At 36.6% G+C, this 60,948-nt stretch overlaps 5 protein-coding genes, 1 long non-coding RNA gene and 2 pseudogenes across 10 annotated transcripts; 5 read left to right on the top strand and 3 right to left on the bottom strand.

Moving 5' to 3' along the window:
* Positions 1–2,114: 2,114 nt before the first annotated feature.
* LOC104733983 (FBD-associated F-box protein At5g38590-like) lies at positions 2,115–5,649 on the bottom strand (annotated as a pseudogene).
* Positions 5,650–8,269: 2,620 nt separating this feature from the next.
* Positions 8,270–9,720, top strand: LOC104732870 (hyperosmolality-gated Ca2+ permeable channel 1.2-like; annotated as a pseudogene). The gene is made up of 3 exons (XR_015574540.1): positions 8,270–8,410; positions 8,497–8,829; positions 8,913–9,720. The product of XR_015574540.1 is annotated as a hyperosmolality-gated Ca2+ permeable channel 1.2-like (transcript).
* Positions 9,721–16,068: 6,348 nt separating this feature from the next.
* LOC104732869 (putative NAC domain-containing protein 94) lies at positions 16,069–17,541 on the bottom strand. Its single transcript, XM_087479709.1, has 3 exons — positions 17,223–17,541; positions 16,786–17,129; positions 16,069–16,699 (listed from the first exon to the last, which is right to left on the bottom strand). Exons 1-3 carry the CDS (start codon positions 17,407–17,409, stop codon positions 16,220–16,222), a joined length of 1,011 nt encoding a protein of 336 aa, XP_087335835.1. The 5' UTR covers positions 17,410–17,541; the 3' UTR covers positions 16,069–16,219.
* A 1,336-nt stretch (positions 17,542–18,877) lies between these two features.
* On the bottom strand, positions 18,878–20,145 carry LOC109128026 (uncharacterized). The gene is made up of 3 exons (XR_015574075.1): positions 19,825–20,145; positions 19,299–19,647; positions 18,878–19,190 (listed from the first exon to the last, which is right to left on the bottom strand). It is a non-coding gene; the product is annotated as an uncharacterized LOC109128026 (long non-coding RNA).
* Positions 20,146–21,235: 1,090 nt separating this feature from the next.
* Positions 21,236–22,541, top strand: LOC104733982 (paired amphipathic helix protein Sin3-like 5). The gene is made up of 3 exons (XM_010453499.3): positions 21,236–21,388; positions 21,736–21,888; positions 21,982–22,541. The coding sequence occupies exons 1-3, from the start codon at positions 21,366–21,368 to the stop codon at positions 22,217–22,219; spliced, it is 414 nt and encodes a 137-aa protein (XP_010451801.2). The 5' UTR covers positions 21,236–21,365; the 3' UTR covers positions 22,220–22,541.
* A 1,921-nt stretch (positions 22,542–24,462) lies between these two features.
* LOC104732868 (protease Do-like 8, chloroplastic) lies at positions 24,463–27,858 on the top strand. Of its 2 annotated transcripts, none has more exons than XM_087478524.1 (13): positions 24,463–24,756; positions 25,179–25,295; positions 25,717–25,802; positions 25,876–25,974; positions 26,066–26,132; positions 26,242–26,317; positions 26,419–26,485; positions 26,569–26,786; positions 26,877–26,944; positions 27,014–27,093; positions 27,200–27,286; positions 27,379–27,486; positions 27,605–27,858. In XM_087478524.1, the coding sequence occupies exons 4-13, from the start codon at positions 25,957–25,959 to the stop codon at positions 27,731–27,733; spliced, it is 918 nt and encodes a 305-aa protein (XP_087334650.1). In that variant the 5' UTR covers positions 24,463–24,756; positions 25,179–25,295; positions 25,717–25,802; positions 25,876–25,956; the 3' UTR covers positions 27,734–27,858. The 2 variants fall into 2 exon arrangements, with proteins under 2 accessions (XP_087334650.1, XP_010450763.1); XM_010452461.2 differs by having other exon boundaries at positions 25,179–25,306.
* A 149-nt stretch (positions 27,859–28,007) lies between these two features.
* On the top strand, positions 28,008–31,051 carry LOC104732867 (DExH-box ATP-dependent RNA helicase DExH18, mitochondrial-like). 3 transcript variants are annotated; one of them, XM_010452459.2, is made up of 3 exons: positions 28,008–28,179; positions 28,292–30,651; positions 30,739–31,051. In XM_010452459.2, exons 2-3 carry the CDS (start codon positions 28,358–28,360, stop codon positions 30,791–30,793), a joined length of 2,349 nt encoding a protein of 782 aa, XP_010450761.1. In that variant the 5' UTR covers positions 28,008–28,179; positions 28,292–28,357; the 3' UTR covers positions 30,794–31,051. The 3 variants fall into 3 exon arrangements, with proteins under 3 accessions (XP_010450761.1, XP_010450760.1, XP_019088872.1); XM_010452458.2 differs by having other exon boundaries at positions 28,043–28,179; positions 28,292–30,663; XM_019233327.2 differs by lacking the exon at positions 28,008–28,179 and having other exon boundaries at positions 28,227–30,663; positions 30,739–31,029.
* Positions 31,052–33,454: 2,403 nt separating this feature from the next.
* On the top strand, positions 33,455–35,116 carry LOC104732866 (small ribosomal subunit protein uS4y). Its single transcript, XM_010452457.3, has 3 exons — positions 33,455–33,610; positions 33,980–34,361; positions 34,685–35,116. The coding sequence occupies exons 1-3, from the start codon at positions 33,583–33,585 to the stop codon at positions 34,866–34,868; spliced, it is 594 nt and encodes a 197-aa protein (XP_010450759.1). The 5' UTR covers positions 33,455–33,582; the 3' UTR covers positions 34,869–35,116.
* Positions 35,117–60,948: the final 25,832 nt, after the last annotated feature.

The raw sequence follows: 60,948 nt of genomic DNA, 5'->3' as shown, positions 1-60,948 counted from the left end.
GTGTTTGGATGTTTATGCTTTCCGTGGCTTCATCCCTACATGTCTAATAAACTTGATGATCGCTCCACACCTTGTGTGTTTTTGGGATACTCTCTTACACAGAGTGCATATCTCTGTTTTGATGTGAAGAAAGGCAGGATGTACACCTCGCGTCATGTTCGTTTTGTGGAGAATACATTCCCTTTTGCGGTTTCTCCTTCGTCTGTGGAACAAGCCAAGCCTGACCCTGTGGTCTCATCGCCGGTGAATATTGTCATTCCGGTTCTACCGCCACCGATAGCTCATTCGAATCAGCCCCCGTCTCCGGTCCTTCACCCGTCGCCGCCACCAGCGCCCCGGTCCTCTTCTGGCACCTCACCGGCTCCGTCCTCCTCGTCTTCGCCACCGGATCACCCTGCTCGGTCACCGTCGCCTAACCCTCAATCATCGTCATCTCCCTCTGTCACACGACACTCCTCGCCACCAATTAATCCTTTACCAGGCCCATTACCCAGAAATTCACCAACACATTCAGGCCCACATACACAACCGAGCCCAACATCTACTTCATCATCCTCGTCTCTCCCTCATCGCGATCCATCTACCTCACCCGTATCCAGTCCCGACTCTCATCAACAAAACCCTGTCAATCAACCGCCTCCTGAACACCAAAACACCCACACAATGCAAACTCGATCTAAGAATAATATTGTCAAGCCAAAACAACGGTTTACTATGACCGCTACAACATCATCTCCTTCTCATCACATACCCTTGACGGTGGCTGAGGCTCTTAAAGATCAGCGATGGCGGTAGGCTATGTGTGACGAGTACAATGCTCAGTTGCAAAACAGGACATGGAACTCGGTTCCACCGGCACCACATCAGAATGTTATTTCCTGTAAGTGGATTTTTACTATTAAGTATCATGCTGATGGTTCGGTTGACAGATATAAGGCGAGACTGGTGGCGCGGGGTTTCAATCAGGAATACGGCCTGGACTACGCCAAGACTTTTAGTCTGGTTATCAAATCAACGACGGTGCGCATGGTTCTTGAAGTTGCGGTGCAGCGGAGCTGGCAAATCCACCAAGTTGATATCAATAACGCTTTTCTACAGGGCACTCTAACGGATGAGGTGTATGTCACGCAACCTCCTGGATTTGTTGACAAGGATCATCCTCACAATGTTTGCCGCCTAAACAAAGCATTGTACGGTCTCAAACAAGCACCGCGCGCATGGTATCAAGAACTTAAAAATTTTCTCACACAATCTGGTTTTAAGAACTCTCTTGCAGATACTTCTCTCTTCATTTATCACCATGGCCGCGATTTTGTTTATGTCTTGGTCTATGTGGATGACATAATCATTGCCGGAGCTCCTACACTGGTGAAAGCGTTCAATGTAGCCCTTGCCGCTCGCTTCTCGTTGAAGGACCTTGGTCCCCTCAAATATATTTTAGGCATTGAAGCTACTCGGTCTCACCGTGGTTTACATTTGATGCAGAGAAAGTACATCACGGATCTCCTGCACAAAACTAATATGCTACATGCGAAGCCTGTTTTCACCCCTATGGCGACATCTCCTCAGCTCACTCTCGAATCGGGTACTCCTCTTCTTGATGCAAAAGAATACAGAGCTGTCATCGGTAGTCTTCAATACCTCTCTTTTACAAGACCCGATATAGCGTTTGCCGTCAACAAACTATCACAGTTCATGCACAAACCAACCGATAATCATTTTGTCTTAATATCATATCAGCTTTATCCCACAATTTGGAGGGGGCAAAATTTGGGAAGCAGTAAGTGAATACATGCAGTGGAGATTCTTGGGAACGTCGTTTCTCTGATGATACTCGATCATGTTTGCTTGTGGTCATCAACGCTTGCATAAGACCAGTTCTATGTGTTGCAAAAATTGAGGTCGCAAGGGTTTTCGACACTTAATTGTATGGTAAAGAACTTTGAACCTCAGATTTATGAACTTTTGGATCCCAATTGTCGAAAAGCTCTTTAGTATTTGAAACAATCTCAATTAAATTCGAAAAAATCTGATCTTTGTTGATCACACATGGGAATAATAGAAGGAAATTAAACTTTTTGTTATACAAAAGAAAACATCTAATTAATGTTTTTTCAAGTCTCAACATGATCCAAGTCCTCAGCGAATACGAGTTGGCATGTGCTTGAAGCTCGGGGAGAAAGTCTCAACTCATTGATCATCTCAAGGTTTGGAACAAATTTTAATTTTCTCCTTGTATCAGCCAAGAATGTTGCCGTCTTTAAGTGCCGAGCGTTTTTCAAAATATATACCGCAATATCTCTATCTTGTAGTCTCCCAAAGTATGGTGACCACTTAAATGTTTGTAGACTCGACAACAAGCATTCAGGAACATGACTTGGTTGATTCCAACAAACCATACCATTACACTCATCCATCCCATGATCCTATAAAGGCCAAGCAGAAGAATTAGATTAAAACCATAATGGGCATCATTACTTCATTAGGTAATTAAACCAAAAATAATTTATAGAAGAAACTTACTCTCACTACAGAGATGTCTAATACTCGCAACTTAGGAGAATCCTTGAGCAACTGGCCAAGGAGATTCAACGAATCATTTTTGCATACAAATAGGTTCAGATGTTTAAGCTTTTCGATAACACAATTATCACCATACAAATCCTGCCAAAACTATTAAAATTATTAACCAAGGGGATTCTATATATGACATTGAACTCAGCAGTAGATAAATGAAAATTAATTATAATTACCTCTCTACAACATATAGTGAGACGCTTGACAGATGTTACTGGTCTAATAAGACTCTTGGGATTAAAAGATACGACATATGCTTCCTTCAGCTTAGGCATATTCTTAATCAAAGAGTAGTCATGCCTCCTTTGATTCCGGTCCTCAAGTTTCAAATACTTATCTATCTCGTACCTATTTAATTTCCAGTTCCCAAGTAAACAAAGTGATAAACTCCGCAAAGACGGGACTAGGGATGCTGAGGTGTGTGAAAAAACCCGGCCCGGCCCAGCCCGAACCCGAAAATAATCCGTCCAGAAAAAACCTAAATTAAAAAAATTCGAATGAGTTTTAAATCTTATGGGTAAACCCGAATAGGGTTTAAGTTTTGTTGGTAAATCTGTGAGTACCCGAATTTTTTGTCTTATGTGATGTACTTTGCATTTTATACTATATATTTTTGTGTCTATAGCTTTTTTGTACCAAAAACAAATGTGATTTATATTATGTATTTTGTATATTTTATTATATCTGTGACAATTTTCAAAAATTTATAATCTCTAATTAAAAAAAGCAAAAACAAAAGTTCTTCAAAAATTAACAAATCAAAATTCATAATTCAAAACCCTAAATCAAAATTGAAACTTGATTCAACCCAAAATCAAAGGCTGTAATTTAAAACCAACCCAAAAAATGAAAAATCAAAGAGGAGTCGTACATGCTTCCTTAACGAGAGGTGTTGTAACATCCGTGAACCGGAATCCCGGTTTGAGAGTTGCATCGATCGACGCAGATGTTGCATCGGTCGATGCAAGGTCGAGTTCCTGCGTTTTGACTTAAGTCAAACACTGCGTTTTGGATAAAGGAAAACCCTTAAGCTCGTGTTTTGTCTCATTAGGCGTGTTTAGCCGCTTTTGAGAGAAACAAAAGAGAAAGAGAAGTGTTCTTGGTGTTCTTGGTGATTCCTGGAGATTTCAAGCTGTTCCTGTAGAGATTTGTAGCTGGGATCGTTGTAGGAGCTTCCTAGAAGCGTTTTCTTCTTGTGTTTGGGTTCAGATTCGTCTTGGCAAAGGTAAGTGCAGGACCATGGCTTATCTAAGCTAGAGAACTCTTTAATCTGCTTGTTGTGTGATGTTAGACTTGTTAGATCGTTGCTTTAGACGTTAGGAAGCTTTCTTGTGGCTTGGGATCGAGTTTTGTGGTTGCAGGAACGAAGATCCGGCGAGAAGCTTCGGGGAAAACACGATGCTCGGCATTGCATCGGTCGATGCATATCTTGCGTCGGTCGATGCAAGTGTGAGGACGGCACGTAAAACTCTAGGGTTTTCGTGTTATGTCGAGCATGCATCGGTCGATGCAGATTGGGTGTCGGTCGATGCAAGTGTAACTTGCATCGGTCGATGCAGCTTCTGTGTCGGTTGATGCATCCCCATGTGGTGTCGGTCGATGCATGTTGGTGTCGGTCGATGCAGAGTCCTGGTTTGTTATTTGTTGTCTGTTGATTGTTGTATGATGGTTAGAGATACTCTATTGCTTGTGTGTATAGCCCAGTAGATGGGAGGATTGCCTTACTGAGTGTTTATAAAATACTCATGCATTGCAATATGTGTTTGTGGTGCAGGTAAAGGCAAAGTGTGATCGTGGAATCAAGGCAATGAAGAGGAGGATGTTCTAGGGACTCGGTTTGATGTTGTCTGGCATTGCTAGGTTGCTAGAGTTGGGTCATTAGAACATTGCTAGGTTGCTGGTTCCATGTTTCCTGTCATTTGATTATTGGATATTGTTGATGCTATATTTATTGGTTATATTATTGGATATTTATTGGATATTGAGATTGGTTATTCCGCTGTTGGTTGTGATTGTGGTTAGGCGGCTAGTTTGTATGGGACCACTAGTTGTAGTCTATTTATTATATAATTATATTTATTATTTATTATTAAAAAAAAAAGGTCGGTCTTTTCAGGTGTTAACAAAGAGAGGGTCACAAGAAATCCATGAACAAACCACCCAATTCACCAGTTGAAAGAAGCATCCACCGAAAGAAACTCCGTCCGAAGATTGAAAACAACGAAGAACACAACTGATTTGATGTTGGAATCGAGTGAAAGCAGTTAGACTAGGGTTAATGTGAATAAAACAATATCGTTTTAATAAAAAGGTTTAAGAAACAAAAAACCGATGGGTACCCATAGTATTATAGGGTAAATCCATGTAAGACTATAATATTTCGGGTACCCGCCCATTTTTTACACACTTTTTTTTTATTAAAAAACAGGTCCTAAAACTCTACATTATTTATGGGTTTCGGGTACCCATCGGGTATTAACCCACTTTTAACATCTCTAGACGGGACGATTATGGTGAACTCTCTTAAATCTTCATCGTCAAGATATTGCACCAATAGATCTTCAAGAACAAGACAACCAGATAGAAGATGTTGAAAAGATTTCGCATCTACGAACGAAATAGTTTCAAGTTGCAAAGTTTTGAGAGAGGGGATACTAGCCATGAGAGGCACCCATTTGAGTTTCAAGGTTTGCAAATAAACAAGCTACTTGGGAATATATATGTTTTCACTATTTATACCATAAGAAATGTCCAGCTCACGTAGATGGTTAGAAACTGCAACTTCAATCCACCGTCTCATATCTTCAGGTTTAACATCTGGGCTATAATTATATAAGTCAAGACATAAACGTTCTATGACGGGAGCTCTATGTAATGGCAGATTCTTGTAGATAAAATCCCCAAGTCCAGGCTTTGTAACCGACGAAGGAGAGTCAATTCGAGTCTAGGCAACCACATCCAAAGAGACTCTCAAGGCTTAGACAAAATGCTAGTGGATACAGCAACATCTGTTGGAAGAAAAGATAATATCTTCACCAGCAAGTCATCAGGGAATCCACTGATTTTGTCCATATCTTACAAATTTCAAGCTATTGTTACTGAAACGAAAAAAAGAGAGAGATTAATAAGAATCAGAGGATTTGTATTAATCCAAGTAAACGAATTAATAAGAAGAGAAGACACAGCCACACGAACATAAGGACCGAGACAAAACCCTAGAAAACTCTGTAATTTAATTTGAAAGATGGAACCAGACAAAAGCTAGCCTAGAATAAAAACCTGTAGAGTTCGGTGTAAAAGATGAAAAACCTAGATGCATCACCAATAGAGAAAAGGGCATCAGGAGTGAATCAAAGAGCCACTTCTTCCTCTTGGCGTAAACCATGAATGTATATATATATATATATATATATATATATATATATATATGATTTACGCGTTATAATTTTGTCAATAGTTTAAAAAATTACAGCAGTGATCGAGATATTGGTTAATACTGTAGAGAAATTCATGAAAGTTTGTACCTAAAAAATTAAATTTTTATAGATGAAGAAGATTATAGTTTGTTCACTATCAAATGGAAGATAGTTGAATAAATTCATGAATATTGGTACCCATATTCTAATATTTAGAAGTTGTCAAAAAGAAAATTAAATTAAACTCTTATTAGAAAACAAATTCTAGGGTTATATTCAAGAAATTGAAGAGCTAACTTGAAAGGAAGATATCTATCTTAATTATATCTAATAAAGAGTTAGCTAAGCTGCAATTCTTGATAAAAGAAAATGTTAAGCTTTAACTGAGAAGCTTAAGTATGAATATATCTAAATATTTAAGCTTTTTTTTTTGAATGAATGTAAAATTTATTCAACCAAAAAACTCTTTGTTACAAAATATGAATCCATAGATCAAGCTTTTATTTGATATATATTTTTTTGACGTTTTAGACAAAAATTGTAGAATATTTAAATCTCTCAAAACAAAGTTGTTCATGCATGTATCTAATAATTCAAATACAAAATGAGAAAACCTATGTGAAGTATTTAAAAAATCAAAGTCAAATTATATTTTTCAAGATTTCTACTATTAAAAAAGAAAAATCTACATATATAAAAACAAACTAATAGCAACATTGTTTAAAAACGGTAACTCATAAGTGCGCACATAGCGCGGGTATTTGTCTATTAACAAAGAAAGTAAGAAAAAGTTCAGTGTTCATCTGTTTTGAAACGAAAAGCAGCGTAAAGTTGAAAAGACTCAACACTGGCAAAAAGTTAATTTCATTTTTTGTTTATTTTTTTTTTTCAAAAATCAAATGAATTATTTCAGGGTTAGTGTAGATATTTTATGTTGTGTATGTGGTATTTGGCAAAAATAATTATAGGATGTGGTAGAATGGTGAAGTAAGGTTTCATAATGTGGTATGGTAGATCTGTTAAATGACTCTAAACTTTATATAATAAGAATATCTATAGGGAAATTACCTAAAATATTACATAAAAGTAGGTTTATTACTAGACTAACACGTCGAGATTTTCCACTTATTCAAATAACACATAAAAGTTTTCAAATTAATTATATACTTGAGTTGTATGTTTTATTACGTTTTATGCCATTTATAATTACATTTGGTCGGCAAAAAAAAACCTTGCTCTTGCTGTTCAGATCTTATGCTCTTACATTTAAACTGTCTTTGATTTTTAAGAGAAAGAAACACGAAAAAAACATCAGATTGATTCATTCTAATTTGATTCATCTTCTCCGACTAATTTAATTCACTTTCTCTCTCGAGAACAGAGGTAAGTGTTTCCGGCGAAGGAAGTGTCGTTGAACACCATGAATTGACCATTTAGTGGTACTCTCCCGGAGAGATCGTTGAAAGAGAGATCTAGCGTTGTTAGACTTGACATGTTTCCGATTCCGGTTGGGATTGAACCGGTTAGTTGATTACCGGAGAGATTAAGTATACCGAGGTTAATCACGTTGTTGATCTCTTTAGGTATCTCTCCGTTGATTCGGTTACGGCTGAGATCTACGGAGATTAAAGTAGTGCAGCGTGAGATTGAATCTGGGATAACGCCGGTGATGTTGTTCGCAATCGTGTTGATCTTCGATAGATGCTTCAATTCGAAGATCTCTCTCGGGATACTGCCGCGGAATCGGTTCCGATCTAAGAACAGAGTCTGTAAATTAGGGAAATGATAGCCGGAGGAATCTCGCCGGTGAACCAGTTGTTAGAGAGGTAAATCTGGTCGGCAACAGCTCCGGACATCGTCATCGGAAGTTCACCGGCTCCGCCGCACCCTACACTTCACATCGACTCTTCGACAGAGAAATCCAAGCATTTCTAGCGTTCCTAATGTTTTCCGCTATCAAGGTTTGTGTTCTTCTTCTGTATACCATCAGACTATTTCATTCGTTTGTTTGTTCTCTTATAATGGGCATTTTTGGTGAGGCTCGCGGGATGTATATTGAAGTCATTATTGAAGAGTGAGTTCTCCTTCTTCTCTAGTATTGCATTTGAATAATGCACTGAAACATTTTCAACTAACATTGGACCCGGTTGGTTGTCTTTTTGTATTCACAGTAAGTTCGTTAAGTCGGTGATACAAGGTTTGCTAGCCGGTATTGCGCTGAAGCTTTTCTTGATCTTTCTGCCATCCATACTGATGACCATGTCCAAGTTTGAAGGCTTTACGTCAATTTCATCCTTGTAAAGACGATCAGCGTCAAGATATTACATTTTTAACTTAGTGAACGTCTTTCTTGCAAATGTTATCGCTGGAGCTGCGTTTGAGCAGCTCAACTCTTTCCTCAATCAATCACCAAATCAGTACGTGACTCCTTCTCTCCCTCTCTCTCCCTCTGTTAATCTTTCTTTCTTTTTGCTTAGGACTCTTCTTTTTTCAATGTGAGCAGAATCCCTAAGAGGCTAAGACAGTTGGCATGGCGATACCGATGAAAGCAACATTCTTTATAACATATATAATGATTGATGGTTGGGCAGGAGTTGCAGGAGAGATTCTCATGCTTAAACCTCTCATTATATTCCACCTCAAAAACGCATTCTTGGTGAAAACAGAGAAAGACAGAGAGGAAGCAATGGACCCGGGAAGCATCGGTTTCAACACGGGAGAGCCTTAGATACAGCTTTACTTCCTTCTTGGTCTTGTCTACGCTCCCGTGACACCAATGCTTCTTCATTATATCTTAGTCTTCTTCGGTCTTGCTTACATCGTGTACCGCCATCAGGTAAATATTAGTTTCTTCTTCGGATCATTTAAACAAATCTGCCAAACTTGAACATTTTGTTCTTTTTGTTTTCTTATTCTTAGATAATAAATGTGTATAACCAAGAGTACGAGAGCGCTGCTGCGTTTTGGCCAGATGTTCATGGACGGGTTATAGCGGCATTGATTATATCTCAGTTGCTTCTGATGGATTTGTTGGCTACAAAACGTGCCGCTTTAGCTGCACCGTTTCTCATTGCTCTTCCAGTGATTACTATTGGTTTCCACCGCTTCAGTAAAGGCCGTTATGAACCCGCCTTTATCCGTTACCCTTTAGAGGTCAGTTTCTTCTACGTATCTGATAAACATCTCCATTATTATCTTTGTAACTTATATATTGCAAGTTACAAGCCCGGAGATGGGAAAATGTTGATGTTTTACAAGAAGCTATGATGAAAGATACATTGGAAAGAGCAAGAGAGCCGAATCTGAACTTGAAAGGCTACTTGCAAGACGCTTATATTCATCCGGTTTTCAAAGGCGGTGACGACGACGATGACAGTGACGTGGTCGGGAAATTGGAGGATGAAGTCATCATAGTGCCAACGAAACGCCAATTGCGGAGGAACACTCCGGCACCAAGCAGAGTTAGCGGTGAATCTTCTCCATCTTTGGCCGTTATTAACGGTAAAGAAGTCTAGTTTTTAACCGGTTACAGTAAAAAAGCAGCATACGACCAAAAAAGTTTGAATATAGTTCGTGTATGTGTGTACTTTATTATGTACATAGAGAGAGAGGTTTGTGTTTTTTTTTTGCTTAGACGTTGTTGTTAATGTGTTTCTTCTATTGTCCAAGTATTCAAGTGTCGGGGTCTTTACTTCAGTATATTTTCAACCATTCATTTTCTTGTTTATTCAGCAAGATGCCAAGATTGTAAGTGTGTGATGATTCTAATTTCGTATAGCATTACAAAAATAAGAGAACGAATAAAGTGATTAAAAAGCATATAAACAAAATAATAAAACATCAACTGCAACACTTTTTTTATTCAATAGAGATACATTACAAAACAAGAAATATTCCTTATCTAACAATAGAGGTTACATGATTGACCTAGTCGATATCCTAACATAACAATGTCGTGACTTATAGAAAGCCATATTACAAAATAAGATATTGAATCTTGTTAGGTAATAGTAGAGGTTATATGACTTACCTCGTCGATATCCTAGCCATTAAAAAATCTCAAACTACAGATATTACAAACAGTAAATATATCGACAACATAACAATGTCGTGAAGCTTATACAAAACCATATTAGAAAATAAGATACTTAATATCTTGTTTCGTAATAAAGGTAACATGATGTTACATGGTTGAGATCGTAAGGAAAAAATATTGAAATTTTTTTTTTCACTAAAGAAGCAATTTCAACTCCATAACAAATGACAGCGAGAACTATTTTCCAAGGCATTTATGTGGAATGGAAACTGCGATCAATATATTTCAAGAAAGAAGAGAAAAAATGAAGTATCGAGGCAAATTTGTGGAAGGTGAAGTTGAAGTGTGAATTCAAGTATTGAAACTAATTTATAGAGGATGAACAAATTCAAGTGTGTATAAAGCAATACGTTGGGCTGTTAAAAAGTCCCACTCTTCTCGTAAATCTGTAAATTCATTTAAGACCGTGCGCATGCATGAGTATTAATGGAAGAGAGTCAGTGAATGAATTTATAAATTCGAGCATCGTAACTTGTTAAGTTTGGTGGAATATGGAACGATCTACAAAAGTTAGTGAACTATAAGATGCATGATCAGCTACAATTTACGGAATAATGAACCCAAAAGAGTAAGAAGTTTATCCGCATAACAAGTGTGCAATTAACCTAACAATGGAAAAAAGTTAAATGCAGTCATTTACAATAGCCTTTCTTACCTGTCTAGTCTATATGTTCAGGAAGAGGGCCTTTCATAGAGCCTCTGACCCATCACCAAACTTGCAAAATCTGGCCACCCACTACCATCGTTGTTGAAACCGGGGAAGAACACATCAGCTTCTATAGAAACAACAAAATCAAGGGCATCCCACAGTAACCTATGTGCTTGATTCCTAAGATCCATCGGTGAAGGGCTTGGTTCTGTGTCATTATACGTAAGCCAACCATACCATCCTTCTTTTTCGTGCTGGTAGATAGGTCTGTCTGGAGGAGGAGGTAGCCAAAGACAACAGGATATTAGTAAAAAATTATTTGGTATACACATAATTATACATAGTTGTCCAGTTGTACTTTCATATTCATAGTTGAACTTTTGCATTTTTTCGTATTTCCAGTTGGACTATAATATAAATTATTAATTAGCAGTTGGGCACAAGATTTATCACTATTAATTAGCATATACAAGGTTTTCATAACACAATGTTCATAAAAACTTGGGTTTCACCTCTTTTGCTTTATTTGAGGTGATCACTTACTAAGTCTTTCTTATACTATAAAGAGTGTTTTATGTGAAAACGATAGTATATATTAGAAAGTGATAAATTCTTGTATTGTTGATTAAACATGGTTATTTAATAGTTCAATATATAAAGAAATTCTTATAAACCTTAATTATCATTTTCAAAATTTTAATATAAATGCAAATCTAAATATATATTTAGTTGTACCTAGTTGAACTGAGTATTATATATTTATGTTATCTAAATATTACCCTCTATAGTTAAAATGTAATTTTGTCTGATTATTATTCATTACCTCTCGAAAATATAATAAATAAATAAACAATTACAAATTACATAGGTTGTTCTAGTAACATCTCTTACTTTTTCTAGTAACATCTCTTACTTTTTCTAGTAACATCTCTTACTTGTTCCATTTCCGGTGAACAATTAGCTGGGGTTGCAGAAGAAGATATGTTGAAGATGACTACAAAATTACGACAATATTGTTCATTAAAACGGATTACGATAACATCTCTTACATGCAAAAGAACGTTATGTACGTACACTAATCTCAAGAACGTTATGTACGTATGCGTTCATATGTACGTACACGTTTATATGTACGTACACGTTCGATTTTAGGTTTAATGAACCCAAAATTACCAGAATATCCTCGTCTTCTACCTCTAACATACGACTGAAAACCCTAATTTTCCCTGCCTCACTTTATTTTTTCACGACTTATGTCTATTTTTTTTGTTTCACTTGTGGGTTTTTTACTCAACTATTATAGATTTTCATCTCAACATCTGATTTATAAATTAAAAACCTATAAAAAGTGAGTTATATAGATTTCTGAAACGATATCTAGCTCTTTCATGGATGAACCCAGAGGAAAGATTAACGAAACAGAGTAGGTAAAAGACGTTTGCTCCGGCCGACAAACAGAATACGATTGATGAATCTGCTACAAACGTTATTACATGAACACCATAGATCGGAAGAACAACAAACGTGTTTAGATCTACCTCCAATAAGTCTATCGCAACGCTAGACTGTCTTTGACAGCTCAAACAAATTCGTATTATTCTGGTAAGATTTTACAGCTGTCAAAAATGCTTACTAAATCTACCACGGACAAGAAACCTACCATCACACTCCGAAAACTATTTCAAAAAAACAAACAAGTATACCAAAAATATCTGAAACGAGAGAAGGCTGTCAAATAAATCTGTCGCAACAGGCCATTAGTCTACCATAAATATCTTTTGGGTCATATTGACTGTTGAAGGTGTACGTCAGATATTTTTGGCACACTTAGTTTTTGATACACATATACGTCCACCGATAAGTGTACTAACACTACAAATAAGTATACCATCTACGTTGACCGATAAGTATACCAAGACTACAACTAAGTGTACCAAAAATATCTGACGTACACCTTTAATCAGCCACCTATATAAATGTACCATCAAAGAATTGGTAGACTTTCTCCCAGTTTCCAATATTTTTTTTTCCACTAATGGTATTAGCCGTAATAACGTTTTTTCTCAACACTAGTTTCAAGGGTAGTATGGGTACAAAGTTTAGTCTAGTAATTACCAACAATTGTGTGTTACTTTTGTAAAAAAGAAGCTTTTATGTAATATTCTAGTAACTCTCCCTTATCTATATTAACATTTTCACAGCATTTTTAGCAAAAAAGGCTTAGAGTTGGGCAATATTTACATCATATGCCATTGTAATTAAGACATTTAAAACAAAATAACAGATATTTTATGTTGTGTATGTGGTATTTGACAAAAATAATTATAGGATGTGGTAGAATGGTGGAGTAAGGTTTCATAATGTGGTAGATCTGTTAAAAGACTCTAAACTTTATATAATAAGATTATCTATATTAACATTTTCACAGCATTTTTAGCAAAGAAGGCTTAGAGTCGGGCAATATTTACATCATATGCCATTGTAATTAAGACATTTAAAACAAAATTAATACCTTATTCAATTTCGATTTTCCATAATTGGTTTGGCAAATTTATTTCCAAAGATTTGAAAAATACTAACTGATTTTCCATTATACATGTTTTGTTTTTATAAGTTGTTTAATGTTTTCTATGTTAAAATGGATAGAGCAATTGATGTCAAAATGAATAGAAAAAAAAATAAAAATAAACTAACAATGTATGATTTTATTATACTATATATATATATATATATTTTGTTTTAACCTCCACAAATGATATATGTTTTTTGACTAAAAAAGATGTGTCATTTATAGAGTTATGTCAAATACAAATATATATATCCTGTTTCACAATTTAAATAGTGAATACATCAAATTTAGTCCTATGAGTAATATCAATAATATTACTAACTTTGTGATAATAAAAATAGGTCTGTGTAAATACCGATTTTAGCAATTTAACATATACACAATACTAAAAAAGCAAAAATACTTTATGGAAAATTTTATTTATCCATAGTCCAAACCAAGACTAAAAATAATTACAAGTATGTGATGGGAATTAGGTTAATATTAGTACACTTATATATTTTTACGGGTTGGTCTAAAAACACAAACAATATATCTTAAAACTTAACTTTATATGAAAATAGTTAAAAACCAACATTAACTCGCTCCATCATACTCATATACAAAACTAACTATTTTTTTTTAATAACTAAGAGATTCTGGGCAAAACTAACTAATTTCAAATTGGTGGATAAAATTTAAATAATATTATATGAACTACAAAGTATTATACATATTAACGGATGTTTACTTTCACAACAACTAATTTTGATTGATTAAATTCCAAAATAAAAGAATTTTCATTAATTAAATTCCAATTAAAAATAATAATTTTTACATAGAAAAAAAATTACAAATATCTCAATATTAATTTAAAAGTTTAAAATATATATTTGATCCAACATAATGGTTTTTAGAAAGTTATATAAAATATAAAAAAAAAACATAATCCCGTGGTATACCGCGGTTAAAATCTAGTTTTTAGTATAGTTCAATGTTAAAAAAAATCATGATTTTATTCCTTCACTGGTGAGACACATAATATTCTCTCTTCAATATAATAATACTAGGTAACAACCCGCACTATGTGCAGGATAAATCGATTTAAAGAAAATTATTATAAGTAAAATTATTATCCTAGAACCAATATCTGTTTGTGTCAAACATAATATGTAACTTAAGTTTTTTATTTATTTATTCAAAGCTGCATTTTTTCTTGTAAAAAATATGTTTCACCGGTGAAATCTTTGAATGTGTAAGAGGTTTTCTGGTAGAGAAAATATTGATAAAATGTTACTATTTATTGCAACATGTCTTTTGTGTGGTTTAAAAATTAAATTCATATCTTCTTATGTTTTATTTTGTAATCATAACAATTTTGCATGTTTCTTATCATACTAAATTACTCGATAGTTTAATTATTCAATTTTATTATATGTTAGTAACAATCAGATTCTAAACTAAACTTTTTGAAGATAATCCAATTTATTGATTTAATATTTTTGATTCTATTTAAATCTTTTGAGTTAGTCGATTTGTTAATATTTTCTATAAATGACGGATTATTACCAAAAAAACCATTATGAAAAAAATAATGAAAATTCAAAATAAACATATTCGTGTAATAATACATTTCACTTGTGAAATATGTGAACGTGGTAAAGAAAATATTTATAAAATGTCACAATTTATGGCAATATATATTTTTGTGTGTTTAAAAAATTAAATTTATATTTATAGTTTTTCGAGTAACTATAACAATTTTGCATAATCTAATAATCACTCATTTTAAATATTATGATTTTTTTTGGGTACTAAGTTTATTTATACTGATAAGGGTTGTCTCATTCATTTTTAATAGCACATAAATGAATATACAATTAGAACGTATATTCCTATTCGGTTATCAATATTTCCATTTTTTAATAAATTGTCACACTAAATGTTGAGATTAATTAGTTTACATACTTAGATATATATAAATAATCACACATCATGATATCCCTTAATTTGCTACCATTTTTATATTTATTTATGAATATATATAAATCTATATTTATTGGAAATTAAGTTTCTTTTAATGAGTTAGAGATATTTCAGGGGTAATATACTTCTTTTTATAATCCATTTTAATAACTATTAAAAGTTTGTTATTTAAATTATTATGGTAATAATACTAACATATAACATTTCGTTTTTATATGATTATGTTAATAAGTTATATGTTTAATAAGTTATATGTTCTTTATTTTTATTAACTTTATATTAATTGATATGTTTTTATAGCCTTTTTAGAATATTTTATATTAATTTTAAGAAATCAATATAATTTTGACTTGTATATTTATAAGTAAATTTTAGTGAAGTTTTGCTTTACTATTAAATTTGTGTGAGAAATGATGACATATCTAATTATTATTCAGTTAATTGTTTTTAAAATAAATACATTGGCATAGAACTGTAATTAGTTAAAATATTTAAAGGTATTTTGCTAAAAAGTGTCCTGAGCTCTCTGGCGGCCATACGTCAGCTTTAATCTCAAATGTGCTTCTCTATTAATATTTAGGAGATTTTTATAGTGTAATGTAATTTAACTTGAATACTTATTTGCAAGGAAATTTCACGGAGTACACCCCCAGCTGTCGCATAGTAAAATAGCTTGATACAAGGAAATTGTTTTTGAAATATTTTAATTACAGATAAAGGAAATATATTTACTGTCAACTACTCAGTCAAGAATGAGACTAGAACCAACTTGGCCATCAATAACAAATAATTAAAAGTTGCATAATCGAAGTCTTTGTTTTTTCTTTTAGGTCTTCAAGAAACCAAAAGCTAAGCAACATTTATATAAATATAACAGACGATAAAAATTATACATATTATTAGCGATGGCCTACACTAATTCAAGTGTTAATAGTGCCTATGATCTTTTAATTGTTAGTGGAGTACGACGTCGCCGACATCTCACTGACTGTCGTCTCCTCCTCCATCACCATTGATCTTACATTCGGGAGCTCATGAGTCAACGCTCCGGTCAAGTTGTTGAAGTAGTTATTCTCATTGTTGCTCAGAAACAGAGTATCCCCTGTTTCACTGTTTCTCACAAACAGAGCATCCCCTGTTCTGGCTGTATTGTACGGGACTCCGAGCATCTGAGACGCGAAATAAGCAACAGCTGATTCTGTGAAGCTTGTGTGTTCGTTGACTGGAGAAGTGATAAGGTTTTGTCTTGTTGATATGTGGCTGAGAACGTCTGATGAAGCTAAGAGAGTTGTGGTGTTGTGTGATTGTGACTGTGAGTTGTATTGGTTAGTGTCAGGAATCGTTGGATAAACCCAAGATTGTGGGATTGATCTTTGTGATGATACTGCATTCGTCTTCTTGAATATTCTACATATCGCCCATGCATCCTACAAAAGAACTGATTTATTAGGAGTGGTGGGTTCCAAATAAGCTAATGCGGGTAACACAAGTTAGGGCAAATCCGATAACTTACGCTTGAAGGAACCTCTTTACTGGTGTTGTTGTCGTTGTTAAGGTTTTGCTTCTTGTTATTGTAATTAGGATATGTTGAGTGATGAGAGTCAGATACGGAAGGGAGACGAAATTCGTGCATCATCCAATCGGTTTTGACTCCTTTAGCAGCTCGACCACGGTAGAACACTAGCGACTTCTTCAGACCGATGCATCGAGTCGAGTCCAATGAGTATATAGGCCGGTCTGTTCCGGTTGCTTTCCAGAATCCACCTCCAGTTACTCGGTTAGGCCTCGTGCTGTTCCGGTATTTCCTGTCTCTTGGACAGTAGAAGTACCACTCCTTCTCCCCCATCGCCGCAAGCTCTTTTAAAAATAAACATCGATTCAAGAAAATGCAAAATCAAGACTTTTGTTTTCCAGAGACTAAAACCAAAAGGTAAGAGTTTTGTGGCTTACTTGGGAGATCCCATGGATCGTATTTGTAAATGTCGACTTTCTTGATGAGTTCAAAGGGAAGAGATTTGTGTAAAACCTTCCGTTTCAAGTAGAAATTTACGAGTTCTTCATCAGTGGGATGGAACCGAAACCCTGGTAAGACGACGTCGTCATATCTTTCTATGTTGTTACTCTCTTCATCATCCATGTCTACCAAAATATTTATGTAGTACACACAACGAAGAATACATTAACCAAAAGATAATGAAGATAAACAGAGAGATTTATAGAGGAAATCGAGAGAGAGAGAGAGAGAGAGAGAGAGAGAGAGAGAGAGAGATGAGGAAGTTTGGGGAAGAAGGAAGAAGTTTCTTAGAGAAGAAGAAATGTGTTCATAGGGAAACGATAATTGGACCAGAAAGGGAAACGATAATTGGACCAGAAAGTGATGCGTAGATATAAGACCAATGTCTCTAGACTAAGTGGAGATTTATGCAAGAAAGATATGTATGAATCTTTGAGTTTCGTCGTTTCGTAAAATATGAAATCGCAATTCCCCAAAATTGCTTCATTCCATTCCTTGTCCATTTAAACATCAAAATACAAAATGAATATCCATATCATTTTTATGTCTACCAATATGTTCATGTTGTAGTACTTTTTTTTCCTTAATAATATGCATTATGGAGGTTATGGAGCTGAGAAAAAAATCAGCATATGCATTATGCGAGTAGGATTCAAATCTGGATAGTGATCCGATGATGACATTATGTTATGTTTTTCTCATTATGTTAAAATTATTGTAGAGAAAATTTTAAAATTTATCTATATAAATGATTTTTCCATTTATGATGAGCATGCATGTTCAAATAAAATGAAAAGTTTGTTCGTAAAAGTGGATTTTTGATATAAAATAAAATATGCTACCAGTAATCTTAAGGTATTTTATGTTTAGTCCAAATTACGGTCTCTTATAAGAATTTTCGTTTATTTATTTAAGGCTATAAGCCTATAACCAAAGCATTCACATATATATAGAGTAAACATGTAAAACTTGAACTATATATATGTGTAAGTAAATTTTTATCAAAATCAAGATTTGAAAACCTCAAGATAGTTTCAGTAGAATAATTTTAAACAATCAAAACACATATACACAGCTTTAAGATATTTTTAAGATAAACAAGTGCAATTTTCTGTTTTCATATATGCTATTGCTTTTTTTTTTGGTATAGAAGAAAAAAAAATAAAAAAAAATCCATGGTAAGTCAAAATAGGCATGGGTAAAATCGAAGGCATTGCTTAAGCTTGCTATAAATGTCGCTAAGTTTGAGACATGTAAAAACATAATGTAGAAATGAAGATCTCGTGGTAAAAACACGATGAATTAAAAAACAAATTCAAGATGGGAGAGGTCCAAAACTAAATAGGCATGGGTTTTAAAAACCAACGCAACACAAGTTTGGAAGTTTGGTCAATAGCTTTAAACCTAAGCTTTGTATTTCTCTTTATATGTGAAACATTAAAGTTATAACCCTCGTCTTCTTGACCAAAAAAAAAAAAAAAACCCTCGTCTTCATAAAATGTTTATATACTTATTAATGTTGTCAAAATCCAAGTATATTTATTTAGATGACGTCAAACAAAAAAGTTCATACAATAAGTACAAATGTTAATTTCAGCAACAAAAAGTTCATAAACAAAAAAGTTCATACGCATCCGTCATTATGTTCCCAAGTACAAATGGTAATTTCGGCAACAAAACAATAACCAAAATACTATCAATTGAATCACAGAATTTTAATCCAATAAAAATCCCTAAAAGCAGAAACTGATGAAACAATAAAATCACACAATCAGCCTGTATCGGGCCTCATCGTCAGAGACAGAGGAAGAGGATGATAAAGGAGGTACACTTGCTTCTCGGTTCAATACACATTCGCCTTCGCATGGTCCTATGAATAGTTCTTCCGAAATGATCTCTTCAACCTACAAAATATAAATGAGGGAGACATTTGAGTGAGATAAAAAAAAGAAAGTGATTGTGAAATAAAGAAATGGATATTTTTGACAGGGTACAATGACTTGATTACAAACCTTGATAGCAAGACTCACGGAGACCTTGCACAAAACAATCGCATCATGCTCCACCTATGAAGAAGATTTTGAAAAATCAAGAAGCAAACCTGCAGTGTTCTTTTAGTTTGAAACTTCGTAAAGCAAAACTCCTCCATCTTCCACTCAGGCCTCACGTCGTTTGATTCACTCTCAGGAAAGAAGTTGAATGAAGTCTTTAGACCAGTGCTTGTGCTGCTCTTATCGGTTAGCACTTTCTTATCACCTCCTGAAACCCATATCCCGCTTGGAGTGCTCCGTTTTGTTTCACCAGCAGTGCTCTTACGAGAGAAGAAGTACCACACACAGTTTGATTTCAGCCTGGATTTGGCTGAGATAATCAACAAGAAACCAGACGCAGTTCAATCCAATCATTCCAGTACAAACCACAATCCAGTTTCATCCTCATTGAAGCAGAGAGTCACACAAAATAGCCTAAGCAATTCCATCATCTCAGATTTCAATTAAAAGGGCATCGTGGCAAAAGATTCGAGAAATTATGACGAACCTATTAAATCCCAGGGATCGTGGTTGTAGAACTCGACATCAGCAATTGCATTGGGATAGCTTTTGTTCAACAGCTTCCTCCTCAAATAGTAAAATAGCAATTGTTCATCACTCGGTTCAAATACGAAGCCTCTAGGAAGCAACAGAGAAGTTATCGGTGCCGTAGCAACCGTGGAAGACTCCGGCGCCGGCGTAGAAACGGCGGCCATAGATTCCAGAAATCCGCGACTTGCCTTTAGGGTTTCTGAGTTTATCTGTTTGAATCAAGATTTCGCAAAAATTAAAACGAAACTGGATTTATATCTGTTTGAACCAAGATTTCGCAAGAGTTAAACGAAACTGGATTTAGAAGTACTATGGAGGAGGATAACGTAAAGAGAGAAGCTGAGATTGGAGACTACCTTCGACTCCAAGAAATGGTTTCTTTCTTCGTTCCCGTTTTCGCTTCGAAAGGCAGAGAAACAGTACTTCTAATTTTCAGAAATTACTAAGTCATGGAAAACAACATCCTCTACGTGAGGTAGAAGGTTCGCATTACCAAATCAGTATTTTATTTGTAGATCGAACCCTCTAAGTGAGGTAGAAGGTCCGCTTTACCAAATCAGTATTTTATTTATTGGTTTTTGTAAATAACCTATTTATTTTGTTAATCAATATATTACATTTTAACTATAATAATGAATGATGATGTTTCTAGTTTGACTAATACAGCGGCATCAAATCCAAATTCTTCGAAAAAAACATAGTATTAATGAGAGTGGAGTGACAACCCTCTGATTGACTGAAACAGAGACAGGTGTAAATACAAATCCAGCAACGATGAAGTAAGAACTAATAAGGAGGTTTGTTACTTACGTGTGTAGGTTGTATAGTCAGTCTCTTGTTGGTTGCAAGTTCTCTGTGAACTCTATTATTTTGAAATATAAAAATAGCTAAAGCACATTCGTTCTTCATGCCTAAACGGAACTGAAACTAAGAAAATACAAACAAGAATGCTAATAATTAAGAACTTATTATTAGCATACCAACGTTTTTGTAATTTCCACTTATTAACTTCCTATAGAGATTATTGTAACTTCCACTTATTAACTTCCACTTTTTGCAACTCAACTACACTGAAAATTGTCTAATAAGAAAAAATTAAAAATAGATGCATACCAATACCAATGTCGCAGTCAGTCCCAGTGGCCAAATACTTAGTTTTAGAGCCACGCTTCTTGAGTTTAACTTTGAGTATGATGCTCAACGGAATGTGCATTAGTCAAAACTCTCCTTCCACCCATAATAATGAAACCACTACAATAACAAATCTAAACCGGCCCTTAACCAGAACCAATCGAGATCCCACCCAAACCAAACCAAAACAACCAGCTAGAGTTATAAGACAAAAAAAAACAAAAAGTTTCGAAATATACCAATATATTGCTTTTCCTTTTGGGATTAGGGTTCACGAGAGAGAGATCTTCTCCTCCACAATTCTTCCTCGTCTATATTGTTCGATTGTGTCTAAATTCTTCTCCAATTTCTCTGCTTTCCCTGTATATGATGGCGCTTACCCCTCAGACGTGAGTTTTTTGATTTTTGACTTCAGTATATTTTTTTTTATCATATATGTATGCTTGTATTATATAACGCAATTTCTTGTGTCTGTGATGCTTGGGGTTTATAATCGAAACTGTAATTGAAAACTGCGGTGTCATACCTCATTGATAATACATGTATTGGATTTTGGTTATTGTTTTTGTTGCTGCCTGCTGAGACTGAGAGATGTTTTCTATTTGTGGCCGATTGCGATTTCACGTGATAGTCTCTTGTTGTTTGATTTCATGCTTTTCAAAAAATGTATGTTAGATTTCAGGTTATTGCAACACTATTATATAACACTTAAAAGGTTTTGAATAAAAACTCTTAGGGTTGGAGTCGGAGGAGCTGTTGTTGCTGCTAAACCCAACTTGACAAAAGAGGATGCCAAGAGATTTCTAAAACAAGTCAAGAGAGAGTTTGCTGACAGTGTAGGAAAGTATGCCACATTCCGTCAGCTCATGATAGATTTCAAGGATGGCAGGTTGGGATATATTTAGATATCTCTCTCACAGTAAAATTTGTTACAATAAGATTTGATAATAAAAATCGAATGTCGAATTCTGTTTCCTTGCAGGATCGACATAGATGCTATGCTTTTGAAGGCTAAAGAGTTGCTTCAAGGACATAACAAGTTGAGTATTGGTTTCAACGTTTTCTTGCCAGAACAAGATAAAGTAAAAGTCGACGAGGGTGACAATTTATCACCCGATGACGCTTTCATCGACAAGGATAGTACTGTAAACCAGACCATAAGGCAGATTGTGAAGATCAACTTAGAAGATGGGAACACGGACCTCAGAAGGCACGCATGAAGATATAATTCTGGCTATAATAAGCTATTCTATTTCTTGATCGGTTGCTAGAACTCTTATATGGATTTTTTTTTTGGTTCTGGAGCTATATTGATGAGAGTTTAGGTCCCCTCGAAAACAAAACAATACCCAATCACTTACCTGCAATGTGGGTCTCCTTATATGCACTGCTCTACAGCCCCTACTTTGTCGATCTTGAAAACTAGTTCTAAGTTCTCTCATCTCACCTTCCTGTGCTGACCAAAGCACACCTCAGCACATATTCTGACCACACACTATATTTTGGATTTTACAGTACTAAACCATTGGATCTTAAAGATTCTCTCACTTTCTTTATTCTTTCTCATGAAGCTGAAGAATCATGTTGGTGTGATCTTGTCTTGATTTCCAACTTGCCAAAAAATGCAATCATATCTACTGAATCAACTATTTGCAGATACGATGGCCAAGATGTTTAATGGATTGAGGTTTACTGTGACAAATCTTACTAATTATGTGATGTTCAGTGTACCCTTTTAAGGGTTATAATCCCAATCTTCGTTGATTGTACTTGTGTTTGATCTGCATTTAAACTAATAAAGCAGACATGTAGCTAGGAAAATTTACACCAAAAAAAAAAAAAAAACCATGTGCAGGTAATATGCAGAAAAATTAGGATTGTTGTTTTTTCTCCTTTCTTTCTCTTCATCACTATGTGTGGGCTTGTGGGATCATGAGCAATGCAGTGGCCGCATCGTCATCTGAGGAAGATGATGAGGTGTCATGTAGCGTATTGTCTCGGCCTTCTTGTTGGACATTGTTCTGAGCTATCTCTGTCGGCTGCTCAACCTAGGAAAACGTACTGAAAAATTAAGACGGGAGAAGAATTTGGAGATAAAAAAAAAAGAAGCAGTAAATAAGGTCTGTACCATGATGGCCGGATTGGGTTCCTCCTCCTTGTTCCTCTTAAACAACTTGCACAAAGAAAAAGTGTCAAAGTTATCCAAGCGATACTCTTCCATGCTCCATGAAGTAAGCTTTTCCTTTTTGTCAATATTCCTAGTGTAGAAATTGAATTGCTTCATTGTCCCGCTGAGATCACTGTTTTGATCTTTGAACTCTTTCTTCTTAGAGCCACCACCACCCACCACCTTCTGTTAGCTTCACTCTCCACCTCCCATGTGGAGTCACCCGTTTTGTTCTAGAACCGCGGTTATACTTCCTTGCCGGAGGAAAGAAAAACCATACATTGGTGGTGGACTTGAGCTTTGACTGCCCTGAAAGATTATGATTGTATGTAAGTAAAAGAGATTGTTATAACTTAACAAGAGTTGAAACTTATAACTGTTAAAACTTAATAAACCCTGAATGATCATTAATTACTAGACTAAACGAGATACATCAATTCAAGATTCTTATTTGTGCAGATTAGTTCATACACAATCTAAAACCTTAACGACTCTAGTTGATTACTTACTACCAAAAAACTACCAAAGTTTACCAAAATCAGTTCAAGAAACAGAAAGAAATCGAAACGCAAACCTGGTAGATCCCAGGCTTCGTACTTGTAGATATCCACCTCCGCAATTGCATCAGTAAAATCCTCGTTCGACACTTTCCCGTTTAGGTAGTAGAAGAGGAGATCATCAGGACTGGGTTGAAAGAAGAAACCAGGAGGTAGTGAAATCGCCATTTGATAAATCTCAGGCGTAGTCGCAGCCGTGGAAGACACCGGCGCCGGCGAAGATACGGAGGCCATAGATTTAGTAAATGCGCCTAATGCTTTAGGGTTTCTGAGTATCTGTATTCATCCAAAATTTCAGTGCTCAGACGTAAAATTGGAATTTGATTACTATGGAGGATAGTCTAAAGAGAGAAGCGGAGATCGGAGGTTACCTTCGTCTCCAAGAAATGGCTTCTTGTTTTAGGGTTTTCTTTTCTGACTCTCTTCCCTCTATCTCGTCCCTTGGTTTGTTGGTCCGTGAAAGAGAATAATAATAGGCCCTCTAGTCGAATGAGAGGTTTCACTTTATAAGGATTCTATCGACTTACAGACACACTCTCTGTAATTTACTGATTAAAAAGGTGCATTATTTTACCATTTTATTTAATAAATGTAAACGGGGTTTCTTTCTTTTATTTATCTTCTAAAATATTTCTTGTAATTGATTCTGGTAATGTAAACAAAGTAAGATAATCATAGATACAAATTGGGCCAAGAAAAAGTAGATAATCATATATACTGTAGAATTTTAATACTAACCACTTAAGAGGGGCATTTACGGAATTCAAGTATCTCCTTCTTCCACAGCTACACAAAAAAAAAAAATTATCCAGGTTTTGGTTGCCCATATCGATTGGTGTCAGAGTTTTCCTGAGTTTGGTTCCAGGTAGTAGTAAGGAAAGATGCAGCAGGTAATAGCATCTTTCTCTTTGAAACCTAATCCGATCAATTCAACTGAGAATGAGTTTGTGGGTCGACGACAACTTCTTTCCTCCGCCTGTTCCAGAATTTCCCAAGGCGACGTCGTTTCAGACCCACCCGTTTCTTCAGTCAAGTAAGCCATTTGAGCTTCTTACATTTGCCAAATCTTGCTGAAAAATTGTTCCTTTAGAGTTGGGCTCTAAAATTATGACTTTTCTTTTTTTCATTACGGTTCTTAGTTTTACAAAGAGAGTTCAATTAATAGGTTACTGAGTGTGTTATTAAGAATGATGATGTTATGTCTGATACTCTGTTTCAGTGTTATGAATTGTTTCCAAAGATTGTAGTGAGAAATCACCGTAAAGATTTAACTTTTAAGACAATCTTTTCAATTTTTTTGGTTAGTCAAAACTAGTAATTTTGTTGGTAAATGTAAGCTATGGGGTAAACTCTCAGTTTCGAACTTTGTATCAGCCATTTATTAGTGTATGTTATTTGTTGTTTTCCTTGGAATTTTGATGTTTATGTTAGCTTTTGGCTGTTATTTTTCGATAGGATTAATGGAGATTGGAAGTCGAATTTGCATGAGTTAGCTGTCAAAAGTGTCCCTTCGACGACAAGGCGTATCTTGTTGACAAGTTTTTTCATGAATTTGTGCTATAATCCTTCAAGGTACTCATCAGGTCTGCACCTAGTTCAGCTTTTTTTTTTTTTTCCTTTTTCTTCTAACTCTTTGTTTTCAACAATTCGATGAGGCAAAATTTGTATAAGAAGCTTAATTGTCACAATGAGACCGTTGTAGTTCCTAGTTAGTTATGATCCAGAGTTCTTAGTTGAAAGGATTTTGCAATAGTCGTGTTAGATTTCAGAAGCTCCTTTGAAGTAGAACTACCAAAAAGAAACCCTTTTTTTTTTCAATATCAAAGCAGCTAACAGGATTTTTTGCACTAGGAGATAACATGAGTCATCATGATCTAGTCTTAGCCTTTTCATAACACTTTAAGTTTCTCTGCTTATAGTGAGATGGTTTTCATTGATTCATAAGGATATAATTTTGATTGTTGAGTATGCTCTCTGTGGTGAATTACTACAGCCTTAGCACTTGGTGATCCATCCATTGCGACAGTTGAAGATGTTAGTCCACCTGTTTTCCCAGCTGGACCTCTTTTCCCTACTGAGGTTTGTTTCTTTGATAATTGTAATGGAAGTTTCAGGTTTTGATGGTTATATTAAGATTCTTTCTCTGTTTCAGGGGAGAATTGTCCAATTGTTTGAGAAGAATACTTATTCCGTTGTCAACATATTTGATGTGACATTACGACCTCAGCTCAAAATGACGGGTGTGGTTGAGGTACTGTTTTCTCAGTACTAAAAGATCATCCCTCTTTTATGTTGTTATCGATTGTTTTGATATACAATTACACCTCACAATGTAACCGTAGATACCCGAAGGAAATGGCTCTGGAGTAGTCTGGAATGGAGAGGGATATATTGTGACCAATTATCACGGTAAGATGATTTGAATGAACTGTGATCGAGTGTTCATGTGCTTGTAGATGGGCTTGGATTGTAGATAAATGATAATATTGTAAGTTTAGCTGTATCTTCTGCTGAACAGTGATTGGCAATGCCCTTTCAAGAAATCCTAGCCCCGGGGATGTGGTTGGCCGTGTGAATATTCTAGCATCTGATGGGTGAGCTTTGTTCTCGCCGAGAACTTCTCGGGGATGAATTATTTCAGCCGTTTATAGTCTTTAGTTATTCTCATCTCTGCTCGTTTGTGAAAAACTTGAAGGGTACAGAAGAATTTTGAAGGCAAACTTGTCGGTGCTGATCGTGCTAAAGATCTTGCTGTCTTGAAGGTATGCTCTATAATGTTGTTATATTTGTCAACTAAAGTTAAAAAGAATCAACTGCTCACAATGATCTTACCATAAAAACTCAGGTAGAAGCCCCTGAAATACTCCTGAAACCGATTAAAGTTGGGCAGTCAAATTCTCTAAAAGTTGGGCAGCAGTGTTTAGCAATTGGAAACCCCTTTGGCTTTGACCACACCCTTACGGTTGGTGTCATCAGCGGTCTTAACCGTGACATTTTTAGTCAAACAGGAGTTACCATTGGTGGTGGAATTCAAACTGATGCAGCCATTAACCCGGGAAATAGGTACGTCTACAGTTTCATACAAAAAGAGGAAATCTTGTAGAAACATTTCTATGTGGGGTTTAATGGATCTTTCTTCATTGAATGTTGCAGTGGAGGTCCTCTGCTTGATTCAAAAGGGAACTTAATTGGTATCAACACAGCCATATTCACACAGACAGGTGATTTATCTTTGACTCACAGAATCATGTAACAATCCATTATAATATATTTACTCCTGACTTCAACAGGAACATCTGCTGGTGTCGGGTTTGCAATTCCGTCATCAACTGTATTAAAGATTGTTCCTCAACTAATCCAGTTCAGTAAGGTAAGCATGGATACAATCCATTGTTCTGTTTTCTTAATCAGGCTTTCTTTCGCCTTCCATTTTTAGAACTTTTTTGTAATGTTGTTACTATATCCAAAAACTACAGGTCCTTCGAGCTGGTATTAACATAGAGTTAGCCCCTGATCCAGTAGCTAATCAACTCAATGTTCGTAATGGAGCCCTTGTCCTTCAGGTATGTAAAACACTTCGTACTCTAAAACCTCGAAACCGGTTGGTTTATTTGATGATTATGATTACAAGTGCCGTTTTTTCATGCAAAAACAGGTACCGGGAAATAGTCTAGCAGAGAAAGCAGGCTTACATCCGACATCTCGGGGTTTTGCTGGTAATATAGTGCTTGGAGATGTCATTGTTGCAGTTGATGACAAACCCGTAAGCTCGGTGAACCTCTTAAATAAAAAACAAGAAAATTATTCTCAAGTTTTGGTTGTTTTGTCATTGTTTCTTGGAAAGAAAAAGATATTTCTGATTGTTCTGTGGTTTTAATCAGGTGAAAAACAAAGCAGAGTTGACGAAGATATTGGATGAGTACAGTGTAGGTGATAAGGTGAAACTTAAGATCAAGAGAGGAAATGAAGATTTGGAGTTACAGATCTCACTGGAAGAGAAAAGTTCATGAGAGAATAGCAAAATTACAATCCTCTGAACTGTAATGTCAATGGAAAAACAAAAAAAATATTATAAATATTTAAAATGTTTCTAACCAAATTTTTACTATATTGCAATGATTTTTTCAATACTTAATTTTCCAGATGTATCACATGATTTAAAAAACTTGAGCTATATGCCTATATGAAAATTTCCATTGGTGAGTATTATAAGATATAAGATTTTTTTTTTTATGTAACCATCATCTTAATAAAAACTTAAAAAGTTAGAATTCATAAAAAAATATATTAAAAAAAGAATTACTAGTGTTTAACTGTTTGTCTCTCTTTTTGTATTAGTAATTGTGGGAACTATATAAGCGAGTGTTGTTGTTACCAGGGTAGAATAAAAATGGTGTAGGGTTTTACTTCTCTCTCTTTAAAACGCCCACCATCACTTCTCTCTCCCTCTCTCAAGGTACGCTTCGACCTCGAGCTCGTTTTACTATTTTTAGTCTTCTTTGAATCCAACAAACCCATATGGAGTAATACGATAAAGGAGGCGACTTTTTTTTTTTTTTCTTAAACAGGGTTCAAAACTACACTGCAAAATTGTCAAATCTCAATTCTTTTTTTTTGGATTCGAGTTCGTGACCATGGCGAGAGGCGTAGCTGGAGTTTTGCGTAGAGCATATACTTCTAGGGTTAGGGTTCTAATTTCGACTCGAAATTTGCATTCTTTTAGAGAAACCGAATCTAGATTTCTTGGTAATCCTGTTTCTGATGTGCCCACGAGCCGGTTTGGTTCGGAGAATCCGGTTCGGATTCGGTTTCCATGGAATGATTACAGATGTGGGAGCTTTGTGATTGGTAAAGTTAGGGACTTTTCCTCTACTGTGGATAATAACGGGGGAAATGATGATATGGAAGATTGTGGAAGAAGTGTTGGTTCTGGTTCTGAGAGTGATGATTACGATGAGGAAGGTGTGGTTAATGAACTTGGTGAATGCTTGATGAATGATTCAGCGGTTTCTGAGAGTAGTAGCGAGGCAGCTCGTGCTTTGAACGATCGGTATCAGGATCCTGTGGATTTATACAGAGAGCTTAGGGAAAGTGAAGTGCGTTCTAAGCTTCAGCGTAGTGAATGGGATACTTTACATGAGATTTTCGGGTATTTTGCACAGTCAGGTAGGGCGGCGGATCAGGCTCTTGCGATCTATATTGGGAAATCGTTTTTCCCAACTGCCGTTAGCAAGTTCAGGGACTTCTTCTTTGAGAAATGTAGAATTGAGGTTGTTCAGGATCTTGTTCCTGTTGGGCCAACAGATGAAGCTGTTAAGTTTTTGTTCCCTGTGTTTGTTGAATTCTGTATTGAGGAGTTCCCTGATGAGATCAAACGTTTTAAGAGTATTGTTGATACTGCAGACCTCACGAGACCCGCGACTTGGTTTCCTTTTGCTCGAGCTATGAAGCGTAAAATCGTGTACCATTGTGGACCGACCAACAGTGGCAAAACGTACAATGCTTTGCAACGGTTTATGGAAGCTAAGAACGGATTGTATTGCAGCCCACTTAGGTTATTAGCTATGGAAGTTTTCGATAAAGTAAATGTTCTAGGGATATACTGTAGTCTCTTGACTGGACAAGAGAAGAAACATGTTCCGTTTGCCAAGCATGTTTCTTGTACGGTTGAAATGGTTTCTACGGATGACTTATATGAAGTGGCTGTGATCGATGAAATACAAATGATGGCGGATCCTAGTAGAGGTCACGCTTGGACAAAAGCTTTGCTTGGATTAAAAGCTGATGAGATTCATTTGTGTGGAGACCCGAGTGTTTTGGATATTGTGCGTAAGATGTGTGCTGATACAGGGGACGAGTTAGTTGAAGAGCATTACGAGAGGTTCAAACCGTTAGTCGTAGAAGCTAAGACGTTATTAGGAGATCTGAAAAATGTCAAGTCAGGGGATTGTGTTGTTGCGTTCTCTAGAAGAGAGATATTTGAAATTAAGATGGCTATTGAAAAACATACAAATCATCGATGCTGTGTTATTTACGGTGCATTGCCTCCTGAAACGAGGAGACAGCAAGCTAATCTGTTTAACGATCAAGAAAACGAGTATGATGTTTTGGTTGCGAGTGATGCTGTTGGAATGGGATTGAATCTTAACATAAGAAGGGTTGTATTTTACAGTTTGAGCAAGTATAACGGCGATAAGATGGTTCCAGTTGGTGCATCACAGGTAAAACAGATAGCAGGGAGAGCTGGAAGGAGAGGAAGCCGTTATCCAGATGGGCTTACAACGACGCTACACGCAGAAGATCTAAACTATCTAATTGAGTGTTTGCAACAACCATTTGATGAAGTTACAAAGGTTGGGCTTTTCCCCTTCTTTGAACAGATTGAGCTTTTCGCTGCACAAGTTCCAGATATGGCCTTTTCTGCGCTCTTGGAGCATTTTGGAAAACATTGCAAACTCGATGGTTCTTACTTCCTGTGCCGTCATGATCATGTGAAGAAAGTAGCGAACATGTTGGAGAAGGTACCAGGATTGTCTCTAGAAGAACGGTTTAACTTCTGTTTTGCACCGGTTAATATCAGGAATCCGAAAGCGATGTACCATCTGTTTCGCTTTGCTTCAACATATAGCCTAGATATGCCGGTTAATGTTGCTATGGGGATGCCAAAGGGTTCTGCTAAGAACGACACCGAGCTATTGGCTTTAGAGAGTAAACACCAAATATTGTCTACGTATCTTTGGTTATCTAATCAATTTGAAGAGAAGAACTTCCCATTTGTGGAGAAGGTTGAAGCAATGGCGACAAATATTGCAGAGTTGTTAGGTGAATCGTTGATTAAAGCTTCTTGGAAGATGGAGTCAAAAGAAGAGAAAGTGAAAGGTCAAAACAAGGAAAATAGAGGATATGAAAGACCAGCTTCACTAATCAAGTTAGTCAATAAGTAAGTACTTGCTAGATTTTTTTTTTGTATGATATAATTGTGGATTTTTGCTGAAAGCTTTGTGTATTGTTTCAGGCGTAAAGAAGAAGAGTTTGGTTTGAAGGAAATTCCCAATAAAGTAGTTTCTTAGTGATTTTGCAGAGACAAGTAATGGTTAAATTACTAGTTATAGTAATTGTTAAGCAAAAGTTTTATGGATTCTTCATTCTTTCGATTTTTATTGGTTTGAATCTTTCCAAAAAATGAATCTTCTTGTGAATCCAGAAGAGACAAGAGTCATCAAAGAGGTTTTCTAGATGTTACTCATATGTAAATAAAGTGTAATAAATTAGAGACCATTAGAAAGTTACATTTCTTCACAATAAACTTTTTCTGATTTTGTTTCTTATTTTACAAAGAGAGTTCAATTAGTAGATAATTGTGTTTGGTATTTGTTTCTTTTATATTCAATATATACATTACAAATGGGATATATTTATCATGGTACATAAAAAGTAAGAAGAGATATTTAAGAATGACAATTCTAGGTTTAAATTACCACATCAAAAGTTAACTATCAAAAGTAGCATTTGTTTACACATTAATTTACTCAAATATAGGTTAACCCACCAGCATTACTAGACTTTTAGTCTTTAGTGATATTAGGTTTTGAACTCACGCCCGTGAGTTTATTTGATATATTTTGATGAAAATTATATATACTTACTCCGTTTCAAAATATAAGAAATGATTATTTTAAAAAAGTTCAACAAATCATAAATAAAACTGCATAATAAAAAATATTAAACTAATCTAAAAGTAGCATAGAAACTTGAAAACATCTTATATTATTAAACAAAAAATATTCTCTAAAACATCATATATTATGAAACGGATGGAGTATATGATTGATGACAGTAATGAAATATTATCTTATAAAAAACTGAAATTAGTATTATGTAAAAATTTAAATTTCAGATACACAATTTTTAAAAATATAAAAATAAGCTGTGTTATAAAATCAAACCAGATCAAAAAAATCATGAATTTAACTCAACGTCTAGGTGAGGCGAATCAAACTGGTGACCTCACATGTTCTTAACCATTTCTTTGACCACCAGAAAAACGAAATAATTTTATAATCTTGAATTTATCTCGATTTTCATATTTAACTGATCGCTACCACCTATGTTTTCGTTTTTTTTATTCAATGTTTTTTTATTTTTCATTCTTGTCATTTTCATTGTCAAATTCTATGGTAGTTGTCATCGTTACTTTTATCTGGTTCTTCGTTATACTCTTCTTCTTCTTCTTCCTTGTCAACTTTTTCACATTCTTCCACTGAAAAATCTTTTTCTTAGACTACCATATAACTTGTTAACCATCAAACTCCAATACTAAAATCATTTCTTTTCTCATTAAATTTGTGCAATTCATAAATACCAGCATAGTCAACACATGCATCCAATTATTGATAATTTCATCCATATGCTTATTCTGTTTTAGATCTACACGTATTAAAACTTCTCAAACAAAAATTCTTACTCGCGGAGAAAGTAATATGAACACATGTATAGTTAAAACAATATTTGTGCTTTTCGTCGATCCTTCTTCTTTAAACTCAAATACATCAACTTAAGGTCTTACATCGTCAATTCTTCTTTCTTAGACTTAAAAATAAAAAAAATTACTGCAAGAATATCAAATCATATTTCTTTTATTTCTATAAATTTTACTTAATTTTTTTTCTAAAAATTCTTAATAATATAGATTACTACTATATTAAAATTCTAAAAATGTTAATTAGTGAAATATCTAATTCTTATTGGTTGTTTTAAATCCTATATGGACACCTTTAGGAGTTTATAGCTTCAACTTTTTATTAGTATAGATATAATATTATAAAATTTCTGTTGAGGTTAAGTAATTGAAAAATTTTTAAATATTCTATGACGTTTAAATATTTTTAATATTTGAACCTTTAAAATTTTCAATATTTATAATATTTTAAAATTTTTAAAGGTTTCATAATATAATATTTGAACCTTTTAAAAAGTTCAATATTTCTAATATTTTAAACTATTTAAATTTTAAAATTATAATATTTAAAAACTTTTTAAAAGCTAAGAATTTTTGAAAGTTTACATATTATAAATATTTAAACTTTCAAAAATTATCAATATTATAATATTTTTTTGAAACTTTTTAAATTTTTAATTTGATCAAATAAAAAATTTGATCAAACCGAATAAAACTTTTTAACTTGGACGCCTGATAAATCAAGTTTGCCTGCTCATTCACTGTTGGAAGCATATTAATCTTTATTTATACTGGTTCTGAACCATTGTCTAAAAAATTTCTAGTCGATGTAGGACGTTGTACATAGTTATTTTATTTTTATAAATTTAAATTTTCCTTTTTCTAAAAATTCTTAATATAGAAAATTCTGGAAATTTAAAAAATGTTAATGAATGACATGTCAAATCCTTATAGGATGTTTAAAATAATTCTTAATATTGAAAATTCTAGAAATTTAGAAAATGTTATGAGTGACATGTCAAATCCCGATAGACTGTTTAAAATTCTATGTGGATGCTTTAAGGAGCTTATAACTCTTACTTTTATTTAGTATAGATGCTTCTGTCTAAGGATATTTCTCAAAAAATACAATCTTTTTTCTTCATATTTTGGTATTACAAAATAATAATGGAAATATGAATTTTGCAAAAGACAAAAAAAAAAAATCATTTTTTTAAAGAAGCCCAATGGGCCAACCCAAATGTTTTAAAAGCCGAACAAACAAAATAAAAATGAGTCATATAAAAATGAGTCATTGAGACTCGAGCCGTTTTAGGTTTTTTTTCATAGTTGTGTATAAAAAAGCTCTTCGTCTTCTTCGTCGCGATCAACTCGTTTTTGTTTTGAGCAGCAGCAGCAGCTATGGTAAACGTCAGATTCTACCGCAACTGTGAGCTCTCGTCTCTCTATCTTCTATTTTCTTATGTTTTCCCCTTTTTGTATATTCTAAAAATCGGTTCTTTCCCCATGCTGCTCTGTTTTTCTCCCTTAAATTTTACTTAATAAAGTTTAGTTTTTTTTTCCTGTGATTGCTTCTATTATTCGTTTAATTACTCTGTAATATTCAAAAATGATCATTAAAAATGTCTAGACATGCAAAATCTTTGTAGTGTATTGTAATTTTGATGTGAATTTTCAACTTTGCTCTGTTTCTTATGTGTGAAAAATTGGATTTTTATTTATACTCTGTTTTGTTGTTGTTCTTTGCAAGTGATGTTTTAAAGATTTCATTTTTTTTTTTGTTTTCGTTTTTAAATAGATGGCAAAACGTTCAAGAAGCCACGGCGTCCTTACGAGAAAGAGCGTCTCGATGCCGAGTTAAAGCTTGTTGGAGAATACGGTCTTCGTTGCAAGAGAGAGCTTTGGAGGGTTCAGTATGCACTTAGCCGTATCCGTAACGCTGCGAGAGAACTTTTAACTCTTGATGAGAAGAACCCTCGTCGTATCTTTGAAGGTGAAGCTCTTCTTAGGAGAATGAACCGATATGGTCTTCTTGATGAAAGCCAGAACAAGCTTGACTACGTTCTTGCTTTGACTGTTGAGAATTTCCTTGAACGTCGTCTCCAAACTATTGTCTTCAAGTCTGGTATGGCCAAGTCCATTCACCACGCCCGTGTTCTTATCCGACAGAGGCACATCAGGTAAAAATCGTTCCTTTGGAATTGGTACAATCTTGGGAAGAGTGTTTTAGTAAAATGTGGTTTTTAACTGGGTAGATACTTCTAATTGGTCACAGTTCACGGCTCGAAATGAACTCAATTGTGTTCAGCGTATAGGTAATGTCTTTTGAGTTAGTATGATCTTGGGAACAACATTTAGTTAACTGCTCTGATTAAACTCAATTGTGTTGAGGCGTATAGGTTTTGTGTCTTGCTTAACTCGGGTATAGTCTTGGATGGATCATTCCAATTTCGTTGCACTTACGGCTAAAGATGAATTTAATTCTATTTTCGATTCGGTTTAGGGTTGGGAGGCAACTTGTGAATATTCCATCGTTCATGGTGAGAGTGGAGTCGCAGAAACACGTAGACTTTTCTCTGACCAGTCCTTTCGGTGGTGGTCGACCTGGAAGAGTGAAGAGAAGGAACGAGAAAGCCGGGGCCAAGAAAGCTTCTGGTGGTGATGGAGATGAGGATGATGAAGAGTGAAAGTACCAAACCCCTAAAACCCTTAAGATAAACGACCACCTAAAACCTACCAATATGCTTTTAGTTAATAATATTTTGGTCTTGTTACCTCTTTTTGTGAGATCTTTGGTTTGTTAACTAGTAGAAAAAGTGAAGTGTGTTGGTTTGGTGATGCAATATAGTTTTTACTTTTTATGTAGTGGACCATTGTGTTCTTGAACCATGTCACTTTCGGATCCTTCTTATATAGTAGTGACTAGTGAGTATTATGTCCGGTGTCTTTGCTTACAAAGCAAAAAGCTTGGTTATAGTTATATGAAGATATACATGTAGGTCAGTAGTAAGTTGTTACCAACATTAAAATGTTTCTTTTTCACTAAAAACGTCTTAAAAACATATTTCGGTTTGAAAAGAAAGAAGAGAAACAATACCAAAAAAGGTTTTTAGGCCATGAATGTTTACTAATTTTTAAGCTTTTGGTTTTTGGATTTTAGATTTTTTTGGTTTTGGTTTTTGTTATAGATATTAGATTTAATAAAGAAAAATTATAAAGCTCAAAATAAAAACATAATCTCGTTGAAAAAAGGGCTTTCCACAAACACTAGTTTTTCTTTAAAATATGGAGAAAACACTAAAAACTAGTTTTCCCTAAATTGAAGGGTATTTAATTTTTAAAAATCTTGAATGGTCTAATCCCATATCGTTACCAGACATATTTTTACAATTTATCCTCATTAATTAATATTATATTTATATAACTATTTCAAAATTAACATACAAAATCTAATGTCTATTTTAATTAGTAAAAAAAATACAAATTTTTGAATGTATATTATACTCCTTAGTATTTTATATATAACTATCTCTTAGTGTTTTAATATTAATATTCGACAATTATGTAATATAAATTGTTATGGAAAATATTTTAATAAAACATGAGAAAAGAAAATTCAGTATGTTGTTTTATAAAGAAATGTAATATATTGGTACATCAGCATAATTTTCATAATTGTATTGCATTTTTGTTGTTAACTTGGGATAATTATATATTGTTAAATACTTTAAATTTTATTAACTTTTCTTTTTGTAAATAACAATGTGAAACATAAAAGATATGGATTTTATTTCTAAAAACACAAAAGACATAGTTTCATAAATGGTTACAGTTTATGAAAACTTTCTCCACCAATGATATTTCATAATTTCTACAGTAATAGTTTTTATCAATGATCATAAAAACTATTATAGTGAAAGTCCTTAAAGCAAAAATTTCTACAGCTTAATGATTGCCACAGTTGCAGCAGTCCAGCAGGCCCATACGGATTCGCAGGCCAAACCCTTGCTATGCATGTGTGTAGAATTTCACTCCAAATTTTTTACCTGAAAGACCATATGACGACTAAAAGTGCACAGTTAATCAATGTAGTATTTTAGGATCGATCCCACAGAGAGTAATAGCTAACACAAATTGAATTAAAAAATAAAAAACTATGGCTAAGACTAAATAAGAGATTGGGGTTTTGGTTTTTCTAATATCTATTGCAAATAAATAAAAACGGTTTAAAACTATAAGACTAAGACGTTGGGTGTTTTGGGAGTCATCTCAGGGTTTTCATAGTTCTAAGCAATATTAAATGTAAGATCTAACAAGTAAATACTAATTTCGGTTTAGGTTTTCAACTACGAAACACTTATGAACTAACAAGCTATTTTTGTAGAATGAAAGTCTAAAGTCTTCATACTCCGTTACTCAACTCACGCAGGCAACGACACATGTCAACCAGATAGTAAAACAAGTTCGATACATTCACCAAACTCCGCAACTCAACTTACGCAGGTTACGACGCGAGGTTTTGGTATAACACTAGTTCAGAGAAGTAGGATAACGCGGTTAACGCTCCCGTTCTCTAGATCAGCACTTGGTGGTCAATCCAAGCACATGCATTAAGATAAAGATATCCCAAAAGAACTCTGATATAAAACCAAAAATAAGATCTAACAACCTAATTGAAGCGAACCGTGAATTCACCTTGAATCATCCCATAAAACCCAACAAATAAAACTACTCGCTCATGATGCAAAGAAACGACATTGATATTATAAAGTATAGCATTAAAAAAGAATCAATAAACAAAAGGGGTTCAAAGAAAACTTCTCTATTTGTCACAAAAGTAACTTGATCCCAGCAATGAAAGTATGAAAGAACTAGAAAGAGTAGAAAGAGAGAGATGGTGGATCTTCAAGCTTCAATGGAACGGCGAGCAAGAGATGTTCTCTGGTCATCTAGGGTCGCACGGCAGGGGCGGTTTTAGGAGGCAATGAAGAGCCACACCTTGAAACCCTAGGTCTATAAGAGTATTTATAGGGTTTTTTCCTGGATTAAGGTTTGTATGGGTAAAAACGTATATTTTTATTGAGTGCAGGAAAAGGGGCGGCGAAAAAGGCTTCTTGACCGTAGAGGAGGCTTGGACTGGGCCGCAGCGATGGTTGCTGATCAAGCTTTCAATAAAAGCCCATCGGCTGGATGGTTCTCCTTACGTCGGTTTATAATACGTCTTGGTAAATCGGAAATATCTTCCGGATGAATGAATGGATTGACTTGATTCCACTTCGAGGAGAAATATGACTGTTCCAGATTTCCAGAGACACCAAGCACGTTAAAATATGAGTTCTGGAAGTTCTTCAAATGTGGCCCGTACTGAAGATCTCTGAATCTGTCCTAAAACATGTTTTTCTTGTCTTTTGGTCCAAATTGCTATAAAACCTGTAAAACCTTGTTGAAACCTGAAATACTTGATAATAGACCTTTTATACCTAAAATCTCATCAAACTCTTCCTAAATGCATAGGAAAACTATAGCTAATATGGGTAAAATAATGATGTTAGCAACGCAGTTTAGTTTTTCTTGGGGGTCTACGATTTTGGTGTTATAGTGTTTCAGGATATCGTTGAACAATGTTTGATTATGGTGTTCTATGATTTGATGTTATCTTTTACGTGTTCTTATCTCTATCTTCTATGACTCAATATTCTTGAGGTTGTAGTACGTTTACTATATAAACTAATGGAAGCTTAGTAAAGCGGTAGTTTTAACTACCCATTGAAAAAACCTTGTGTTCTTGTGCCCTTACGCTCTTGACTTTGATTGGGACCTATCAAAGTGGTATGAGAGCCATTCTATCTTTGTTTTGATCTGACCACACTTCATGGTGTCAAAACTTGCTATCAACAGTTTTTCATCGATCATGGCGGGAACCAACAAAGAGAGGATCAAGGACTTGGAGTCCAACCTTCTTAAGTTGAAGGAGGAGGTTCAACAGTTGAATCAAGGGTTTGACGACAAATTCCAAACGATGGAGGAGGTGATCAATAGGCTTACAACGGTGGTGAACACTGCCGCGAAGGAAGAGGTATGATAACAGGATTTTTATCCAGGGTATCAATTCCCTATGCAGTTATAGTACAAAGGGTTATCAATCCAAATGGTTGTTATGCTAGCAGATAAGATGTGATCAGAACAATGCAAGTCAAGCCAAGTAATAATAGGGGTTTTGTCTAACAACCTAAGGTGAACAAAAATAAGAAAAGTCAAGAACAGCTCGAGGTATCACATGATGCAGGTGATCGAGTCGAGTACCAGATCGGGTTGGTGATCAAGTTGATGTAAAGGCTGTAAACAATCAAAATACAAAAGCTCCTAAGGATGGGATAATCGGTTCATAAGTATTCCTAATCAACCTAGGATGTTTTACAAGCCGCAAGAACCTTATTCCCTAGACAATGAATTTCTAATCCTTGCTAATCCACTCTCGTGGTAGAAACAATCAGACTTAACTACTCCCTTACCCAACTCTCGTTGGAGAAACATAGTCAAGCAGACATTAAAATCCAATTCACTATTGTCAATAAACTACTTACTCATCTAATCTCTTAGGTTAAGTGAGTAAATTTCTAGCATTAGTTGATTCATGCATTTCATCGAACACCTCTCGGTGCATAAATGTCTAGGATCTATACTCAAACTCTCGGTCTGAAACTAGCACTAAGAACACCAATCCATAAGAGAATTTTCATCAAATCAATCAAGCTGAAACTTTGGTTCACTACTCTTATTTCATGGCAAAGAAAATAAACCCAAAAATAAATAAAAATTGCATAATCATAAAGATGAAAAAGAGAAATGTTTAATTAGAAAGAAGCAATAGCAAAATGTAATCAGAATTCAAGTTGAAAGAACAAAAACTGGAAAATTTGCTCAAAGAGAAGTGTAAAAACGGCTATCACCTCCTGTGTGTTGAAATTGGGGTTAAGAGAGGGTTTATATATGGAAACCACTTGACCTAGCCGCGCCAGCAGGTACCCGAAGGTCTACACAAGCAGGTGCTCGAGGTCCACTTCGAGTGCATGATCGGATAGGCGATCGGGTGGTTCCAGTCTTTGATCTGGATGTATGTACGTTCACTAAAATAGAAATAAATATTGAACCGCATCTCCGATTGGCGTGAAATCACCACCATTGGAAATCTAACTCGATTTCCTATAAATTTGATGAAGAATTCAGAAGCTGAATCCCAAAAGGAAAATCTTCAATCAGATCGATCTTTGAGGGTCTTGTCATGAACTCGACCGGGTGCTCTTTGGCATGGTCGGGTGGTATGGTCGGGTGCCTCCCTTTTCCTTCTTGATGCTTCAAATCCTCTTATGTAAACCCCATAAATGATACCAGATCCTTCCTTGCGGTAGCTGAAACTTGTGAATCTTTCTTTTTGCTCTTTTAGGCTCCAAAGTACATGTTTAATCCAAAATGCAACAATGTAGCAATGCAACATCCTAAAATACGTAAATGCAAATATCTAAGGTTAAGGACCTAAAAACACTAAGGACAGACTCTTAACAATGCAAAACATGACTAAAAGATGCCTAAAAAGTGTAAAATAAAGAGGTATCAAGGTACTACGGGCCGGCGTAATAGACGTAACGTGGGGGACGAGCATCAGCTTCAACTGATAAATCAGAGAGAGAATCTGAATCCATTCGTTCTAGGACGGACGATGAAGTTGTAGTTCCCACGCTTCAAGGGAGGAGACCCCACTGCATGGATCAGCAAGTTGAAGAAATATCTTGATGATAATCACATGCTTGATAATCAAAAGGTCGGGTTTTGCATTGTACCACTTGGAAGGCGAAGCCAATGAGTAGTGGCAAGCCACGTCTAAGGCACCGAGAGAAGATGCGGTTAATCTTACTTGGCCAATTTTCAAGGAGGAGTTGTGGGTATGTTTTGGACCCGTCGAAGGAGAAGAATTTGACGAAGCCTTGTCTAAAATCTAGTAAATAGGCTCACTTCATGAATACCAGCAGGAGTTTGAGAGATTGCAGAACAAGGTGGAGGGATGGACGCATAAGGCGTTGATGTGTACATTTGTTGGAGGGCTTGATCCAACAATAACCGACACTATGCGTATGTTTTGACCTAAGTCACTAAGTGAGGTTTTAAATTTGGCACATATGAAGGATGAACAACTTCAGCGCCAGAAGAGAAAGTCTAACTTTAAGTCGCAGATACAACGATTGCTAGCGCCGATTACTAGTCGAGTAAACTAGTTTAAGGAATATGAACCACCAAAGAAGGGGTTTAGTACGCCGGCACCACATAAATTAAGTTGGGAGGAGCTTAAGAGGAAGCTTGGGTCAATGCTTTAGTTGCGATGAAAAATTTATACCAGGCCATAAGTGTAAACAACCGCAACTATTCATCATGGAGGGAAAGAATGATGAGGATGATGATGAAGCAGATGGGAAGAAGGGAAGGAGACGGAACCAAAGATCACAGTGTATGCACTAACGGGGTGGAACATGCCTCAAACTATTCGTCTGAATGCACGGGTCAACAAACACTCTCTAACAGTCTTCATTGACAGTTGTTTGACCCACAATTTCATCTGCGAGAGGACTGCAAGGGAATTGAAACTCCCTATCAGTCCCATTCCTTCCTTTGCTGTTTAAGTTGCGGACAAGAAACCTTTAAGGTGTCAAGGGAAGTTGGACGAGGTGGAGTTGGAAATGGGTGAGGGCAAGTTTGCTCTAACATTGTATGCTTTACCTATGGCAGGTCTGGATGTCTTCTTAGGAGTACCATGGTTGAGCCAATTGGGGCCGATTCTCTATAACTGGAAACTGCAGACCATGGAATTCCAACGAGAAGGGAAGTCGTGTAAACTACAGGGGCTGCACTCGCATCTACAGTAGGCGGAGTTGGAGGAAATTGAAAAGAAGGTTTGCCGGCGGCATGAGCTGTTCGCAATTCAGGTGGCACAGGCCCACGGTGGGGAACATTCTGATAAGCCAATGTTGTCGGAGTACAAGGATCTACTTAAGGCTCCATCGATGCTGCCTCCGCATCGCCCAATTGAGCATAAAATTTAATTGAAGAAGGGGACAAAATCGATCAACATGCGACCCTATCTTTATGTCCACTACAAGAAGAATGAGATAGAGAAGCAGTTAGGAGAGATGCTAGGTGTTAAAGCCCGTTTTCATCTCTGTTGTTGTTGGTTAAAAAAAAGGATGGGAAATGGAGGTTTTGTACAGACTATAGGGCTCTTAATGCGGCAACCACTAAGGATCGCTTTTCTATCCTGACTATGGATGACATGTTGGATAAGCTTTATGGGACTTTGTACTTCACAAAATTGGATCTTACGACAGGTTATCACCAGGTTTGGATGCACGAAGGGGACGTCTCTAAGACTGCTTTCCAAACACATAAAGGGAATTACGAGTATTTGGTCATGCCTTTCGGGCTATGCAACGCCCCCTCTACGTTCCAAGCGCTCATGAACATAATTTTTTGACCTGTTTTGCGGCAGTTTGTGTTGGTGTTCTTTGACAACATACTAATCTATAGCCGGACCTTGGAGGAACACTTGGCTCACGTGCGTCAAATTTTTTCCTTGCTCAGTCAACATCAACTAGTGGTAAATTTTAAGAAGTGCGACTTCGACCAGCAAGAATTGGAATAATTGGAGCATATCATCTCCGAGGACGGTGTGAAGATTGATAAAACTAAGGTCCAAGTGATGTTAGACTGACCGTTACCAACGACCATCACCAAACTTCGTGGATTCCTTGACGTGACAGGTTATTACTGTAAGTTTGTTCGGACTTATGAGATGACTAATAGACCGTTAACAAATTTGCTTCAGAAAAGTGGGTTTGTGTGGGATCAGAATGTCGAGGAAGCGTTTGTGGCACTGAAAAATGCTCTTACTACCACTCCGACGTTAGCACTTACAGCTTCACAATTCCCTTTGTGATTTAAACGAATGCGTCTAGTGAAGGAATTGGGGCCGTCTTGTCTCAACGAGATTGACCGATCGCATTCATGAGTAGATCACTCGAGGTTGCAAAAAGAGCTTGGTCGACATATGCTAGGGAAATGTTAGCAATTGTTATTGCTATACGGACATGGTGACCATACTTGTTGGGCCATCACTTCATTATCCAAACTGACCAAACAAGCTTGCATTATTTATTGGAGCAAAGGATTTCTCATGCCAGAGAATTAGAAATGGATGGGAAAGCTCTTTGGGTATGATTAGGATATTACACATAAACTTGGAAAGTCTAATGCGGCTGCGGATGCATTGTCCCGTGTAGCCCGTTGATGTGATTCTCCCAAGAAATTGACGCTCTAAGATAGGTAGACTGATAATCCTTAAACTCCGAAGGCTCGCGAAGCTGGATGATAAGGCGTGAGATGAATTCAAAAATCCTTATGCCTTAAGCTCTCTTGAAACAAACTAAACAAAGCAAGGCGGTGGAACTTTAGATAGAAGCTTTGCGGAGACAGATGACAAGGCGTGAGACGAATCCCGAAATTCCTTGTGCCCTAGACTCTCTTGTAACGACTCTTCAATCTTCAGCTAATGAATGGCAACATCAAGTGCGGTGGAATCATTTGATATACCGAAAAATCTTTGATGTAACCCACCAACGAGAAAGAACAAGTTCCAAAAGGAACAAAGGAGTTTACCACTCTCAAATAAAAGATAAAAGATTTCTTAATTTCTTGATTGATTTCTCAAATGAGATTATATATGTTTATATAGGGATAAAAAATTTGGTAACAAAGCCAAGTATTAATTATTCTTGAAACTAAAAAACAATAAAGATAAATAGTTGAATGAAGACCCGACTCTTGAAGTTTTATTTCCAGAGGTGAGTTGAACTCTATTTTCGTCATTCCTCTTTGACCATAAAATAAAGTGATTATTTTAGGTTTTCTTGGACTTGTATTATGATCAAAGTAGACTGGACTTGATAGATATCATCCCCAATAGAATTTCCCATGCTCTCTTTGGCTATAAGCTCTTCAATTAACCCATTAAGTGTTTCCTTGATCTTCTTTGACTTTGACTCTTTGGTCCAACTTGCTGATGAGAAAAAACATGGGCTGCATGATTTATTCACCTTGGACTTAGTAGAAACAACTCCTGGTTTCCATACATAATTCTGGAAGCACCTAAACCAACTGGACCTAAAACTCTTCAGCTGAAGAACTAGATTGACCTCTTTTGGAAAATAGAGTGTATCTTTGTGTTCCCTGGGCCAAATATTCTTTCCTTGAGTTAGTTGGAAACATAAGAGATCCATTAACATCCTCCAAGTTGTTTTGTGTCGAAATGGTTGCTGAGTTGGTCTGTGTAACACGATCTTTAGCTCCGACGCGAAACTAGGACTAAGATAGATCCAACAACTTAAAATATCCATATATTTCACATATGAACTGATCTAAATGTGAATCCAATACTCCGTAGTTCTGGAATGGATCAAGATTCCAAAACAATTTGGTTCATAGCTTGAGTCCTTCTTCCATGGTCGGAATCCTCCGTTGAATGCTCGTTGGTCTAAATCACGTAGCCATGATTTCACCTGATTTGTAAAATGAATAACTCCTTAATCCAAACTCTGATTGGACTGATTCCACTTCAAGATATGCTCTAAATGAAGTAAGAATGTATCCAAATAGTCTTTTGTCTGGAAGAATAGTTCTTCTACTTTGTTCGTGTTGAACAAGACTCAAGGATCTTCTTGTATGGTCTCATGATCATATCACTGGTAGTCCGTTTCTCCATGCCGTATTTGTACAGCAGACATCTCTTTGGGACGAGATTTGTTCGTTTGCTAAAACCGACCCTTAGATGATCTAAATTGGAAAACTGGCTCATGACCACCCATGTAACCCATACTCATGGCGGAATGACCTTTTCTACTACTGGAAACTGGTGGTGGTTCCGCCTGTATCTCCATTTATTGCACAAATACTTAAGGAGCACCATGACATGCAGGAAGGATGGCACTCTCGGGTTCTATGGATGTACCGTTGTCTCGCTAGGCAGTTATACTGGCCAGCAATGCACCGCTTGGTCAAGGAGCATATAGCGGCTTGTAATGTTTTCCAGCAGGCAAAGGTGACGATATTAGCACCATCGGGGCTATTGCAATCGCTTCCCATTCCGGATAAGCTTTGGGAAGATATTTCGCTGGACTTTTTTGATGGGCTACAGCGGTCAGAATATTACACTACAATCATGGTGGTCGTAGATTAGCTTTCCAAGTCAGCCCATTTGGTGCCTTTAACCCACCTATATACAACCAAGTTTGTCGATGCGGTGGTCAATCTCCTTGGTGTTTCACGCTCAATTATTCATGATCGAGATCCAATTTTTTCAGCCTATTTTGGCGCAAGCTTTGGAAAATCACTAGCACTAAACTCCGGATGTCAACTGCCTATCACCCACAGTCGGATAGACAGACTGAGATTGTCAATCATTGTATTGAGCAGTACTTGCGTGTTTTTGTTCAACACCGACCAACTCAGTGGAGTTCCCTGTTGGCGTGGGCGGAGTATTGGTACAACACATCATACCATTCGTCCACCAAAATGAATCCATTTCAGGCATTATACTACCGAGAACTGCCCGTGGTTCCCTTTATGAAGTCGGGTCCTCTACTCTTGCCAAGGTCGACGTGTAGTTAACATCACAGACAAACTATTAGGGGAACTTAAACAGCGTCTCCTAGCTCCAGATAACAAGCCGAAGCAGCTGGCTGATGTCAAACGATGGGATGTTACTTTTGAATGCGGGGACTGGGTCTACTTACGTTTTCAACCGTACCGACAACATTTGTTTCTTCGCCGCACATCCCAAAAGTTTGCTCATAAGTTAGGACCATTTCAGGTCGAGGCTCTTGTTGGAGAGGTGGCATATCGGCTTACGTTGCCTCCAGGCTCGCTGATTCACTTCTTAAGCTGTAGGTCAAAACAGAGGTGGTGGTTGCGGGGCAGCTTCCGCCACTATAGGAGAATGGACATCTACATCTTCAACCTGAGTCGATTCTTCAACGCAGGGAAATTCATGTGGGGGAGAAGTTGGCATTAGAGCTGCTGGTCAAATGGAAAGGACTGCCATGAGATGATGCAACTTGGAAGGAGGAGAAGCAGTTAGAGGCTAGCTTTCCTTAGTTTGTTCTGCACTTTGTGGACAAAGATACTGTTGAAGAGGAAGGTATTGATGGACCACAGTTGCAGCAGTCCAACAGGCTCATACGGATTCGGAGGTCGAACCCTCGCTATGCGGTTTAGTTTATCTTCGCGGTCTACGATTTTTGTGTTTTGGTGTTTTAGGATATCATTGAATAATATTAGATTAGAGTGTTTTATGATTTGGTGTTATCTTTTACGTATTCTTGTTTCTATCTTCTAGGATTCAATAGTCTTGAGGTTGTAGGATCTTTACTATATAAAATTATAAACTAATAGAAGCTTAGTAAAGATGTGGTTTTAACTAGAGAAATTAGCCAAATCTGCCATGAACAGTGGCAAACTTTCTCAGCAATGCCACTTCCAAAAACTTCTTCTCCCGCTTGCCACACATGTGTTTTAAAAATACTATTATGCCATTCTTTTTTCTTACTTGAAATTAAAGCCTTTTTATAAATTTTTTAGGGAGATGACATTAAAAGAAATTTATTGCTTCATCGGTAAATACATGTTCGAACGACTCTCTCTCTTCTCATAAACGACTCTCTCATTTATATTAGGTAGATGCGTTTGTTCTTAACGATGAAAATCTGGCCGCCGATGTACATAGGTAAATCAGTTGTCTAACAACAACAAAATTGTCTCCTTTGTTTTGTTCTGTCCATTTAAACAAAACACTTTGTTACACTCTGCAGGAAAACCGATCTGGGAATGATGGTGTGCCTATGCAGGACTCTCTCTCTCTTCTCATAAACGACTCTCTCTCTTCTCACTGGGAATGGTGTGCCTCCTGTCGTTGACAACCATATCCAAAATTCAAGGTTTATGTCTATCAACATTATGTCCTTCCTTTCGGTGGGAGGATCATATCTGTTTGGTCCATTACTAACATTAACCCAACTACTACCCATTGCAGGTCTGATATAGAATCATGCTCTAGAAATGTTGTGTCTTCGATGGACCAGATCCAACAGTCAAGGTATATGTCTATCAACATTATGTCCAACATAACTATGTCATTCGTTCGTTTAAGTGGGTCATATCCGGTTAGGCCATCTTTATCGAAAACCAATAAATCTTCCTATTGCAGGTCTCATGACGACGCATGTCCATCTGGAAATGTTGATCCTTTGGTGGACCAGAATCAATAGTCATGGTATATGTCCACCAGTAGTATGTCCATCAGTAGTATGTCCTTCTGGTGTTTGTATATCTAAATGTACTGTTTTTTTGACAACTACCATTGTTCAACTTTCTCTTGTATTTCAATACTCCGATAGACAACCCTATATAATTGTCCACAATTCCATATCGGCCAACCCCCAAACCCCATGTTATGCACTATTTTTTTCTAATACACCAACTACTGACTTTGTCCACAGTTAAATATTGTCAAACCACTCAATTCAATATCTTTCCGATAGACAACTTACACACATTTTGACAACTCAGTAATATTGTCCTCCACATTTCTGATAGACAACAATAAATTAGTTCCCTGATAGACAACAATCAAGTAGTTCCTCAAGCAAAGTAACGTGGTTCCTCAATCAGTTTATTGCTTTCCTCTAGTTTGACACCCAACATCTCAGCTATCTTTGCCTTCACCTCTAGAAACGTAGTCTCTCTGTTGATAGACAAAAATCTTGCCATTTGTCCATGATGGACAGAAAATTTCTACACTCAATATCTGAACATGTCCATTCACCCATTAATACACACACTCTCTCATCCATTAATGCAAATCTCATTATCATTTACGACGCCCATTTGAATTTGCCCATCTTCTTTTTTCTCCCTTTTCACTAAAGAGGTAGTTTAGTCATTTCCTCTATCTCTCAAAATAAAAACTGGCATTGGGGAGAAGGTAACCATGAAACTGGCATTTTTAAGAATTTTTTTTCAAAAAGGTATTCTCAGCCAAATTTCCTTTTAACTACCCATTAAAAAAATCTTTTGTTTTTGTGCTCTTTTACTATTAACTCTGATTGGGATCTATCACTTAAGTTTATACAACCAAAAGCTACAATCGGTACTAATCAACCTCTTAATTTCGATCTTAGTTAACGACTAAAACAAAATAATGAACATGAGTAGTATTAGTATTTAATGATATTAAATCTTTTCGCTGTAGTTATAAATAATAATAGTTGTTTCTTTTCTTTTCTTTTTTTGTTAATGATAGTTAGTAGGTGTATGGAGTATTATGATATTGAAGAAGCTCATTGTTTTGCAGAGGCATGATTGTGTAATTATGAGATATATTTGGTTAAAGGGGACCATATTGTTGTGTGTACCTGGACCATAGTGTTGTGTTACGTCTTCCTTAATATTAAAAGTTGATACCTACTCGGATATATACGAGTGAAATATCCATTTATATTGGTCTTAAAATTCCTTTTACTAACAAGATAAATATCTCAATCAAATAAAATTTTATTTATTGTTTGGAGTCTATTCTTTTAATAGATTACATACTTCTTAATTATCAAAAGATCAAAAGTTTACAATATATAAAATTAAATCTCAAAGTGAGCAAGCCGTCCAACAAATTGGAGATAACTGGTCGCTCTCGTAAGACTGATGCGTAACTTAATTAAATTCTGAGTTTACTGTCTCAAAATTGCTCTAGAGATGTTATCCTACTGAACTGAAGTTATATTTTCATAAACGATTTGGAGTTAGAAAGAAAATAACATCAACTAGCGCAAGACGATGTCTCACCAATCACCACCATTCACGAGGCATGATCATAAGCATATCGTCTATGAAATAAGTTTCTTATTTTAATATAAATATCATTTTAGATTTTAATATGAAATTTGATACAAATATTTCATTTATCTTTTAAATTTGAATAAGAATATCAAACTTCAATTTAAATTTAAGAGCTAAGAAATAATTTTTTAATATGTTCTTTTTTTTGAACGTGTGTGAAAAATGTCAAAACCATATTTATTATACAGTAAGTAGGATATATAAAAGTACAGCATCTTCTTAACTGCCATTGTAGTAACACCGCAAAAGTCTACTGTTACACAATATGTCTATGCTTTGTTTCTGATGCGATGGCAAAAAAATTCTTTTTAAGGGACATGCATGTCATCCATGGATTTAGTTGGACATTTCAGCGAAATTCTAATACTCATATGCTAAATCCAGAAAACAACATTTTGCATTGAAAATATAATAAATATAGAAATCTTATATCCGATTGATAAAACACACAAAGCTGGACAACAAAAAACAGTACGCTGTTATGGGAGTGCAAAATTATAAGAAAACAGTACATGAAAGTTGTAGCTGAGAGTAGAGTTTGTAGTAAATTTTTTGGTAACGTTACGTACGATTAATAAATTTGAAAATTGTTACCAATCATAATCTTTATGGTTGTTGTGTATTACGATGTGATCAAACATTTATGCAAAATTCAATAACTCAAACCTTCGGACCAGGCCCGGCCTGTCCATAAGGCAGCTAAAGCATTCGCTTTAGGCCACATCTTATATTTTAAATTTTTGGACTAATTTACTACGTGTTTCTGTTAGCAGAATGATTATATAGCTTAAAAACTATGCTAAAGTTTGTGGGTTCGAACTCTCAGATATGCATTACTATTGCTCAACTTATTCCGAAGTGATTTTTTTAAAATTTTTATAAATTACTTCGAGTCGTTCATTTTCCACATGATTAGTCGTTTTTACAACATGTTCGTAAAGATGTGAATTAATTGCGAAAAAGTAGACACAAAAACATCGTGGAGCCTATGAGACCAAACATTTAGTACCCGAACCCACATGGACTAACATGTAAAATTTCCCTTTGCAATTTATTAGAATGGTCACTTTCTTTAATAATCTTGTATTTTGTATATAAATATTATAAAACACACACACACACCAACACACTACATATTTATATATTCTTGTATTCACACATATAAGAAACGCTTTCTTCAATTAAATGTGCATTATTGATATAAAAAGTAGATACGTGTGCATGTATTATTTAAGAAAATCATATTAGTTAATGTTTTCGTTATAGTTTATACATTTGTGGTGGAGAGATGATAGAATGATATATACTGTACTTATATGGTTGTCTGATCTACAACAAATCATTCACTATGACTCTATGTAACTATCAGTGTGATTAATCTCTTGTCGGATGATTGATATCGATTAGAGTATAACAGACATGTTTTGTTTGCAAGCTTTTACCATATATACTTGTCACTGATATTATATTAACATTGTAGTGATAAATTACTGCACCACATAATTAAATGAAATATTTTTGGGGAAGGATAATGAGAGGTTTCGAATTTCATATACGTTTTTTCATAATAATAACAATAATACGTTCACACACAGATAATTATATTTATTTTATCGACTGTTACATACTTGTCGGATCTTTATTGATAATGTTATTGGACAACAAGATATCTAAAATTTTGATCTTTATGGACCCCGAGGGCAGCATGTACGTAGCACGAGACATGATGGTGACACGTGACATAGTCCATGGTTTTGTAAATTTTATAAATTACTACTCAACCAATAAAGAACCAATCGATTTCTTTAAATAAGTTATGTGAATAATGACACTATAAAACATATATGCATTTTAATCATGGGATTCTTATAGATTTTGCTAGGTCTGGTCATATAATCCGAATCTAAAATTCGGAACCAAAAAAAATCAGATGAAAATCAAATCAAAACTGAAAAAATAATTGATTTGTGCTTGACTTTTATTATTTTAGAATATCGGATAATACCCGATCCAAATCGATATCTAATAGATAACCAAATATAACCAAAGATATAAGACTTTTTTTTTGATATCCGATAGATATACTGCATATATCGTTGTACTTCCCATATCTTGATTCTCGATCGAAAGTTTTTTTAATCGCTTTCAAATTTGTTTCAGGATGTTATTGAATTTTGATACTTCAGTTTTGTTTATTTAAATGTTATGGTTTACTTTAATTTTAAAACTTTTATGTTTCACTTTTGATGTTAGTATATCTTACTTTTTTATATTAATATGCTTTTATGTTAGTTTGAACTTTGAGCCTGTCATTAATTTCATTATTGTTTTATTTTTTTGGATACTCGAATAGTATGGCTTATTCAGGTACAGTCAGATTTAAAAATATCCAAAGAAAAAAATATCCAAAAATTTTCGGTTTAATTTTTTTGGTTATCAACAATCATATTAGAACCGATCAAAGTTCTGAATTACCCAATCTAAAACCGATCCGAGTCTCATAAATATCTGAATGAATGTCAGAATCAATATCCAAAAAATCTGAAATTTAAAATATCCAAACCGAACCCGATCCGATATCCAAACACCTAGGCCTAGATTTGCAATTTTTTCATTCAAATATTATGATAGGCCATTTTCTCTCAAATTTTGTGAATTTCCCTTTTTTAAAGTTTTGAAAAATATGTGATTTTATAATTTTTTTCTGTAAAACTATATATTTCATAAAAAATACTAAGCTCTAAGAAAAAGTGAAACCAAAAAAATCCAAACATAATGTATAAAATTGTGTGTTTAAAATTTTTTAAAATGACAAATCTAAAATATTTAAAGGAAAATGGTAAAAACTATAAACGCAATGAAAAAAATACCTATCATATTAACTCTTCTAATAATCACTTCAAAATAAAATTATACTTAATAAATGAATATTGTTTAGACTTTTAGTTAAAGTGTAAAGGGCTGTTATTGGAGAATATGTATTTTTATAATTTTTTCTGTTAAACTATATATATTATAACAAATACTAAACTCTAAGAAAAAGTGTAACCAGAAAAATCCAAACATAATGCATAAAATTGTGTGTTTAAAATTTTAAATAATGACAAACCTAAAATATTTAAAGGAAAATGGTAAAAACCATAAATGCCAATGAAAAAATCCCTATCTTATTAACTCTTTTAATAATCACTTCAAAATAAAATTATATTTAATAAATGAATATTGTTTTAGACTTTTAGTTAAAGTGTAATGGGCTGTTATTGGAGAAGTGATTTCTAAATCCATATAGAATTGTAAATTATGAAAATAGAAACACATGGATTTTGAAATAACACATTTTATCATTGGATTCTATTTTACAATTTCAAATCCATTTAAATCCTTTTAAAACGTAATAAGATTTTTTTTTTCTTGAATTACTGTTAAAATTATATTCAAAAGAAAATAGCGTACAAGTGCTTCTTGTGGTTAAAATAAATAAGGCTGAGATTAAATTGTTAAGATTAAAATCTTGAGGCTAGCCAGGCTTGTAAGCCTGTGTCATATTGTTGATCCCCCATGAGGAGAAGGGAAAAGCGTCGGTCCCTCATTTGTTTGTCGACCATGGAGACTATCCGATCAACGTAATTCGGAGTGTGGTCGTGTCGTCTGAGATTCCTTTCCCGCCAGATGCTGTAGATAACCATTTGAAAGAGGTAACGAACCATGAAACTCTCCAGATGGTCTTGCCAGTGTCTGGAGATTGAGGTGAGAAGTGACTGCCAGTCCGTGGAAAACTTTGTATTGAGAATGGGACGTGCTGTAGCACCCCAAACTGCAGACCCAAAACTGCAAGAAAACAAGAGGTGGTTCATCGTTTCCAGAGCATTATTACAAAGAACACACGTCGCTGATGCTTCCATTTTCCATTTGATCACGCGGTCGCCAGTTGCGAGTCTGTCTTGCACTGCATGTAGCTTCGGTGTCCCGACTGATATATCATGGTTTTTAGGTGTTTTTAGCCATGCTATAAGTCTTCATTATAGAGTCTTTTTGGTATTTTTAGAGTCTTTTTGAGTCTTTATAGGATTTAACATGGATGGGAGCTTAATGGAGCTAAATAGGAGGATTTGGAGCATAATCAAGCATTGAGGCTGAGCTGCAAAGATGGGAGACAAAGTTCAGAGACTTGCATCGGTCGATGCAAGTGATGTATCGATCGACACAAAGCCAAATACGAAATTGGAAGTTTTCCCCACAAGTTTTGAAGATTTACAAAGCTGCCCTAAAGTTTTCCTTATTTGCATCATTGATCCCTGGCCGTGTTTAGGAATATAAATAGGATTTTTATGGTCATTGTTTAGACCTAAGCTTTATTTTTCCCTTCAACTTTTGAGAGCAAAACCCTGTGAGAGATTTTAGAGAGTTTTTGGAGAGAAGATTCAAGACTCCTTCAGAGAAGATTCAAAACTCCTTTTCTTCTACTTTTAATCTCTTAATGCTATCTATTTTATTCATGATTTGTGTTCTTACAATTATATCTGAGTAGATCTGCTTGTTAGGTTTAGGGTTTCTCATTAGGGATTTCATGGATTGTTAGATCTGTTAATTTAGGATTCATTATCTTTCTTGTTCTTCATCATAGGTTGTTCTTAATGCTAGATCTTTGATTAGTCATCTAGATTTAGATCTTAGGATTATTAATTGATATGAGAATATAATTGATTTTCCTGATAAAATCTTTTGATGAGCAAAATTATTTCTTGCAAAGAGATTTGATTTAATAATTTTGTAAAAAATCTAAACTTGTTTTTAAAGCTGATTTATTACCTAGAATTTTGCAAAGAGATTTGGATTTTCTGGTTTTAAATTTAGATAATATTTGCAGTGAGAACTGATTTATTTTACAATTGTGTTTAGAGTTCAAGAACGGTGCTTAATTGTTGAATCCTGCTTGTTTATTAATTGATCTGATTTTCCATGATTTCCTGAGAATTTCCCTAGGCCTAGCGTTTAATCCTTCTGAATTTTACAACTCTTTTATTTTCTGTTTTGCATTGCTATTTAAATTACAATTTCTGTTTAGCATAATTAAAAGAATAATAAGTCTATTGTGTGAATCTAGAGTTCTTGTGGATCCGATCCCTAAGTACTACAATTGATCTCTTAATTTGAGAGAGTAGCTCAAGGTTAAATTTGAGCATATCACCGACCAGTATAGGGTGGATTTGGCAGTGCACTACCTGACAGGAGATGAACATGTGTGGTGGAGGTCGGTGACAGCATGTAGAATGCAGCGGGAGATGACTTGGATGGATTTTGTGAGGGAGTTCAATTCCAAGTATTTTCCATAGGAGGTGCTTGATCGCATGGAGGCACGGTTCTTGGGGTTGACCCAAGGAAACCATACGGTGCGGGAGCTGGATGCGGAGTTCAGTTGGCTTGTGGTGTATGCAGGTCGGGCTTTAGAGCCAGAGTCAGCTCAGGTTCGGAGGTTCTTGTTGGCTGTACGGGACGATCTGAGGACTCGGTGCAGGGTGAGGAGCTATGCTACGAGAACAAAGCTGGTAGAGGTTGCAGCTGGGATAGAGGATGACTTGAGGTCACATGTGGTGGTGGTCAGCCCTTTGATGCAGACGAAGCAGTCTCACCCGCATTCTGCTCCTAGCAAGGGCGGCAAGCCTACGCAGGGGCAAAAACAGAAGTATGATGCTATGCAGGGATTGGGGTCCGGTGGTGCGGGATGCTTTGGGTGTGGTAGCATGGACCACAAGGTGGCCAACTGTCCGCAGAGAGGTGAGCAGCAAGCAGTGACGGAGCAGCGGGTAGATACCCGAGTGTGTTACCACTACAGGGAGACAAGGCATATCAAGCCTCGTTGTCCCAAGTTGCAGCAGATGGCAGTAGCAGCAGTGCAGGCTGGAGGGCAGCCAGGAGTTCAGCTGGGTGTGCAGCCGGTGGGATGGATCGAGCCGACAACGCGGGTGTACTCGACGGTGGAGACCGGTGGCACCAGTGCAGGAGCGATCACATGTATAACTTCTGAGACTCGAACTTGGTCAATTCAATAGTTCATATTTATGTTTGTTTTGCTTGTTATTGAATGTTAGGTTCTTAACAGATGAGGTTTGTGTAGGGACCTTGTCGGTAGACGGGTTTACGTCCCACGTTCTGTTTGACTCTAGAGCAACCCATTGCTTAATTACTCCGGAGTGCAAGAGGGAATTGTCATGGTTGCAGGAGGGAAGTTCCTGAGAGTCTTTGGTCGAGTGAGGGATGTGGATATTCAGATCGCAGGGGAGTCGAGGCCGGCAAATTTGATTATCAGTCCAGTGGAGCTGTGTGATGTAATTCTGGGATGGATTGCTTGCATCGTCATAGGGTGTATCTGGACTGTTACAAGGGTAGGGTGGTCTTTGAACGTCCAGAAGGAAAGTTGGTCTTCGAGGGAGTGAGACCGACTTCGGGGAGCCTCGTGATCTCGGCCGTGCAGGCTGGGAAGATGATCAAGAAGGGGCGTGAGGCCTACTTGGTTACAATTTCGATGCCGGAGAGTCTTCTGTTGGAGGTATTCGGGTTCTGGAGGAGTTTGAGGATGTGTTTCAGTCATTTCAAGGGTTACCACCATCTCGGTCTGATCCCTTCACGATAGAGTTGGAACCGGGGACAACGTCGTAATCTAAGGTGCCCTACAAGATGGCTCCAGCAGAGATGGCAGAGCTGAAGAAGCAGTTGGAGGATTTGTTGAGCAAGGGATTCATTTGTCCTAGTTGTTCACCATATGGAGCACCGGTGTTGCTTGTTAAGAATAAAGACGAGAGTTTTCGCTTGTGTATCGACTATCGGGGTTTGAACCGGGTCACTTTGAAGATAAGTACCCTCTCCCGAGGATTGATGAGTTGTTGGATCAGTTGAGGGGTGCTAATTGGTTCTCCATGATTAACTTGGCATCGGGTTATCATCAGATTCCGATACATGAGGTAGATGTGAGGAAGACTGCCTTTAGGACGAGATATGAGCATTATGATTTCGTGGTGATTCCGTTCGGTTTGACAAACGCGCCAGCTGTGTTTATGAGATTGAAGAACAACGTGTTTTAGGAGTTTCTGGAAGTGTCTATCATCATTTTAAACAACGATATTCTGGTATATTCCAAGAGTCCTGAGGAGCATGCTGTACATCTGGAAGCAGTTCTGGAGAAGTTGCGGGAGCAGAAGGAATTTGTTAAGCTGAGTAAGTTCAGTTTCTGGCAGCGTGAGATGGGGTTCTTGGGTCACATTGTTTATGCAGAGGGAGTTTCAGTGGATCCCAAGAAGATTCAGTCCATCAGGGAGTGGCCGAGGCCGAAAAGTGCCACTGAGATCAGGAGTTTTCTTGGGTTAGCGGGTTACTACAGGAGGTTTGTTCCGGGTTTTGCAAGTATGGCACAGCCGATTACTAATCTCACACGAAAGGAGGTTCCATTTGTGTGGTCACCGGTGTGTGAGGCGAGTTTCGCAAGCCTCAAGCAGATGCTGTCTACCACACCGGTGTTGGCACTGCCTGAGCCGAACGAGCCTTATGTTGTGTATACAGATGCTTCTGGAGTTGGGTTAGGTTGTGTGCTTATGTAGCAGGGGAAGGCTATAGCCTACGCTTTGCGGTAGTTGCGGAAGCAAGAGACTAATTACCCTACTCATGATTTGGAGATGGCAGCAGTAGTTTTTGCTCTGCTGATTTGGAGGTCTTATCTGTATGGCGGGAAGGTACATGTATTTACAGATCATAAGAGCTTAAAGTACATTTTTACTCAGCCTGAGCTGACTTTGAGGTAGAGCCGTTGGATGGAGTTAGTAGCGGATTATGATCTGGACATAGCTTACCATCCTGGTAAAGCTAACCTAGTTTCAGATGCTTTGAGTCTGAAGCGGGCGGCTTCGGCTCAGGAGCATGATATGGAGGCGTTGGTAGGTGAGACTAGTGCATTGAGACTGTGTGCTATCTCACAGTAGCCTTTGGGTTTGGAGGCAGCTGTTCGAGCAGACTTGTTGAGCAGAGTGCGGTTAGCTCAGGAGAGTGATGAGGGGCTGGTGAATGCCTCTAAGGCTGCGGGTTCGGAGTATCAGGTCTCTGCTTATGGGACTATCCTTGTGCATGGTCGGGTCTGTGTGCCCAAAGGTGAGGATCTGAGGCAGGAGATACTGAGAAAGGCTCATTCGAGTAAGTTCTCTATTCATCCAGGAGCGACCAAGATGTACCGTGACCTCAAGCGGTAATATCACTGGGTCGGGATGAAGAAGGATGTAGCCGATTGAGCTGCAAAGTGTGACACTTGCCAGCTAGTGAAGGCTGAGCATCAGGTTCCTGGTGTATTGTTGCAGAGTTTACCCATTCCTTAGTGGGAGTGGGATATGATCACGATGGACTTCGTGGTGGGATTGCCTGTGTCAAGGACGTTTGATGCGATTTTGGTCATCGTGGACCGTTTGACTAAGTCTGCACATTTTCTGGCCATCAAGAAAACTGATTGAGCAGCGATTTTGGCTAGGAAGTATGTGAGGGAGATAGTGATATTGAATGGTGTGCCTGCCAGTATTGTGTCTAATAGAGATTCCAAGTTTACTTTGGTGTTCTGGAGGGTGTTTCAGGCAAATATGGGCACGAAGGTGCATATGAGTACTGCCTATCATCCTCAGACGGATGGTCAGTCGGAGAGGACGATCCAGACTTTGGAGGATTTACTGAGGATGTGCGTGATGGATTGGGGAGGTCATTGGGCAGACCATTTGAGCTTGGTGGAGTTTGCTTACAACAACAACTACCAGGCGAGTATTGGGATAACCTCTTGTGAGGTATTGTATGGGAGGCCGTGTCGTACACCGTTATACTGGACTCAAGTGGGGGAGAGGAGCATTTATGGTGCAGATTTTGTTCAAGAGACCTCGGAGATGATTCGGGTTCTGAGGCTAAACATGAAGGAAGCTCAGGATTGGCAGAAGAGTTATGCTGATAAGAGGAGGAAGGATCTTGAGTTTCAGGTGGGTGACAGAGTGTACCTCAAGATGACCATGTTGCGGGGTCCGAACAGGTCATTGACAGAGAACAAGTTGAGTCTGAGGTACATGGGTCTATTCAGAGTGGTTGAGCGGGTGGGATCAGTGGCATACATGCTGGAGTTGCCTGAGGTTATGTGTGCGTTCCACAAGGTGTTTCATGTGTCGATGCTGAGGAAGTGTCTTCACGAGGCTGATCGGTTGTTGCCTAAGATACCGAAGGATTTTCAGCCCAACATAACCTTGGAAGCGAGACCGCTGAGGATGCTCGAGAGGAGAGTCAAAGAACTTCAAAGGAAGAATATTCCTTTGATGAGAGTCCTATGGGACTGTGATGGTGTGGAGGAGCAGACTTGGGCGCCGGAGGCGAGGATGAAGGAAAGGTTCAAGAAGTGGTTTGAGAAGTAGGCCACGACTGAGCTTGTCTAGCCTGGTCCGAGTTGTAGTCTGTGGCTGGAGCGGGAATGGGCGTTCCACAAGGTGTTTCATGTGTAGATGCTTAGGAAGTGTCTTCACGAGGATGATCGGTTGTTGCCTAAGATACTGGAGGATCTTCAGCCCAACATGACCTTGGAGGCGAGACCGCTGAGGGTACTCGAGAGGAGAGTCAATGAACTTCGAAGGAAAAAGATTCCTTTGATGAGAGTCCTATGGAACTGTGATGGTGTTGCGGAGCAGAATTGGGAGCCGGAGGAGAGAATGAAGGCAAGGTTCAAGAAGTGGTTTGAGAAGCAGGCCGCGACTGAGCTTGTCTAGCCTGGTCCCAGTTGTAGTCCGTGGCGGGAGCGGGAATGGAGTATTCCAGCCCATCTCTCTTGATACTTGGTCGCTTAGGGGTGGTTGGTTGTGCGACTAAGTACCAAGATGAGGTGGTGTTCGGGATATGAGTTTCTGTGAAGGCGCACTGCTAAAAGAGGAAAGTTTCTAAAAATAGAAGTTCCCAGAAATGGTAAGTGTTGAGGTAGATCTAGTCGGGAGATACTCGATGACTTCAGACTTGTTTGCTCAAGGCCGTGTAGGCCCAACTCATGTGATATCGATAGCTCGATGGACATTGTGGCCAAAGAGTGGGAATGGTATGTTTGCTTTGGATGACGATCCGAGAGCGCGCTTTAGGGTGACAACCTAAGAGCGGGATTTTGAGACTCCCTGGATACCGTAGCTGTGAGCCATGGCGCGGCTGTGAGCAGCGGCTCAGCAGTGAGCAGGTATGTCTCGAGGGTTGCGACCTGAGAGCGGGGGGAGTGAGTGTGAGTGACTTTCTGGATGTCGTAGCTTAAGGTGGTTAGCCTAATAGCAAGCCGGCATGATTCGTTGGTTGCAAACGCAGACGGCGGAAACACTGAGTTGTGAGCAAATTACGTCAAGAATGTGAGTATATTGACTAGAGGGAGACCTCGAGGGTTCAGTCGGAGGTGTGCGGGCTGTTGCGAAAGTGGCACGGGGAACTTTGGCTGACGGTGTTCAGTCCGGCCGGAGGACGTGTGGGCTGTGTTGACGGTGCTGCGGGATTCGAGGAAAAATCTTTGTTGGTGGGGGAAAATTGTAACATCCGCGAACCAAATAGTGATATTTGGGGATGGGTGTCGATCGACACCATGTGGAGGTGTCGGCCGACACAACTAGGGTTTTTAGGAGGTGTCAAACATGTGTCGGTCGACACCAGGAAGGTGACGGTCGACACCAGGTTGTCAGTGTCGATCGACACTGGTATGGTGTCAGTCGACACCAACCTTCATTGGTTGATGATTGCTTGCTTCCTGGTTTGATGATTGTTTGACATTGGATTCTCAAATGCTTGCGTGTATAGCCCAATAGATGGAAGGATTGCTTCACTAAGTATTTATGATAATACTTACGCATCTGAATTGTTGTTTGTGGTGTGAAGGTAAAGTATAGTGTGATCGTGGAATCAAGGCGATGAGGAGGAGGATGTTCTAGAGACTTGATTGATTGCGGTCTAGCTTTTGTTAGGTTGCTAGAGTTGAGTTGTTGGAACATTGTAGGATGTTGGAATTTGGTTATTGACTTGTTGGTTATTGGTTTAATTATTGTTGGAATCTTTATTGGTTTAATGGAATTGTTTGGTTATCCATATTTGTGATTGCTGATAGGTTGTTAGTGGGTATGGGACCACTAGAGGATTATTATTATATTAAAAAAACGGAAAGGGTTGTTTCAGGTATAAGGGAGAATATCGTGGCATTAATCCCCTTAGTCAGAAAACCTTTTTGAAAAAAGGACTGTACTGCCAAAACAAACTCCTCACCAATAATATCCCATGTTCTTTTATAGAACTCTGATGTAAAACCATCCGAGCCCGATGATTTATCATTTGGCATTGAAAATAAAACTCTCCCAACCTCCTATGAGAAAACAGATTGTGTAAGTTTGTCCTTGTCCTCAGCTGAACAACGAAAAGGAAGAAGATCTTGAAGTTGCCCCATGGAGATGCCCTCATAATCATTGGGAACAAGTTGAAAATACTCCCGAAAGAATATTTCTGCCTCTGCCTTGATAGCGTCTCCATTATTATAATATGTCCATCCTGCGTGCAAATTTCCCTAATAATGTTCTTAGCTTTCCTAGCTATGATAACACGGTGGAAAGCTTTGTTATTATTATCATCGATCTGCAGCCAATGCAATTTGGAGAGCTATTTCAGAAATTTTTCCTCAAGGCCTACGATCCGTTCCCACCGCTCATAAGCGTCTTTCTCAGCAGCCATACCTGTGCTCAGCAGCCATACCTGTGGCGGATGGATTAAGACGATTGCTTTCTTTTTTTGACATAGATCATCATATGCTTCTTTTGCCCTTTTAATTAAATCTTCCAGTCTTGTTTTTTCCAATGTTCTACGCCTAGGCTTAAGAGATTTTAGCTTCTTGGAAAAACAAAATAAGGTGGAAGTGGACATATGCAAAGGCTCTGTTTCCTTCAAGAAATCTTCCACCAGCGGCGTAAACTCTACCATATCAGCGAGTGCATTTACAAATTTGAACGGCTTATGCCTACAAACAAATCATGTTAACATAATATGGATTTTGAAATTCAAAAACAAATCATTAAATAAATAACACAATAATTTTAACAAGTATTTGTAAATCATAGAACCAATAACACATAATTTTAATAAGTATTTTAAAATCAATGATTGAGTAACACATGATTTTTGTTTGGATTTCCAAATCCATTAAAATCATAGAACCAACAACCCCTTCTCTAAGTGCACGTAGAGTTTGAAATAAATGGTTTGACTATTACCAAAATATTATTATCGAAATTAAAGTGACCGATGAAGTTATAAACTCAAGAGACAAATCACTGAAAAATCAATACTGCCCTCAAACAAAAGAAAAAAAGATGTAAAAAAATACGCCATTTAATAAAAATAGCATATCATAGTAAAAGAATAAACGTATTATTTAGAGAAAGCATGTGTTTTGACACAAAAATCATGTATTTCAAAAAAATTACGTGTGATCTTAATAAATACCGTGTAATATATAAAAATGCATGTTACAAAAATAAAGGATGACGGAGATTCCAAGAAAATTTGAGATTCGGTAAATCAAAAATGGAGATCTTTGGCTATTGAAGGGAGAACACGCACATAAATATGCAGAGAGTTAAGATGACACTATTGTTGATGGCACTAGAGTGGTAAAAAAAGTGGATAATCAAGAGCAGTTAGAAAATGAGGAGAGAGGAAGTGATGATGGTAAAAAGATAGGGATGAAGATGGACAGGAATGCGAGTTGTTGTA

This window comes from Camelina sativa, chromosome 12, assembly GCF_030686135.1.
Source record: "Camelina sativa cultivar CO46 ecotype springtype chromosome 12, ASM3068613v1".
In the NCBI taxonomy this organism is placed as follows: domain Eukaryota; kingdom Viridiplantae; phylum Streptophyta; class Magnoliopsida; order Brassicales; family Brassicaceae; genus Camelina; species Camelina sativa.
Note: the sequence above shows the minus strand (reverse complement) of the source record. Positions and strands in the feature narration are given on the sequence as shown.

What these genes read in the sequence shown, in the direction of transcription:
- LOC104732869 (XM_087479709.1), bottom strand. Translation starts at nt 17,409, where the DNA reads ATGGATGATGAAGAGAGTAACAACATAGAAAGATATGACGACGTCGTC. An exon ending in CGATCCATGGGATCTCCCAA is followed by an intron (nt 17,130 to 17,222) that starts GTAAGCCACAAA and finishes TATTTTTAAAAG; the next exon opens with AGCTTGCGGCGATGGGGGAG. An exon ending in GTAAAGAGGTTCCTTCAAGC is followed by an intron (nt 16,700 to 16,785) that starts GTAAGTTATCGG and finishes GTTCTTTTGTAG; the next exon opens with GATGCATGGGCGATATGTAG.
- LOC104732868 (XM_010452461.2), top strand. Translation starts at nt 24,605, where the DNA reads ATGCAGCAGGTAATAGCATCTTTCTCTTTGAAACCTAATCCGATCAAT. An exon ending in CCACCCGTTTCTTCAGTCAA is followed by an intron (nt 24,757 to 25,178) that starts GTAAGCCATTTG and finishes ATTTTTCGATAG; the next exon opens with GATTAATGGAGATTGGAAGT. An exon ending in GACCTCTTTTCCCTACTGAG is followed by an intron (nt 25,803 to 25,875) that starts GTTTGTTTCTTT and finishes TCTCTGTTTCAG; the next exon opens with GGGAGAATTGTCCAATTGTT.
- LOC104732867 (XM_010452458.2), top strand. Translation starts at nt 28,358, where the DNA reads ATGGCGAGAGGCGTAGCTGGAGTTTTGCGTAGAGCATATACTTCTAGG. An exon ending in CTAATCAAGTTAGTCAATAA is followed by an intron (nt 30,664 to 30,738) that starts GTAAGTACTTGC and finishes GTATTGTTTCAG; the next exon opens with GCGTAAAGAAGAAGAGTTTG.
- LOC104732866 (XM_010452457.3), top strand. Translation starts at nt 33,583, where the DNA reads ATGGTAAACGTCAGATTCTACCGCAACT. An exon ending in CGTCAGATTCTACCGCAACT is followed by an intron (nt 33,611 to 33,979) that starts GTGAGCTCTCGT and finishes GTTTTTAAATAG; the next exon opens with ATGGCAAAACGTTCAAGAAG. An exon ending in ATCCGACAGAGGCACATCAG is followed by an intron (nt 34,362 to 34,684) that starts GTAAAAATCGTT and finishes GATTCGGTTTAG; the next exon opens with GGTTGGGAGGCAACTTGTGA.
- LOC104733982 (XM_010453499.3), top strand. Translation starts at nt 21,366, where the DNA reads ATGATGGCGCTTACCCCTCAGAC. An exon ending in ATGGCGCTTACCCCTCAGAC is followed by an intron (nt 21,389 to 21,735) that starts GTGAGTTTTTTG and finishes AAAAACTCTTAG; the next exon opens with GGTTGGAGTCGGAGGAGCTG. An exon ending in ATAGATTTCAAGGATGGCAG is followed by an intron (nt 21,889 to 21,981) that starts GTTGGGATATAT and finishes GTTTCCTTGCAG; the next exon opens with GATCGACATAGATGCTATGC.